Source organism: Canis aureus, chromosome 18 (assembly GCF_053574225.1).
Source record: "Canis aureus isolate CA01 chromosome 18, VMU_Caureus_v.1.0, whole genome shotgun sequence".
Lineage (NCBI taxonomy): Eukaryota > Metazoa > Chordata > Mammalia > Carnivora > Canidae > Canis > Canis aureus.
In genome coordinates, this window is record NC_135628.1 from 50434209 (window position 1) to 50506297 (window position 72089).

The window sequence follows — 72089 nt, forward strand, 5'->3', positions numbered from 1 at the left end:
AGCCCAACCCCAAGTATATTAAAATGTGAATATATTTGAAAACAGGCTTTTTAGAGGGGTGATTAAGTTAAAATGAGGCCATTAGGGTGGGTTGTAATCCAATCTGACTGGTGTCCTTATAGGCAGAAGAAGTTTCAACAGAACACAGGACAGTAGGGATGTGCACACACAAAGGAGGCCATCTGTAAGCCAGACAGAGAAACCTCAAAGGAAACCACGTATGATCTCAGCCATCTAGCTTCCAGAACTGTGAAAAAATAATACTTTTTTTTAAGTTACCCAGTATGTAGTACTTTGTTATGGCAATATATTTAGTCATGTTTCTAAGTTAATAATTCTAAAAAAAATTAATAATTCAAATGAAAATCAAAGTGTATTCAAACTCTTGATGTGTGTTAGCTCTGAACACAGCAATCCTCTTTGGTCTATAGCCATTACAGCTAAAAAGTTCATTTTTCAAAAAAAGGTACATTTATAAAGATGAAAACTTATTAATAACCACTAAGATTTAATTGTGAAATGCTAAGCTACTACTACATATGACTAAGTAGAAACTATTTCTGATTTTAAAAATATTTTTTTCAGATATGGCTCTGAGGGTTCTGTATTCGTATTTTTAAAGCAAACTCATGAGCAATTTACTCAGATGCTTCTACATGGAGAATTCAATTATTTTTCACTGTCCTAAGAAGAATGCTACAGAATCCAGGCCAGCGAAGTCACTTAGTTCCACCTGAACTCTGAGCCTCCTGCCAATGTCAGGAGCCACAAAGTATAGTAGAAGCATGAAAAGAGTCTTTTAGATCAGGGTCTCTGCAATCTTACTATCCACTCCCTTGGGAGATGAACAAACCCGACATTACCTCTCCTATTCTTTCTGCTCAATGCAAACTACATCTGTGGAACCATTAGCAGCACTAGGACCCATTGTCATGCTGAGGCCTGCAGTTTGTCAACAACTGTGCCCGTGAATAGGTATCACTTCAGTCAATGAAAATTTGTATAGAGAATATCTGTGGTTGTGGAGATAAATCAACCAGCCAATGAACACAAAAAAATGTAAAAGAATGGTGGCAAACTACAAGCAGCTTAGCACATATTTATTCCGTAGACAAAGGGACAGAGCTTAGAATTGGCAGACTTCCTCTGTGGAAAACCTCACGGGACCTTCCCTTTAGCTATTCCCTCAGTGAGAGAGGAGAGCAGGCTTTCTGAGAATGGTGGTGAACCATTAAGACCTCATTTTTTTAGATATAAACTATCTCCCTTCTTCATGATGAACTTTTAGTTAATAAGAATAAACTTCCATAGAGAAACTTGTCCTATTCTGGTGTTGATATTGTGGACTAACTCCTTGAAGAATTGTTATTGTAAGGAATTGTATGGAATAATTCATCTGCCAATAAAAATTCACAGCACAAACAAGAATATCTGTTATAATATCTGTTACTGAAAAATACCACCAATGTGTGAATTGTGAGGTTCATTGATTTTTCCACATCAACAATCATATCATTCCTAATTTACTTAAAAATTCTGTCAGATTTAGTAGTTCTCTTTCTTAATGAGTCTAATATCCTGCTATCTTATCAGGAGAGCTTAGAATGGAGAAAATAAAGTTTACATTTCTATATTTCTACATCTTCCAAAATCCCTTAACAGAAGCTTAAATAAATGTGTCCTCAACATCCGTCTTCCTGAGTTGTCCGCCCGCCCAGACCTATGACACACATGTGTATATACACATCCCACAAAAACAACATATCCCTTATGCATACATACTGCTCAGTTCTTTTCATACCCTACCTTTAATAAATATGCAGCTAATAAAGACTTGATCTAATCTGCCTAATCCAAATTTTTAAATTGGAAAATTTAAAAATCCATGTGAGAAATCTATTTTAAAATGCCATAGAAATATTAAAACAGGGGAAAAGAGAAAATAATAAAATAGAAGTATGCTGAATTTATATAAATATATTTATCATTAAAATATTCAATATTAAAATGTCCATTCTTCCCAATGTTATCTACACATTCAAAGTAACCCAAGTCATAATATCAGTATGTTTTTCAATACAAATGGACAAAGTGATTCTAAAATTTACATAGACATGCAAAGGACCTAAAATATTCTTTAAAAAGAAGAACAAAGCTGGACATCAAGTATATGGTAAAATTACAGTAATCTAAATAATGTAATATGCAATAAAGTAAAACAAAGAGATAGAACAGGAATGGACTCACACATATATGGTCACTTTACTTTTTAAAAAAGTATTAGAGCAACTTGAAGAAATTAAAGCTTCTTAACAAATGATGCTAGAAAACTTGGATATCCATCTGGGAAAAAAAACACAGGAAATAACTCACGTGCCCATCTTGTATCACATATCAAAAATTAGTGTAGTGTGATTGACTTAAATGTAAAAACGAGGTAGATAAAAATTTATTTGAAATAATCATAAAAGACACTATTGATAGGTTTAGCTATATAAATATTAAGTCCTTCTGTCATCAAAATACACTATTACAAAAATAATGAGGCAAGGCATGAACTGAGAGGGGAAAACTATATAACCTCCTGAAGAACTCCTATACACAATGAAACCTTTTCAATTCAATAGCTCACCAATTCAATTCAATTCAGTGATAAATCCAATAAGGAAATGATCAAAAGACTTGAACATGCACTTTCCAAAGTAGATGAATGAAGGACCAATTACCACCTAAAGATGAATCAAATCAGGAAAATGTGAGTTAAAGCAATAATGAGATACTGCTACACAAACGCTAGAAGGACAAAAATGAAGATAATGGACATAAAAGTTGGTAAGGATAGGACACAAAATGTAACTATCCTGTATTGCTGGGGAGCACCTTCTAATAAAAATAACCTTACAACTAATGTATTGCTTAGAAAGTATTCTCCTTAATACTTATCCAAGAGAAATAGACAGCTGTCCACAAAAAGACTGATGTGTGGAAGTTCATAACAACTTTACCCACAATATTATAATATTCTTAAACTTAACATTACACAGATGTCAATCCACGGCAGAACGGATAGCTAATTGTGCTGTATTCATACAATGGAATACTAATCATAAAAATTAGCAAACCACTGATCCAAAAAACAAAATGGGTGATTCTAAAAGGCTTTATGATGTGTGAAATAGCTGGGAACAAAAGAGAACATAATGTACGTTTTCATTCGGAGGAATTTCTAAAATAGATAAAAATAATCTGTGCAGAAAATTTTAAAAATGGTCACCTCTGCAGAGATAATTCAGGAACAGGAAACAAGAGAATAGTGAGAGGTGTTGAAATATTCTTGTCTGGACAGGAGTTATTCAGATCCATTTGTGAAAAATGTGAAGTTAAACACTGGAGATATGCATTTTAAGTTACTTAAATTTTATGTCAAAAAAAATCTGCAAGCCAACATTGAACTCTAATTTGTAGGCATGCTTTTCAGTTTTGTTATGAATTCTGAAACACTTTCTGTATTTTTTGAGCTTGAGCAAATATATGTATTGTGGATAATGGAAGTTAGATTTATCACCACCCACAAAGAGAATCACACATAGAGAAAAATCAGAAGACTAGGTTGTACCATGTGCTCCATGAGCCATGGATTAGAATTGGTGGTATTTATAATAGGTTCATAAGAAAAAATGACTATATATGTGTATGCTACTTTTTTTTAATTCCCAGTTTTGTCTGCTGAATTTGCCCCAAAACAGTGACCCAGTAGAAATAGTGATCACATCTAGCACCAAGATGTTGGTTGCTAAATATTACTATTATAAAGAATAGACTTTTTGAATATATGGCTTATTTCAAGGCTGGGACCAGGAACACAAGGCAGGCCTGAAAGACCTTGTCCTATCAGAAACTTAAAAAGTATTCCAAGACTGGTGGGTACATAAAAAATAATATAAAGATTGGCTTAGTGGGACTTCCACTGACCAAAACTAGGACATTTTGTGCATTAAAATAAATAATGTTAGTAATTAATTATAACTCACTGCATAAAATAGCAATCTCTGAGCTCATGCTGTCATGAATAATGAGTGAATAAATAAATGGAGGAGAGGGAACTCTTTTTCAGCAAGATGCTAATTAAAATATATAACTGGCATGGTGAAGTTATAACATTGATTAAAGGAAGCTAGAAACTTGGGTGAAAATCTAACAAAGACAGGATATTTAACATAGTCTCAATATTTTTCTAAAAGTTATTATGAATTACAAAGGGGAAAAATAGATGAATATAATGAAAACTGGTGGATCCATCACAATCCAAGTTAACATCCCTATTCAGACAAACCCAGGTCATATGCCTCCTGTATGATGCACTGAGAATGACTTAACACTAGTTATGTGTTTTCCATGCTAAAAATGCATAGTTTGAATCTAAAATATAGTGATAGAAAAATAAATAAATAAATAAATAAAATATAGTGATAGAGACAGAGAAGAGAGACGATAAATGATAAAGCAAATGGGGCAGTATGCTAGCAACTGTCTACTTTAGACAAAGATCACAGATCTTCATCTGTTTACAATGGGGTTACATCCCAATGAACCCTTCATAAACTGCAAATATAGAAAGTAAAAAATATATTAAATATACCTAACCTAGTGAACCTCATAGCTTAGTCAAGCCTACCTTGAGTGCTCAGAATAGAGGCACCTGGGTGGCTCAGTGGGTTAAACATCCCTCTTGATTTCAGCTCATGTCATGATCTCAGGGTTCTGGGATTAAGCCCCAGGCCAGACTCCATGCTCAGTGAGGAGCCAGCTTGAGATTCTCTCCCTCTCCTTCTGCACCTCCCCTGCTCACGTTTTTTCTCTCAAATAAATAAATAAAATCTTTTTAAAAAAGTTCTCAGAGCACTGATATTAGCCTATAGTTGAGCAAAATTATCTAATACAAAGCCTATTTTATAATAAAGTATTGAATATTTATAATTTATAGTAATAGTAATTGTAATTTATAGTAATATACTGAAAAACAAAATGGTTGTTCTGGTGCAAGATAATTGTAAGAGTATTGGTTGTTTGTTCTTGTGATTGCATGCATGATTGGAAGCTGGGCTGCTCCTATATCACTATGGTTCCTCATATCACTAGCCAAGGAAAAGATCAAAATTCAGAATTTAAAGAATACTTCTTACTGAACACATATTGCTTTCATACCATCATAAAGCCACAAAACCATATAAGTCAAACCACCTAAGAAGTTACAAAATACCTATTAGCCTTTATTTTTATGAAATTTAGGTTCTATAGGGTTAAGGCCAACAACTATATATATATATATATATATATATATATATATATACACACACACACACATACAGACGGACAGACAGACATGTAACCATTCAATAAACTATGTGATTTCAGATGAGAGTAATTTCTATTTCAATGAGGGAGGAAAATGAGATACAAAAGAATATTCCTAAAACAATGATATTGTTCTAACGGGGTTGATATCTCTTATTTTGGGGATAATTTGGTCTTTATATCTTAATGTGAAATAGGTTATGCATAGTTCTTACCTCATAAAACTTAATTGAATTAAATGACAAAAGGTAGTGTTCATTAATATTCTAGAAAACCATTACCAGCACTTTGAATGAGCCAGGAAATCCTATCAGGGTACTATTCTTTAAAAAGTTTTAAAAATCTGCTTCTAGATTGGGGAAGCACTTTCTCACCTAAGTTAATTCCTTACATATTGGCCTAGAAAAAGCACCTCAAATTTCACAGGAATCATACATTTCACAATGAAAAATTATGCAGAAACTTTGGAAAAAAGGGCTATTTGTTCTCAGGCCTTCTCTAAGTGATGCAGGACCCTATTTAAATCAGATCTCATGGGGGTGCCTGGGTGGCTCAGTCAGTTAAGCATCTGCCTGTGGCTTACGTCATGATCTCAGGGGCCCAGGATTGAGACCCATATTGGGCTCCCTGCTTAGGGGACAGTCTGCTTCTCCCTCTTCCTCTCTCTCTGCTCATGCTCTCTCAAATAAATAAATAAAATTTCTCTCTCTCTCAAATAAATAAATAAAATCTTTAAAAAATCAGATCTTATTGTTTAGTTTCACCTGTTTCCTTTAACTGACTAGTTAAAAATGACCATACAAGAGTCTGGTAGTGAAAGATAGAATACCATTGGTTTAACTTGCCATCAGTTGGTTAAAATATAACAAAGAGAAATAGGAGCAGAAGCTTAGAAAATATTACATGTAAATATTACATGTAAATATTACATGTAAATTTATAAATGTGTATGAATAGGTGTCTAGGTATAGTTATGGAACAGAAATTATATATATATGCTTTCATATGTATACATATATGAAAGCCTTTTTACAAAAGATTTATTTTAGAGAGTGCATGCATGCACAGGTACATGCAGGGGGAGGTACAGAGGAAGAGAGAGAATCTCAAGCAGACTCCCTAGTGAGTGTGGGGCTGAATGCCATAACCCTGAGATCATGACCTGAGCTGAAAATCAAGAGTCAGGCACTTAACCAACTTAGCCACTCAGGCACCCCGAAATCAGTGTGTGTGTGTGTGTATATATATATATATATATATATATATATATATATATATATATTAGGTCAGTTTTATCTTTCAAATTTCCTACAGACTAAAAGTATCAATAACTACACTGAAGAACTGAAAAGAACAATGTTCAGCAGAAACTCTCAAATTAAATCCTCTCTTGTACAAAAGTGACATCCCTACCGTCCCACTAACAATACATTATTGCTAATAATATCTTCCCACCACTTTATTTTCCTGCTAGGAAAAAAAAACGCAAAACTGTGAAAATTGTGTGGAGTGAGGGATGGTGTTCTTAAGAGATACTGAACTTTATTTTAATAAGTTAAGTGATATGGAGTTTAATTTGAGGCTCAAATGTGATAAGTGATGAATAAATTATTAGTTGAAAGGTGGAAATGTGGTGTATTACATTCTGAAAACCAGTGATAGGGTGCCTTATTTTCTACCTATCCAACATCATGAAATAGGAAAGCTATGTCAATTTTTTTAATTGAGTCTAAATTCTATCATCTTTCACTTTATTACATTTTGGATTTGGAGGAGGGCAGACCTACCTACCTACCTACCTACCTACACACACACACACACACACACACACACACATTCTGTTACATTAACAAAAAACAGGAAAAAATTTAAAGAGAAAAGTCATTTATGGCTTGGTTTTAGGTTATTTATATCTCCATGCATGAAAAGAAGTTGAGTGATGCTCTCTGAAGAGAATATTATCCTGAAATAAAGGAATCAGATTAAAAAAAAAAAACAAGGTATAAATAAATTATAACTAAATCATACCTACTCTAATATGCACATTTTGTAATTCTTTAAATGTATGCTGATGGAATTATTTCAGAGGGTCACAGACTTTCATCTAAAGGATTTAGGATTCGGAAATTTTATTCCACGTACAATAGGAAATACAGATTCAGAATATAATTTGGGAATAAATCATCATTCCATAAAAATGATATCTATAGCATTGACTTCAAACACTTCATTTTTACTTAAAATTTAAAAAATCCTTCTGTATTATAGCAGAAAGAAATAGCAGAAAGTTAAATATTTAATCCAGTTAGAATACAAAAGAATAAATTACAATATGTTATCAGCATTTCTCAGCTTTTTGATGCTGTTTTTTATAGCCCATTGTTCAAATTTGTTTAATTTTTTTTAATTAAGAAATTTTTAATTGCAAATAGTTTTACATGGTTTGAAATATAAACTAAGTTTATTTTGGACTTGGAAATTAAAATCCTTATTTCTTATATATCGGATGCATTGTCATTATAGTAAATGGGATTTTTGATATAGATATTATCAATTAGAGAAAATCATTTAGTTGGGGAAGAGAAATGAGGTGGGAACCTATTCTGGCAAAGATAACTTCAGAGTTCTCTTGGACACAAATAGTTTGCCCAGGTGACCATGTCTTAATAAGTAAAGTAGATTAGATTTGCCATGCCTGCTAGTTCCATCTTTGCTTTCCTTCAAGGAGTTGTGACAGACAGTATATGGCCTGTGGGGGATTGTTCAGATCCTCCCACTGGTGATATCTGTCAATGTATCTTGTTCCTGTTCCCTGGCTTGACAGGAATCTGCATCAGGGTTGAATATGGTTGGGAACCTAGCCCATTTAAGCCTGTCAGCCTCATTGACAGGCAGACACTGGAGCTGCCCCCTTTCAGAGTCATCTAGCTCAGTTTCTAGGCACATAAGAATGGGTGAGTTTCTTTCCCAATGAACAAAGGGAAGCCCATGATACAGAACTATAACAATTTAACTATTATCACTTCATTCTGGTTTGTTGCTTGAACAGATTATCCCTCCAACCACTCTCAGCTTTGATCAGCACTCAACCAGTATGGAACTATAAATAAATACGTTTGATTCAAGAATACTGAGCATTTACTATGTACTGTGTAGATATATAGCCAATGGCTAAAGGGGTCCTCTCAAACTTATCCCATTATTAAACCCTCCTCTTAGTTCAGGCTGCTATACCTGGGTGGCATAAACAAGAGACAATAGTTCTCAGAGGTCTGGAGGCTGGGAATTCCAGGATCAAGGTGCCAGCTGATTCAGTTCCTAGGGAAAGGTCTTTTCCTGGATTGCTGGGGACCACCTTCTCACTGTCTCCTCACATAGCAAAGAGAGAGATTAGCTCTACTCTTTTTCTTTATGAGAACACTAATCCCACCATCATGACCTCATAAAACCTAATCACTTTCCAAAGCCCCTACCTTCTAATATCATCACATTCAGAAATTAGGGTTTCAACATATAAATTTGGGGGAGACATAAATATTCAGTCCATAACACCCACATCCTATTTTAAACTATTCATTGAAACTGGCATTAGTACTTCACATATCTAATTTATTTTGTGTAAGGATATTAATTATCAGATCATGGCAATTCAATTGTTTTTGTAAAATGAGCTATTTGCTTATTTTTTGTGTTCAGCATCATAACCAGCATTCTTTAGAACACTCACTTATAAATGTAGCAGAATTGATTTTTCCCTAGTTTCTAGCACCTTTGCAATGGGTATATTACATTATAGCTTTTGTTATAATAAATGTGTATGTTGTTTACATGTCAATTTCCCTATTATACTTGGAGCTATTTGAAGACAAAAAACCTTATTAATCTTTGACCACCTCATTTATGAGAATTTATGGAACGTGGTAGGCACCCAGTTAATATGTACAGAGTGTTGAATGAATGTAAAAAGTATCAAATATGTAGTATGTGAAAAAGTAAAACAGAATTTATCATGGGTTTATCATAATTATAAACTATAATTATGATTTTTAAAATACATTTTAACATTTGGATGAAGACTGAAAGAACCCAGGGAAAATGGTAACAGTGTGAGTTGTTGGGACATGCTAAAAATGATTTTTCTTATGTTTTTGATTTCTGTTTATAGGATTAATATATCATTTTGGCAATGAGCAATATATAAGAGAAATGTTAGCTATGAATTTATATGAGATATAATGAGCTCCATCTCTATATTATTTAACTGTTTCTATTTCCTCAAGATCAGCTGGATATGATTTTTTTCCCATGATCACTTAGCCAATGAAACTGTTAACTATCTAATGGACATATGAATACTCTATAATAAGTATTTGTAGTGACAGGCAATGGATTTTTAAAATATCATACTTTCTTAAGTGTGTACATAATTGTTAAATTAAATTTGGAAGTTCTACCATATTTATCTATAAAGACATACACATTGTATAGTTTGCAATGTTGTACCTTAAGATAATTATCTTTAGATCCATGCATTGCACAATTTTGCCTTAATGTAACATTTGAAAGTATTTATATTAAAACCTATAGGCATTTTTAGGATTTTTTTACATAATCGTAACATCTTTTATTGCATTGTACTATATAATATTCTAGGGATAAGGACCCCTTAAATCAAACTACAAAAATGATACCATGATTGAAAGGTTTTACTTGTACTGACTTTATTTTGAGAGCTGTACCAGGATAGGAGGACGGGGGAACACGGGATGGAATCAGAGGACGGATACAAAATTATAATTCAGGGACACCTGTGTGGCTCAGCGGTTGAGCGCCTGCCTTTGGCTCAGGGCGTGATCCCCGAGTCCCAGGTCGGGTTCCCTGCATGGAGCCTGCTTCTCCCTCTGCCTGTGTCTCTGCCTCTCTCTCTCTCTTTCTCTCTCTCTCTCTCTCTCTCTGTCTCATGGTTAAATAAATAAAATATTCAAAAAAAAAAAAAACCTCAGGGAGGTTTATGCTTCGAGGAAGATGGAAGGCATATACTTTGTTCTATTTTTAATACTTTTTAAAAACTTTTAATCTAAATTCCAGTTAGTTTACAGTGGAATAGGGGCACCTGGGTGAGTCAGCGGTTGAGCGTCTGCCTTTGGCTCAGGGCATGATCCCCGAGTCCCGAGTCGGGCTCCCTGCATGGAGCCTGCTTCTCCCTCTGCCTGTGTCTCTTCCTCTCTCTCTGGGTCTCTCATGAATAAATAAATAAAATATTTTTAAAATAATTATAATTCAGTGATGACATGCACACCCATGGATCCTCAAAGTAAATCACAGTGTGGCAAGTATGTTTTTCCTGCAACAGTTCTATTTTTTTTAACTCAATTAGCATTATATTTAAGGAGAATAAAACTTAATTTGGTGTAGAGAACCATGATTAATAACACCCACTAATATTTTACTAAACATTAAGATCTAGTATAATAACATATATCATTCTGATCCCTTAGCTCTTCTGTAGGTAAGTACACTGTGTTTATTTTCGAGGTAAGAATTATGTTATTTGGAGAAGATTCTATTCAAATAACTGTGAGTAAAAATAGAACAAAGTATTAAACAGACCTGTTCATCCAAATATAGTATTTATGATTATCTGTTTTGCTCACATATAATGATTTTTTACTTTATTTTTGCAGAATATATGTTTTTAGTATTAAAATTTTTAAAATATGTTTTATATATGTTACATAATTGTATAATATTAATATATAACAAGTTCTATAATATATAAGAAATGTACTCAAAATTATAGTTTATTGATGTCCATTTATATATTTTTTAAGATTTTATTTATTTATTCACGAGAGAAACAGAGAGAGGCAGAGATACAGGCAGAGGGAGAAGCAGGCTCCATGCACGAAGCCCGACATGGGCCTCCATCCTGGGACTCCAGGATCACGCTCTGGGCGGAAGGTGGTGCTAAACCGTAGAGCCACCCAGGCTGCCTCGTTTATAAATTTTTACTTCTTTAATGAAGTCAACTTGTTAAATAATCAATTGTGGCAAAAAAGAAATATTGTCTTTTTTATTGTTTTCCAACCCCATTGATATTTTCAAAATCCTAATTGATCTTCTCTCAAGTCACAATTATTTCAATGATCAGCAGAACAATTACAATTTAAGAATGATTTTGATCAATTACCTGATAATTTAATAGATTACAATAAATGTACATACATGTTGATAAATTTTCCTCCCTCCCTCCCCAGCTTCCACCTCACAGAGATCTTGAAGGCATCAACCCTGGCACCACAGGATGTGCTTGGAGTGATTTCATGGCTCTGTCCCAATAGCACCTATCAAGCTGCACGGAGATTATCATGTGCCTGAGAGTCCTAACAAAGGCTTAAAGCAATTCACATGCTCAGCCCAGGCAGTAGTGAATGAACATTCCTGGTTACTTACTGGAATTCAGAAATAAAATACTATGGAAAATTTAACTTCCACAAGTAAAAAATATTTACATGAGACAAAATGGTACATAACACATAGAAATCTGCTAAAATAAAAAGAAGTGTTATCTTAATTACCTTTTTCTTCTACGATCTTAGCATTGTTTGGATTTCATGTTAATTTCTGAAGTACATATTTATCAGTTAGTCAATGACTAAGTAAATATTTGGTATCAGTTCATTCAATTATATTTTGAGTACCAAGCATTGTTCCAGCTGATGAAGTTACTTGGTGATAAAAAAATCAAGAAACAGACAATCCTTGTCCCCAAGGACCTTATGATAAACCACAAGTAAATAGAAATAAGAAGAATCTTATGTGTCAGCGTTTAATTTGTTCTATAAAGACAATGAAACAAGAAAAGGACATAAACAGGGACCATGTGTAGGTGTGCTATTTTATGAAAAATAATCAGGAAAGATCTCTTTGATAAGGTGATATAAACAGAAGCATAAAAAACATGACATGAACCAAGTAGGTATCTAAGAGAAGAGACATAGTAATAAATCCAGTGTGATTTGAGCCATATGAGTGGAAATTGGTAGAGGAGGTGTAGCCAAGGGCCAAGTGACTTTTGATTTTTGTAGGTCACGAGAAAAACACTGAATTTTACTCTAAATCATGAGAGGCTTTAATTTCAAATATTGGCTTTAATTTTTAAAGATTATTTTGGCATTGGTGTAGAGAAATTACAAGAAAGGGGTAAAATGCAGCATAGACACAAATTCAAGCAAGATATGATAATAGCTTAAACCAGACTGGTAATAGTGTTTGACATTCCTATTAGATAGCTCAGTGGAGAGGCTGAATAGGCAATTAGCCTTGTTGCTGAAAATCCTGGAATTTGTAACAAAGGCCCTTGCTGGAGATGTAAATTTGAAAGATTTTAGAGAAGAGATAGTGTCTTCATTTTAGATGGGACAGAAGCAGATTTGCAGTAATTCAGTTATAAGGGACCTCTGCAAGTAGAGGTACCAGTAAGAAAGCAAGTGAGATAGAGAAGGAAAACAAACTTGAAAATAAATGTTCATTATTGAGGTTAATGCTTGATTCCACAAGAACCTCTGGAGAAATGCACCGATATTTTCTAGAAAATTCCACCTGAATGATAGAAGCCTGGGGAACTGATCTCCTAGATCCTATTCTCCACCATTATTTGACTATTGCTCCTAGGAGTTTTATGTCACCCTGGATATCCCAGCTACTCTTTCTCAGCATCAAAGATACTCCTGAAGATCTGGGGCAATAAATAGAGCATAAGTGAGGTGGAACACTGTCACTATAAGGATTCTGAGCTTGCATGGGACTATTCACAATAGGCACATCTGAAATCAGAGGTGCATGGAGGAACGGGACACAGGACAGCTGAGATATCCACTATAAATCATATATAAGTTTACTTTATAAGAGCAGATCAGATTCTAAGGACTCAGTAGAATTAGAGAAGCATGTGGATATTTGGAGCTTGGGAAAGTATGGAAGAATCAGTAAAAACGACTCAGTTAAACAGAGAGAACTAAAAATGGATGCTATCTTAAAAGCCAAGTAAAGAAAATGAATTAAGAAAGGGTTAGTTTTAAAGAGTCACGTGCAGCTGATAAAATTAAGGACTGAGTGTTCATTACTGCATTTGTCATTAATGATACAGAAATGCGGTCCACAGTCCTGACTAGAATAAATTTAACTCAGAGTAGAAAAATAAAATGTGAAAAAGAAAAGAAATTAATAAAAACCTCTTTCAAGGGGTTTTAGTGAAAGTGTGATGGGATGGCAGAAGCCTGAAGAAAGCATGGCGTCAATATTTTAAGACCTTTATAAGTCCATTGTAGTGGAGCTAATGAGTTGAGCTTGGTCGTAGAGCCAAGAACTAAAAACATGTGACTGGAGAAGACAATTCTGGTTGAAATGTATTGCTGGCACATGGCTGGTCCTAAGGAATATACTTCAGAATAGATATTCAGGGCAGTATTCCTTCTGTTCATCACTAAGTATTTTCTCTCCTCCTTCCTTTTCCTTTCCTCAAATATTTTTTTTCTTTCTCTACTTACTCTAACCCTGCTCACCAGTCTCAAAACAAAAGGGCAATTGTGTGAGTAAAAGAGGTTTTGTAGCATATTTTTCCTTCATATTTTAAGGAGGCATATGTGTCAACAACCTAGAATTTTGAGGGCCCACGCACTATGCCATTTACGCAAAAACCAAACCAAACACAGAATAATTTCCACTCAATAGTCTGTGGTAAAGAACGTGAATTGAGATCCATGCAAAAAATTCCCTCAGCAGACTAGGTAGGAACATTGATGAGATGAAATGCCTTTACTATTCCAAACATGTGGTCAAAAGAGGTTAAGGAAAGCAATTAAACAGCAGGCTTTGCAAAAACTTTTAAAATTTTAAATTTACTGAGTGGGATAGTTACATCTCTATTAATATTAATTATATATTTCTATCAATGACACCAAGAAGTAGCTTGGTATTATTTCAATTAAAAGGTAAAGTGGTTGGGCAGCCCGGGTGGCTCAGCGGTTTAGCGCTGCCTTCAGCCCAGGGCGTGATCCTCGAGACCAGGATCGAGTCCCACGTCAGGCTCCCTGCATGGAGCCCGCTTCTCCCTCTGCTTGTGTCTCTGCCTCTCTCATTCTCTCTCTCTCTCTCTCTGTCTCTCATGAATGAATAAATAAAATCTTTTAAAAAAATCTTAAAAAAAATAAATAAAAGGTAAAGTGCTCAAATCAGGAAAATGCTATTAATGAACTAAGACCGTGTCACATGTTCATGTAATAATTACACTGTTTAATAATATTTAACGTCCATTGATAGGAATTATCATGTTGCGGTAATAATGCAGGCGTTGGGTATTCTAATCTTTGTTAAAAATAATTTTCTTCCTCAGGAAAATAAATATTGTTATAACATGAAATGTAAAAGAATATAGTATCAATAATAAAAGCAGTCTTCTCTGTTATCATTGCAACTAAGACTTCACTTAAAGGAGGTCAACATAAATGCATGTTATTTGTTAACTCAGACTTTATGCTGTTTGTAAAATAGGAGAACATATTACTTGCTTGAAGATTAAAACTTAAATATCATTACACCACTAAAATATACAAAGATGTTTCACTGCCCTCTGTACAAGTTAAAGAAACAATTCCCTGTTCACTAGAGTTTATGTTAAGCAATGGCCCCATCTATATATGAATTTTTGGTAAATTAAATATTTACTAATTATGAAAATGATGCTATGAAAGTAAAATTTGGATAAAATTTAAAACTATATGAATTTAAAACTAGAATTACAAATAAATTATTCATAAATAAGTTTTAAATAGAAGAAACAATAAAAGACTAGCAAAATTTTCTTTCTACTTAAATTTTGTGAACCACATTTTTCCTTTTTAAATTAATTTCAATATACTTTATTATTTAAGCCTAAATTCAAGCTGAAAGTAAAGTACATCCAATAATGGGGATGTCTGCAATTAGCCTTGGAGTTTACTTTCAATGTAACCTCCCAGTCTTATTAGATATTGGATGCCACTCTTTCTTCCTTAAATTCTTAAGGTAGCTAGCATGTATTTATTCTCATAATTGACCTAGATTTATCTATAATTGTCTAGATCTATGTTGTTGAATAGGTAATCACTAGTCACTTGTGGTTATGAGTACTTGAAATATGGAGAGTCAGAACTGAGATATGCTGAGACTGTAAAATACAGGATTTCTACCTGTATAAATATAAATTAAAAATATAAATTATCTTGCTAAAAATTTGCTACTTATTACATTTTGAAATATTTTAGATATATTGGTTAAAATACATATTATTAAGTTTACCTGGCTTGTATTACTTTTTAATATGGCTATTAGGAAATTTGATTTTTAAAAATATATGTATTCTGGTAGGCTGAAACCTAAGATAGCCCCCAAGATTCCAGCCTCTGGTATCCATACACCACCCAGTTATCCAATAAAGCAATAATCTAGATGTTGCTGGGAAGGGATTTTACAGGTATAGTTAATTAAGACCACAAGTCTGCTGACCTTGTGAAGGGCTACCACATGAGCCCTTAATTTTCTTCACCTGCTGAGAGAAGAGGATGTCAGGGATGTTCTTTGGCTGGTTAGAGAAAATAAAAGCAAACATCCTTGCTGTGAAATGCCCATGTTGGGTATCCTACCACAAGCTGCCATAACAAAACACCATAGATTAGGTGGCTTAAAGAACACTTTTTTCACCAATCTGAGATCAAGGTTCATGGTCAGGTTCCGGTGAGAGCTCCACTTGACTTGCATACAGCCTCCTACTTGATGTGTTCACTGCTTTCTATAAGGCCACCAATCCTACCAATTTAGGATCTGACCCTTATGGCTGCATTCCACCTTAATTACTTCCTAAAACCTCTATCTTCAAAATAGCTACATTGGATGTTAGAGCTTCAACATCTGAATTTAACACAGTTCAGTCTATATCAGGGGATCAAGTAGTAAGGAACTACCTATAGTAGCCAAGAGCTGTCCCAGATTTATAGCTAGCAGGACAATAACCTCTATCCTACAACCTCAAGGAAATAAACCAGTGAGTTTAGAAGAAGATCCTGATCCCCACATGGGAACCACAACCACAGCGGACTCCTTGATTTTAACCCTGTCAGATCCTGAGCAGACTGTCTAGTCTCACCATGTCCAGATTTCTTACCTATAGGAATTACAAACTACATCAATGTTTTAAGCTGAGTTTGTGATAATTACTTATGCATTAATAGGAAATAATACGTGCAGCTCATATTTTGGCTTGTACTATATTTTATTCAATAGTAGTTATCCAAGAGCTATGATTCTAGATCTGACCTAGTTAGAGAGCTTTAAAATCTTTCAATGATTACCTAAACTTGAAGTTGAGCAAAAATGGGAGTGACTTCTTCCTTACCACAGAGTCCCTGTCCTGAATCTTCTTTCCTCCCCTTCCTTCAAACATTTATCAAGAGCATAATATCTGAAAGATGTGAGATGGCGATTGGGGACTGTAAGGAAAAAATGTCATCATCCTGAGGGCACCAGCATGGCCCAGTGGTTTGGTTAATTGTCCAACTTTTGATTTCAGCTCAGGTCATAATCTCAGGGTCGTGAGATCCGAGTCCTGTGTTGAGCCATGCTCAGGTGGAGCCTACTTAAGATTCTCTCTCTCCCTGTCCCTCTGCTGCTCCCACCCTTGTCTCTCTCCTTCTCAAAAAAATAATTAAAAATAAAATGAAATCAAAAGTTATCATCCTGTACTCATGGAAATCAATGTATACACTCTATGTTTGGATGGCATAATATAATATTAGTATTTGCTTTATAATTCATTTTAAAATATGATTGATTGTATTCCCAAACTCAAAATCACTTCAATTATAAAAAAATTAATTATATTTAGCCAACCAAAGCACATTAATATGGCAAAAGATAATCAGATTAATAGAAGAACCTTGAGTGCAGCAGCCTACAATTTCTACAAAGGTCTAATATTGAGAGTGATTTGGGCAATGAAAAAACTTACAGGGTTTTAGGTGCATGAAAACTAGCCTCAAAGAAGCTACCAGTCTACTTTACCAGTACATTTCTTAAAATTATTCCAAGAGCTATAGAAAATGGCTCTAAAATTATCTGCTTGTGCCGAAAGTCATGGGAAGAAAGAAATTAGCACTAGCAGTTTTGTCTATTAATCTATCAAATGAATACTGGGATGTCAGAATCAAGTGATAAATACCTAAGGACAGGTGCTTCAATGCATTCCTTCGAAGAGAGAAAGCAGCTTGAAGAGGAGAGGTTAACAGTCTAAAATGTCAATTCACATTTGCCCAGAATTAAAATGAGGTACTATAATAAAAGCAATAAAAAACAGTGAAATCTTAAGTTGTTGCTATTCAGAGGACCCCACTCACTATATTAGCATTTTTCTCTTCTAAGTTTCATGGTTTAGAAATAAAGTTTTCATAGAAATATATAATAAATTATCCTTGGGTTAAGCTACTATAAGGAATGCTGAAACCCAAGAGCATCCCCAAATTGGTTTATGTTTATGTCTCGAATACCACAAACCCAATGATAACATTTCAAACTCTCACCAAGTTTTCTTCATTTCACTCTGCCACAATGGGAAGTTATTCACTTAGTTAGCTTCCTTACCTAACCCTCATCAAGGTTGGTTAAAATACATACTATTAAGTTTACCTGTCTTGTATTACTTTTTAATATGGCTATTAGGAAATATGATTTTTAAAAATTTATGTATTCTGGTAGGCTGAAACCTAAGATAGCCCCCAAGAAATAGAAGGGATTACAAATGTGGAGGTGATCATAAGGTTTGATAATAATGATGAAAAGTAGGCATCACTAAAGCAAAATATCAAATCTCTAAAATACTATCTGCAGAATATTAAAAGATGAACAGCTCAAAAATGAAAAATAAGGACAAAACCAGGGATGGTAGGATGACATGCTTGCCTGTGAATCTTTTCATTGATATAAACACAGAAAACAAAACTAAGCTCTAAAGAAAAGAGGTGTTTGCAAGGTGTTCTTAAGAAGGGAGCCCCCCCAAAAAAAATTTAAAAAAATAAAAAAATAAATAAAATAAAATAAAAGAAGGGAGCCCAAAGAATAAAAGCACTATTGGGCGGAGAAGATCCCTCAGGGATTTGGTGAATCATAGCGTCATTTTTCATCTTCAATATTGCCTCGATGTTTCTCATAGAATTGCCTCTGTTTTTCCCAGAGACGAGGCACAACTAGTTATGTATGTGTATGTATATATGTATGTATACAAATACTTATATATTTTTCTTTTTTTAATATTTTATTTATTTATTCACGAGAGACACACACACACACAGAGAGAGAGAAGGGCAGAGATATAGGCAGAGGGAGAAGCAGGCTCCATGCAGGGAACCTGAGGTGAGACTCGATCCTGGGTCTCGAGGATCATGCCCTGGGCTGAAGGCAGCACTAAACCACTGAGCCACCCATGCTGCCCAAATAATTATATATTTTTTACATATTTTATATATTGCCTTGATAAAAGAAAAGGAGAATTACCACAGATACAAGTAAATCTGCTCATAGAAAGAAAAAACTCTTGCTAAATTAATTAGTCTCATAATTTATACTTATTTCCTTATAAATGTGAATATCCCATGGCAGTTTTTCTTTGATTAAACTTTGGCAGAGATAATGCCATATGTTTAAAACATTTTCCTGAATTCAGAAAACTGTACTTAATACCTTTGAAGTTCAGCAAATATAAGTAACTGCTTTCATCTGGAGAAACTCTGTCAAAAGTGTCATATGTCATTTCTGTGAGGCAGTAATGTCCTCTGATACTCAGGTACCATTCTCACCTCATGTGGTACAGGAAGGCCTTGTATAGAGAAGGAACAGCCACAGAGTCTATGAAGGACGACAGCTCCCTGGGAGTGGCAGAGATATGGTATGGACTTTGCATGGGATTCAGAGATCATATTACTAATAAGTTTCATGAAAATGAGAAAAAAATGTGCCAAGAAACTAACTGCTCATGGTAAAATGATAAACAGAAATAATAAAACCAAGAAGTTGGCAATAGCATGAACAATGGACAAAAAAACAATACTATTATGAATAATTCAGTTAAGCTAGATTGTAATAAAAGCTATGATGAGTTTGTAGATGGATATTTATCCTTTGCATTATTTTTCAAACCCCTTCATTACTTTAATGAGTGACATTAACCAGATCACATATAAAGCATTTCCTTTAAATGATCTAGCATCAATTATATACATGTTCTTTAAAAAGTATGTTACTTTTATAGCAGACCAGGAATGAAGCTTGTTTTGTTTTCCAAATTTTCATTAGATACAAATAAGTTTCACTAAAATGTGATGAAATTTCTAAATCAGACACTTCCATCAATTAGTGTCAACATCTTTTGAGAGTAGAACCCTGGGGATATAAAGTACTTAAGTTACAGAGAACAAACTCTCACCTGGGAAGCTCAAGGATTTTGTTTTCATCAAAAACTGTTATGCACAGAGCAAAAGACTTTCCCAAATAGCAGTGATCAATGCAAATATATCTAGCATTGAACATTAACTTATAGTATTTTATTTTTTTATATTTATTTTTTAAGATTTTATTTATTTATTCATGAGACACACACACACACACACACACACACACAGAGAGAGAGAGAAACAGGCAGGGACACAGGCAGAGAGAGAAGCAGGCTCCATGCAGGGAGCCCGATGTGGGACTCGATCCCGGGACTCCAGGATCACACCCTGGCTGAAGGCAGGTGCTAAACTGCTGAGCCACCCAGGGATCCCCATAACTTATAGTATTTTATAAAAATGCTTTTTAAAAAATCCTTTTTCCCCCCTTTATCAATATCTGCCTTCCCATACATTGACCTAAGACCTGATATTTGTATTGTTTCTGGAGGATTTTAGCTATTTATAAAGTAACATTAATTTCTGACCCAACTGAATTGTACAAACAAAATATGTTTTGTATAACTGCTTCTTACATCAATACCATAATAATGCATTTTGATCATAAATGTTTTTTTATAAGATTGTATTTATTTGAGAGAGGGAGAATGCACACAAAAGAGCATGAGTGGGGTTGGGGCAGAGGGAGAGGAGAAGCAGACCCCCCCACCCAGCAGGAACCGCAATGGGATTCGATCCCAGGACCCTGGGATCATGGCCTGAGCTGAAGACAGACACTCAACTGACTGAGACACCCATGCACCCCCTTTGTTAACTCTTAGAGGCACCAAATATTCTCCTATTCTGCCATTCTGATGATGTCCTAATAGAAAATATGTCTGTTACTATATATTCTCTTTCAGTGTATTAATTCCTCATTATTACTTTTTAATTCCTCATTATTAGAAATGGCTGGCATACATGATAGAACTCCTATGCAGGGAAAAGAAAAAGAAAAAGAAAAAGGTGGAATTATCTCAACCCTAGGACTTAATTTTATGCCCAATTGTCTAAAATTTAAGTATAGATTCTACTACCAATTGTACAGACTATAAAAATCTCTAGGCACCATAAGAAGAATAAAAAGATAACCTATAAACACTTGAGTACACCACTTGAAACGCATACAGAAAAAATATCTAAAATATATAAGTGGCATCTACCACTTAAGAAAAAATGATATAAGAATGTAATGGCTAAAAGAAGATAAATATATGCCTAGGAAGAGGAAACAAATCATAAATGAATATTAAATATAGGTTGGGTAAATGAAGTTACAAGCACAGTGAGATAGTTTTTAATATTGACCACTTTGTCAAAAATGAAGAAGTCTGAAAATATCATGTGTGAATGAAGACGTTAGGCAACTATGATTTTCATTTATTTTAATGAAAATAGCTAAATGATTATATAATTTAATGAATAGTTTAAGTATAAAAGTATTTTAAATTACTTAAATGGGGATCCCTGGGTGGCGCAGCGGTTTGGCGCCTGCCTTTGGCCCAGGGCGCGATCCTGGAGACCCGGGATCGAATCCCACGTCGGGCTCCCGGTGCATGGAGCCTGCTTCTCCCTCTGCCTGTGTCTCTGCCTCTCTCTCTCTCTCTCTCTCTCTGTGACTGTCATAAATAAATTAAAAAAATAAAAAAAAATAAAAAAATTACTTAAATGAGCAAAAATAATTAAAAGTAAACCATAATCAGTCTCTTCTCAGGCTTGTCATCAGCAACAATGAACGAAGACTACAGCTTCAATATTTTGAAGAAAATAATTTAAAACTAAGACGTTATTATTGATATATAATGGCATAATAAAAGCAACACATTTTTACACAGTCCATATACTCTTTTTTTGTTTTTAAAGATTTTATTTATTTATTTATTCATGAGAGATACAGAGAGAGACAGAGATACAGACAGAGGAGAAGCAGGGTCGGTGCAGGGAGCCCGACGTGGGACTCGATCCCGGGTCTCCAGGATCACACCCTGGGCTGAAGGCACACTGTGGTTTCAGTGGTTTACACTGAGTGTTTACACTCAGTGGTTTACACTGAGCCACCCGGGGTTCCTTTTTTTTTTTTTTTTTTTTTAAACAAAAGTTGCCCAGCTCTACTTCAGTCGTCCTGGTTGCAGATAACATATCTAACTCTAGTTGCCGCCCGGCCCAATCCAGCCCCCTGAGCAGGCTCAGCTACCCTTGCCCCCAGTCTCATTTCTTATCCTCCTTTTTGTCCTTCTTGTCATCCTTGTTGGCCTGTGAGGCCAGAGAGCCCATGACATTTCAAACAGCTTCGTTGTCGAGATCCTCGCCTGGAAGGCTCTCCGGGACGCTCTGCAGGAACTCGGGGTCCCGCAGCGCATCACAAGCATCCTCCTCCTTGGCGGGCTCAGATGTGTCCGTGGCTGAGCTGGCATCAATGTCCGCGCATTCCGTCTGGCCGAACTCTGCACCCTGCGGGGACATCTGCCTGGCACAGGCGATCTGCTCCTCCTCAGTCATCTGCTCAGGTCGGGGGGCCCGCTGCGGCCCACCTCCTGAGGGCCGATGGTCACCTTGAGCAGGGCGTCACTAGCCTTGGGCCCAGCCGTAGCCATCCCCGCCCCAGCCGCGGGGCCGCAGCCGCCCCCCGGGCCTCCTCGGCCTGCCGCTGCCGCTGCTCTTCCATAGAACCCGGAGCGCCAGGGCCAGCTGGGGATCAGCGCTGGGATCCACTCCGAAGTCAAAGCCACTAGCACCAAGACCCAGCATGGCACCACCTTGCCAGCCCAGAACCGGAGAACTGATGAGCGCGTCAGCCAAGCTGGGCCCAGGGGGCACTGCCACCAGAGGAGAACCGGTTCCATCGTTGCCCTTCAATGTGTTTACAAAGGCTGTCAGCTTTTCTGTGTTCACCTCCTCTTTCCCAAGACTTATAATGTCAACATATACCTTTTCCTTCTTGAAACGTTTAGCCAGTTTCACCAGATCCTTCTCGTTGTCCTCCACGGGGCTTCCCACCAAGGCAAAAATGCGCATCTTGTGATTCTTGCCCTGCCGGTGCTTCGAGAGCCAGATGAGCCGCGGGGATACCAGTGCAGAAGGTGATCTTGCCCTTGGGTTGGACAGTGTGGAGCTTGGAAAGAGTGTGGCCGTTGTCAGGGGGGAGTGTGGTCAGCATTTCACAGTCATTGGCCAGTGTGATGAGGCCCACATTGTTTTCAGGATTGCTGCGGGTCTTAGGAGTGACAAACGACGTTGACAGCATCTGTTGGGCCTGCAGCCAGGTGGGTAAGAAGTCCCCATTCCCCATATACTCACTGTTGTCCACACAAACCATAGTGCTTTCCAACACCATCTTGCCACCTTCCTCCCTTCCCTACCGGTTCTTCTCTCCATATACTCTTTCTAGGAATTATTTGAGGAATAATTTTCTAAAAATTCATCAGTAAACAAAAGAAGAAGGGCAGAAATGGTGGATCCAACTTAGGAAAGCAGTGACCGGATATCCCAGACTGGCCATTTTGGAGAATGTTAGAGAGGTGGCAGTTCAGGTAATAGTCAGAAATGGAGGATGTCAGTAGGGTATAGGGTAGTATAGGTAATTGGGATAAAAAGGTAGAGACCATAACTTCAGGATATAAAGGCTTATTACTTAATAAAGACAAATGGAAACTCAGGGAAGAAGGGGAATTTACTGAAGAATTACAGGGCAAAGAAAAAGAAAATTCAAATGTGCCCTGTCTTAACCACTGATAGAATGCCAAGAAAAGTGAAACTATTTAAAATTAATTCTACACTAATTCTACTTAGAGCAGTCTTTGGTTAGAGACATTTGCCACGCAAAATAATGTGTACTGCTGGCTTAATTTTTCTATGACCACAATGTTGTAAATGCCATGTGTTGTTTTAAAAAATTGAATTAGCCTAAGGACAGGGAATATATATCTTGGTGTGTGATTTTCAGATTAGAATGTAAATGAAATCAATCTTTAAAATGTCTAGGTTATAGAAGATACAGGATTAAAGGTGGAGTATAATGTAGAACTGTTACTCTTATTATAGATGGTAATCAAGAGAACAATGAAGAATAACAAAGGAGTATTAGTACATTTTCTAACAGTTTAGACATAACAGGAATTAAGAATCCTACTAAATTATTAAGTGTTATTCATTGCTAGGAATTTAAAGTGAAGTAGAAAATATTCAAAAGAATTATTTAAGTCTTCATCTTTTATTTTAGAGAATGAACAGGTATTGTATAAAGATACAAGTAAAAATTAGAGATCTGCTTTAAAAAAATGAAACTAAAAATATTCATTCTGAAATACCTAATTTAGAATCTAAGTAGGGCCCTTTTGGTAGCCATTCTTCAAGATGGCCCCCTAAATTCACACTTGCTGGTATTCATCTTGTGTGGTTTCCTCGACACTGAATAGGGTTCACATATTTAATCAAATATTGTGCAAATAACAAATTAGGATGTTCAAATCTACATCATAAAAGACATTGCAGCCTATACCTTGCTCTCCTGGGTCACTCACCCTGGTGTAGCCAGCTGCCTTGCCATGAAGAGTCCCAAAAAGCCCTGTGGAAATATTCCTGAGGTGGGATCTGAGGCTTCTTGCTAACAGCCATCACTAACTTGCCCTTATGTCATTAGTTAGGATAACAGTCATTACCAGTGGCCCAAACTACTTAGTTATAGACCCAGCTAACAAATAAAATGTTATTTTGTTGCCCTTTGATCCACATCCACTTTACATCCTCTCTTTGTCCCTGGAAAAGAGTAAGGATGAGTGAGACAAATAAGGATCTAGGTATATATGAATCCCTAAAAATTATCCTGCTCACTCTTTTATTTTCCATATGTTTAAGTATTAAAACAGAATTTGGATTTCTTAATTATCTATAAATGCAATAAAATTAAACCTCTGTTAATAGCCCCAAATAATTATGCATAATTTGATACTATTTTATGTGATATTTTAAAATATATTTACATATGAAATGAGTATAAGCAATTCTTTTCATTATGAAAACTCCAAAATAATTTTCAGACATCTTAAGAATAAGATCTTGGCTTTTATTACATATGACAGTGAGCACTTATAAATTCTGAAATAGTTTTTATTTATCCTATTTTACACATATACATCGATATTATTAAGGGATGTAAAAGTTGTTATAACTGTTATATAAATGGAAATGAAATAAATTCCGGTGAATTCCTTCAGGGTCACTAAATAATGAGAACAGAACTCCTCACTTTGCAGCACTAAACAAAGATACATAAAATATCTACATTGTCATCTATGGTAGATAAATGGTTGTTCAAATCATACATTTTGATGTATAGAGAAAAACCTATTTCTCTTCCAGAAATATCATCGAGGGTCCTTATCCTGAAAACTGAAAGGTACACAAGAAACTGAATAGTATCACCAACAAAAAAGCTGAATGAAATAAAGATTGCAGTTTAAGAAGTAAGAAAGAGATTCTAGAACTGTTATTTCACTTTCTTCTTCCTAATCATATTTAACTATTTTAAATAATAATTCTAAGAAATTTCCAATATTATAAATGACTCAATATTAATTTGAAGGTAATTTAGGAAAAAATACAGTTAAAAAACTATTTACACAAAAATTAAACCTAGGAAATATGGAGTCTATGAAAGTATTTATTATTGAGACTAAATATGGAACTTGAATTTATACAATACTAACTCTAGACATTTCCACCTGGAAGTACAACAGAGATCTGAACAATTAATATTTCCTAAACCATAATTTGCTACCGTAATGCTATCTCTAAACTCCTTTATCTTTTGCATTATCTTACATTGAATAATGAGAGCAAAGAATCCCAGAATTGCCTCTGTTGGGTATCTGGCACATATCATTTCTCTCATTTACAACATCCAATTGACCTGGTAAATAACCCAATTTTATCCATTGGAAGTATCATTCGTTCAGACTCAGTATCATTTCTTTCCGGATTTAGATTCCCACCAGATCTTCTTACCCACTGCAGAATACAGTCCCACTTATCCCTTGAAAACATGAATATGATTATACCATCCTCTGATTAAAATCCTATAATGATTATTTATTTTCTCTATGCCTGTTCTCTTTGGCCAAATTCCTTACTGCTAATGAGTCCCCTCATGGCTTTGTCCCACACTTTCACAATTTAAAATTTACTTGCAGTTACCTAAATGTGTAATACTGCATCTAATCTCAGAGATTACTAATTTTGGCCCACAATGCCCTTCAATCAATCCACTTCCTGGGACCTGGCTAACTCCTGTAAGAGTGTTTTCTGTAAGAGTGTGTGTGTGAGAGACAGACAGAGGTGTGAGGGGGATGAAAGGAGAGACAGAAATAAACGGAGTTTCTAATTCTTGCAATTGTTTAATATTTGGTAAATGTTTTTATTTGTAGAATATGAGTTCAGTAGATTGAGTCAGTTTCCTTGTCCTGTTTAGTTTTCAAAATTAAGTTTTTATTAGGCATCGCTTCTTATTTGTAACTTTTCTTCTTATTGTTCTATCTCTGCACAGGCTACTACAGCCAGGTTCATTTCTACTTAATTACATTTCAAGGCAATTGTTTTAAGAGAACTAAACCAATAGCCAAGTTCATTTAAATAAAATATATTCTTCAGATGTTGAGGAAACTGCCCTCCTGGGAGCTCAGTGGTTTTTCCAGCGTTTTTGCAAATATACAAGTAGCACATAATGGCCTCAAAATATATAATGACCAGGAGATCGAAATAATTTCTTATGTAAAAAGAGATCTTGTTGATTTAAAATTTTATAAAGCTGCTACAATGCAAACTGATTACACATTAACTTTGGGATATGTGGCCTTCTATGATATTCTGTTGCACGGGACCAACTACAGTTAAGATCCAAAAATAACTTTTTGCAACCTTCTATCACAGAAGATCAAGATCAAATATCACTTTATCTCATTGCCATTATCAATTATCTTACAAACTTTTCCTCTACGTTTCCTCTTCAACTCACGTCCTCTATGTATTATCCTATGGTCATAAATTTAACAACTTTGTTACTTGAAATTAGTTCCAATATTTGTTTGTCATACCTCCCCACCTAATCTCTAAACTCAGATGAATTCCCAAATATGCTATCTCTGATCATTTATGTGGTCTTAAATGCATACCTTCAAAATCTCTGGCCTGAAAATTGAAATAGCCTTCTAAGGAATTAATATTTTCTGTTCAAAACTCCAGAACTCCAGCAAAGTGAGCATTCCTTAAATGCTACAATAATTTTCTAATATATCCTTTAAAAATCTATAATTCTTTACTGTTTTTTTTAAATAAAGTCCAAACCTTCAATCAAGGTATACAAAAATCCCTTCATAATTTGTTCCTAGACAATTTATCCAGAATTATCCTCCCCTTCTTTCACTTTCTTACATTCAATCCTCACACACACACAACTAACTGGTATTCATCAAAACCTTTTCTACTTTTGCCCTTCCCTCCTCTACTAGAAAAATCTAGTATCTATCAGAAAAATCTGATATTAAAGAAAATCTTTCGACCTTTATCATGATGCCTTTCCAACTGACCTCACCAGAGTCCTTCTTCCCTCTGTCCAATTGCACCTTCTGCAAGTCTCTGCCTAAACCCGGCTACTCTCATTGTGATTTTCTCACATTAAGCTTCATTCATTCAACCAATACCGCCTTGTCTCAAAGAAAAAGGTAACAAAGAAATACGAATTAATACTTCATGATAATTATCTAACGGGGAAATACATAAAGGTTTATAAAAGCATGACAGACATCAAAAGCCACTTTCTCCAGATGACACAAGCTGAAATCTAATCATTCTCTCTTCATCACCAAGGACAAGTTCTCAATTAATACTAAATTTTAAAAAATCTGAAGTGAATAAACCAAGTTCATAGAAAACGCTACCTTTAAACAGAATGTCTCTGAAAAGAAACGTTATTTTATTAACTGTGTTATGTCTGAATGGTGGCTATGTCCTGGAAGTGCTTGGACCCATATTCTTTTAAAAAAGAAAAAAGTTGTTCTTCCCCTGATAGATATTTTTCAGTTTTCAGTTAATCTGTTATAACTTTAGGTATTTATTTTTGTCAATAGATGCTTCATTTGAACACTGTTAGCCTTATAATACTTCATAAAATGTAAAAAAAAAAAAAAAAAGAAAGAAAAGAAAAGAAAACCTTATTCTTCTGGTACTGGTTTTAGATTGTATCCATATTGGTTTTTCCCTTATTTGATTTTTTAAGAGAACAAGTTATTTCACACACTGTCCCCCAATTCCTCACTTCTTCACAAGAGAGCAATACATCATGACTTCAAGCTACTAATTAATACTTTTACAACATAGATTGATGAGCCACCACAACTTCCCCGAAAGTATGTTAAGTCTTAGGATCTCCATTGTTGTTAATCATAAAAATACTGGTCTGTTGATTACATTTGATTGCATAATTCTATCCCAATTTAAGTTTCTGGCAAAATGCCAAACTTAAAAATCCATTCATTTATTTAATCGCAATCATAAATACAAGAACTATATTCAAAATTTTTATGCTATTAAAGTTCCCTCTAATATTCAATTGCTAAGTTCAGCAGCTTATGAAAAATGATTACAAGATTTATTTGCTTGTCAAATCATACATCAACTTCCTTCTGGGGGGCTGATTGTACTTCCTAGTACACCAAACTTACATTCTACTCTGTTATAGTCATGAACATTAAAATGGAGAGAAGGAGAGGCAGATATGTCAGTGGAGAACAAAACAGTAAACAGTCACCAAATTATGTGACTGCTGACCAGAAGACAGGTAAAAAAAGAAATTTGTCACAGTAATATAACTGCTATGTTTTCAAAGAAATAAGGTATTTATCTGGGAAGTTTCACAAATGTATTGTGGCTTCCACTGAATACTTTGTGGCATTTTCCTACCTACTCAGCATGTAATTTTGCAGGACTCTGTTGGGTATTTGGTGATAATGACACTTTGAAGTGAAGTTAGTAAACAGAGTATTTAGACAAGAGCTGCCTCCTACTCTTTTGAGAAAGGAGTCCCTTTTAATGCTATGATGCTGGGGAGAGAGTAGGTAAGCTATATCATGAAACTGCATTGGCCAGGCCCTAGTGAAGTAACCTTTGGTTCAAGTAGAATGGTTTTCATTTTTTTTAAGTTGGAAACTTATAGAAGACTGTAAAATTATCCTCATGTTTATAAGTATCATATTATACCCAATGCATACTGTTAAATTTAAAAGCCTACACAAAATCCAAGATTGAAGCTGGGATAGAAACAAGATTAGATTCAGAGATAAACAATGAAAGGATGGCTGGGCTATGATGCACTTAGCACAGCAAACTGATCATTTGGGGCGTGTTTTATTGAAGTAAAAGCAAAGGCCATTACCTCCAGATCTCTTAATACCACTCTATAGATTCTAAAAGAAAGTGAGGGCTAGTATAGACTAGATTTGTCGTACCCATGGTTCTGTCCTCCTCTGCACAGTGTCTGGCACATCAAAGAATAAACTATTAAAATGTTTTTAGAAGTGTATTCTATAATAAAATATAAAACAAATTTCTTCATGTCAATATATGTTATGTCTTTTATCCATCTGTTTCACGGTTTTCTTAAAAGGGATTACAGAAGATGTATAACATTTAGTTTTTTCTTGAATGTCCTAGGCTAGTACTTCATATGAAAGATTTAAATGCTTTAGCTCCTCAATAATTCTTTTAAATAATTTCAAAGGACTTGAAATTATAAAGACAGTGTGGTGAAATATGTTAATCATCAGTTCTAAAAATTAGGTTTATGGATTGACTTTATGACAAACCAGTTGTATGGCAATTATAGCTATTCCTGAGAACAGATGTGCATGAATATTTTATCATTGTCTTACTTAATGCAATTATATAAATGGGGCAACCATTGTACTCTTGGATTTTTTCTGATTATGTAATATTTCAGATGCTTGGATCTTTCATTCTACACATCACTGGGATTATTTCTTATAATGATTTGATAAGGTCTTATTGCAATTTACTAAGCTATCTTTTAAGATTATTTTTGTTCTGATGAATCTTTTGTTAGTGATATTCATAAACTTTGAGAGGGATGAAAATACAAAGGAGAAGTATGCCTTGAAAAATGTATTACAGGGGGTGGGGCAAGATGGCGAGGAGTAGGGTCCCCAAGTCACCTGTCCCCACCAATTTACCTAAATAACTTTCAAATTATCCTGCAAACCTACCAATTCAACTTGAGATTTAAAGAGAGAACAGCTGGAACGCTACAGAGAGAAGAGTTTGCGCTTCTAACAAGGATGGAAGGTTGGGAAAAAAAAAAAAAAAAAGAATCGAGTGGAGGGGCTCCCCCCCCCCCCCGGAGGAGCTGGCTAAGGCCCAGCGGTGAAATCCTCCAGGACAGGAAAGCCCAGTCCCAGAGAAGCAGGAACTTTAAAAAGAAAGGTGCTCAGCAGGGAAACCAGGCGGAACCGCAGGAGGGACAGTGGGGCCTCCAGGTTCCAGGGGTCACTGAGCGAGGAGTGCACTGGGGGAGAGCGCCCCACACCGCGGCCCATCTCGGTAAAGGGCTGGAGCGCCCGGCGGGGCCCCGGGGAGCAGCTCAGGCGGCGGCTCTGGGTACAGAGGGCTGCACCTGCTGCCTTCGGAGCCGCGGCCCCGGGAGCAGGATTCCAGCAGCGCAGGCCCTGGGTCCCAGGGCTCCAGGGGACACAGCCGGGATCCTGCGCTCCTCCTGGATAGGTGGAGGCGGGGAGGGCCCAGGACAGCAAGGACGCTCCTGCCCCCAGGTGCCTCCAGCTGTGCAGGTCACCTCCCCCCCCCCCCTCCCCGAGCATCCAGGCCAGTACGGACTGGGAGACTGCGGCGGTTACTGCAGGAGCTGACGCCAGGGCTGGGGACCTGGCCTCCACCACTGTTGTCGTTCCTCCTGGTGTCACCGTGTGCCTGGGAGGGAGGGGCCACCAGGGAACAGGGGCCTCACGGGGTCAACAGCTCCCACTGAGTTCAGCACCTGGCGGGGGGTGGGGCAGCTCCCCCAGGTGCAAACACCTGAGAGTCAGCACATCAGGCCCCTCCCCCCTCCCCAGAAGTCGAGCTGGAAGGACTGGGGAAGAGCAAGTTCTTGGCTGAGCAGCGCTGGAAAGCTCCAGGGGAAGTCGAGGGACTTACAATATAAAGAACCAGAGGATACCCCCCTCCATGTTTTTGTTTTTTTTTTCTTTTTCTTCCTTTTTCCAATACAACTGGTTTTTAGTCACTCTGCAGTGAGCAAAATGACTAGAAAAAAGAACTCACCACAAAAGAAAGAAACAGTCCTCTCTCCCACAGAGTTACAGAATTTGGATTACAATTCGATATCAGAAAGCCAATTCAGAAACACAATTATAAAGCTACAGGTGGCTCTAGAAGAAAATCATAAAGGATTCAAGAGACTCAGGACTCCAGAATTTAGATCTAATCAGGCAGAAATTAAAAAACAATTAAATGAGATGCAAACCAAACTGGAGGTCCTAACGATGAGGGTTAATGAGGTAGAAGAATGACTGAGAGACAAAGTACACAAGTTGACGGCAAGGAAGGAAGCTGAGGAAAAAAGAGAAAAACAATGAAAAGACCATGAGGAAAGGTTAAGGGAAATAAATGACAGCCTCAGAAGGAAAAAATCTATATTTAAAGGGGGTTCAAGAGGGCGCCAAAAGGGACAGAGGACCAGAAAGTGTATTTGAACAAATCACAGCTGAGAACTTCCCTGACTTGGGGAGGGAAACAGGCATTCAGATCCAGGAGATAGAGAGGTCCCCCCTGAAATCAATAAAAACTGTTTAACACCTTGACACTTGATAGTGAAACTTGCAAATTCCAAAGATAAAGAGAAAATCCTTAAAGCAGCAAGAGACAAGAGATTCTTAACTTATATGGGGAGAAAAAAAAAAAACTTATATGGGGAGAAATATTAGATTAACAGCAGACCTCTCCACAGACACCTGGCAGGCCAAAAAGTGCTGGCAGGATATATTCAGGGTACTAAATGAGAACATGCAGCGAAGAATACTATATCCAGCAAGGCTCTCATTTGGAATAGATAAAGAGCTTCCAAGATAGGCAGAAACTGAAAGAATATGTGGCCACCAAACCAGCTCTGCAAGAAATATTAAGGGGGCTCTGTAAAAGAAAAAGGATGCCCAAAGTGATAATCCACAAAAACAGGGACTGAATAGGTATTATGATAACATTAAATTCATATCTTTCAGTAGTTACTCTGAACGTGAATGGGCTTAATGATCCCATCAAAAGACAGGGTTTCAGACTGGATAAAAAAAGCAAGACCCATCTATTTGCTGCCTACAAGAGACTCACTTGAGACCTAAGGACATGTATGGCCTGAAAATGAAAGGTGGAGAACCATTTACCATTCAAATGGTCCTCAAAAGAAAGCAGGGGTAGCAATCCTCATATCAGATAAATTAAACTTTATCCCAGACTGTAGTAAGAAATGAAAAGGGACACTACATCATACTTAAAGGATCTATCCAATAAGAGGACCTAACAATCATGAATATTTATGCCCCTAATGTGGGAGCTGCCAAGTATATCAAACAATTCTTAACCAAAGTGAAGACATATTTAGACAGTAATACACTAATACTGGGAGACTTCAACACAACGCTTTCTACAAATGACAGATATTCTAAGCACATCTCCAAAGAAACTCTACCTCTTTGCAGATAACATGATACTGTACATAGAAAAACCAAAAGACTCCACCCCAAGATTGCTGGAACTCATACAGCAATTTGGCATTGTGGCAGGATACAAAATTAATTCCCAGAAGTCAGTGGCATTTCTATACACTAACAATGAGACTGAAGAAAGAGAAATTAAGGAGTCAATCCCATTTACAATTGCTCTCAAAAGCATAAAATACCTAGGAATAAACCTAACCAAAGAGGTAAAGGATCTATACCCTAAAAAGTACAGAATACTTCTGAAAGAAATTGAGGAAGACACAAAGAGATGGAAAAATATTCCATGCTCATGGATTGGAAGAATTAATATTGTGAAAATGTCAATGCTACCCAGGGCAATTTACACATTTAATGCAATCCCTATCAAATAACATGAACTTTCTTCAGAGAGTTGGAACAGATAATCTTAAGATTTGTGTGGAATCAGAAAAGACCCCGAAGAGCCAGGGGAATATTGAAAAAGAAAACCGTAGCTGGGGGCATCACAATGCCGGTTCAGGTTGTACTACAAAACTGTGATCATCAAGACAGTGTGGTACTGGCACAAAAACAGACACATAGATCAATGGAGCAGAATAGAGCACCCTGAAATGGGACCTCTTCTGTATGGTCAACTAATATTTGCCAAAGTAAGAAAGACTATCCACTGGAAAAAGGACAGTCTCTTCAATAAATGGTGCTGGGAAACCTGGACATCCACATGCAGAAGAATGAAACTAGACCACTCTCTTGCACCATACACAAAGATAAACTCAAAATGGATGAAAGATCTAAATGTGAGACAAGAATCCATCAAAATCCTAGAGGAGCACACAGGCAACACACTTTTTGAACTTGGCCACAGCAACTTCTTGCAAGATACATCTATGAAGGCAAGGAAAACAAAAGCAAAATTGAACTATTGGGGCTGAATCAAGATAAAAAGCTTCTGCACAGCAAGAGAAACAGTCAACAAAACTAAAAGACAGCCTATAGAATGGGAGAAGATATTTGCAAATGATGTATGTATCAGATAAAGGGCTAGTATCCAATATCCATAAAGAACTTATTAAACTCAACAGCAAAGAAACAAACAATCCAATCATGAAATGGGCAAAAGACATGAAGAGAAATCTCACAGAGGAAGACATAGACATGGCCAACAAGCACGTGAGAAAATGCTCCGCATCCCTTGCCATCAAAAGCACAATGAGATACCACCTCACACCAGTGAGAATGGTGAAAATACTAATCAAAATACACAATGAGATACCACCTCACAACAGTGAGAATGGTGAAAATTAATAAGACTGGAAACCACAAATGTTTGAGAGAATGTGGAGAAACGGGAAGCCTCTTGCACTGTTGGTGGGAATGTGAACTGGTGCAGCCACTCTGGAAAACTGTGTGGAAACTTTGAGGACAAAGAATTTAAAATAGAGCTACCCTATGACCAAGCAATTGCACTGCTGAGGATTTATCCCAAAGATACAGATGCAGTGAAACGGCAGGACACCTGTACCCAATGTTTATAGCAGCAATGTCTACAATAGCCAAACTGTGGAAAGAGCCTCGGTGTCCATCAAAAGATGAATGAATAAAGAAGATTGTGGTATATGTATACAATGGAATATTACTCAGCCATTAGAAATGACAAATACCCACCATTTCCTTCAACATGGATGGAACTGGAGGGTATTATGCTGAGTGAAGTACATGAATCAGAGAAGGGCAAACATTATATGGTCTCATTCATTTGGGGGATATAAAAAATAGTGAAAGGAAATAAAGGGGAAAGGAGAGAAAATGAGTGGCAGATATCAGTGAGGGTGACAGAGCATGAGAGACTCCTACTTCTGGGAAACGAACAAGGGAGAGTGGAAAGAGAAGTGTGTGGGGGATGGGGTGACTGGTTGATGGACACTGAGGGGGGCACTTGATGGGATGACTACTGGGTGTTATGCTATATTTTGGCATATTGAACTCCAATAAAAATATATACAAAAAATAAAAACATAAAAAATAAAAATGTATTACAAAATAATCTAGTAGTTTAGTTTTTGCCTCATGTATGTTCCATATCTTGTAAAAATCTGTTGGAAGTACATAATAGCAACTAAAGTGTATAAAATAGATGAGGTTCAAAGAAGTATTATGCTTTATTCTTTACAAATATGAAATATTTAAGAATGCTGTTAATATTCCACAAAAGATATATGACAAATGTAAGACTAAATTTTTCTGGTAAATTAATAATTTATAGATACAAGTAACTGTTCTCAAATGTACATATTTCCCCTTTATTCTCTACTTTTTAATGATTGTTACTCTAATTTATTTTCTGTACTTTCACTTTTTAAATATCTTTATATGATATTAGAAAAGCAGTACATATACAAACATATACAAAAGTCAAGAACTTATTAGCAGCTTCATTATGTCTCATATAAAGCTTATACTTGTATATATCTACTTGATATGTATAAGTTCAGAAATATCCTTTGTTATATCCAGAATAGACTGTATATTTTATATATACTTTCAAAGCAGGAAATGTACAACCAAAAGCTGCTGAGTGATTATTTAAGCCTATATGTGATTAAATTGGTCTTAATTTAGAACGACTCTTTAAACTGTGTAGCATATTAATAAATGGGAGTACTTCCTGATTACTCAGAGACATTGTAGCATATTTATAACACCCCTAAATGATGCATTTTAGCAGCTCCCAATAAAGCAGTCCTATTAAATTTGGCTTCTAGAAACTTAAATAAGATTTAATTCATTTTGTTGACTTCCAGGGAAGATGACAGAATAGAAGGAACCTAAACTCACCTCTTCCACAGATACAACTAGATAACACTCACATCAGTATGAAAAACTACTAACAACCCACAGACTGACAGAACAGACTCTCTATAGCTAAGCTAGAGAAGAGGCCACATTAAAAAACTGTAGGAAGAATGGAGACACAGGTGGAAAGTAAACTGACCTGTGAGACTGTCCATGGGAAAGAGAGTGACCCAGGAATGGAGAAGGAAGAGGAGCAGAGTCTACACTGGGCACCTCGGGCACAAGAGACCCACACTGGAAAGATGAATCCCCATGATATTTGGCTTTGAAAACCAGAGGGGCTTAAATTTTATTTCTTACAATCAGTGGGGCTTATCACCTATAACTTTAAAAATCAGTGGGTACTGCTCTGGGAGCCTGAGGAGATAGGAAACTCGGTACCTGCCCTTACTGAGACAGCACAACAAACAACTCCTCGGAGATATGGAAGCAACAGTTTGAAAAATGACTAGGGTAAATGGAAAGCAGATTTATTCACTAATCCTAAAACTTGTGGTGGAAGGGCAAGGATCTCTGGGAGAATCCTCCAAGGACAAAGGAGCTGGTGGGTTCCATTTCCCTCCCCTGCTCCCTAGTCTAGATTTGCTGACACCTGTGGAAACCAGCACAGACTGATCACTCTTTGCCTAACTTGACAGCAATGTACCTTACTCTCCCACTCTTCTGTGGACTAGCCCCCTACAACTCGACCTCAATAGCTCTCCAAATCAGTGCCAGGGATTGTTCAATGGCAGTCATACACAAGCCTTGCTACCACTGTATGCCACACCCCTGTGCTCATCTATGGACCTAGCAGAAGTATATCCAAAGCAGCTATGGGTCCCCTCCCATGGCAGATCAGTACAAATCTTCCTAACACTGCATGCTCCAGTCCTGTGTTCTCCTGTGGACCTGACCCCTCCCAAACTGCCCTCTGCAAAAGTCCATCCAAATTGATACCACAATTATGGCATTGTACAAACAGCCCTAAGAGGGCCCAGCACCACTCCAAAGTGACTGGCCAGATGGAAAGAGGAAGATAACCACACACACTCCAGTTTAATTGCAGCCCCAGTAGTAGGCTGAAGGAACACATCTCTTCTCATTCCAGGCCCCACACACCAAGGAAACCTTTTCAGGGGACAATATAAAGAGAGTTCCCTGCATCTCACTGCTACCATAGCTCTGGCAAACATCTGATCTCAGTTTAAGAGCAATGCAACCTAAGACTGGCTCATTAACAACACAGGGACAGAACCCTGCTTGCAACAGGCAAAGAGAACCATTGCAGAAAATCGGACTGAAGGCAAACATAACTCAAGCACAATAGCAGGGTGCACACACCATGCATAGGAGACACCCCTGAAGTGCCAGGTTCTGGTGAACAGGGGACAATGCAGTACAAGGCATGGCAGGACCTCTTCTTTACAAAGCCACTACTTTCAAGAAACAGACACAGAGTTAGACAAAATGAGGAGACAAGGACTATGCCCCAGATGAAAGAACAGAACAAAATCACAGCAAGAGAGCTAAATGGAACAGAGATAATATGTCTCATAGGCAATTTAAAATAATAGTCATAAATATACTAGGCTTGAGAAAAGAGTGGAGGACTTTAGTGAGACACTCAAAAAGAGACAGAAAGCATGAAAAAGACCCAATAAGAGATGAACTCAATACATGAAATTAAAAACACACTAGAGGGAATAAACAGTAGACTAAAGCAAGCAGGGATGGATGAACAACCTGGAAGACAGTGTGATGGAAATCAATCAAGATGAACAGAAGAAAAAAAATATTACTAAAAAAGAATATATTAAAGCAACTCAGTGACACCACTAAGTGTAATAACATTTGCATTACAGGAATCCTGAAAGGAAGAGAGAAAAGGGATCAAAAAATTTATCTGAAGATATAACAGCTATAAACTTCCCTAACCTGGGGAAGGAAACAAACAAATCCATATCCGTGAGGCACAGAGAACCTCCAAAAAAATCAACCTGAGGAAGTTCACATCAGGACACAGTAATTAGAATAGCAAAAAGTAATGATAAAGCAAGAATTTTTAAAGCAGCAAGAAAATAGTTACACACAAGGGAAACCTCAGAACGCATTCAGCTGATTTCTCAGCAGAAACTTTGCAGACTACAACAGAATGACATGATACATTCATAATGCTGATAGAAAAAAACAACCAAACAAACAAAGAAACCCTACCACCTTACAACTAAGAATACTGTATCTAGAAAGCCTCTCAATCAGAATAGAAGGATAAAGAGTTTCCCAAACAAAAGTTAAAGGAATTCATGACCACTAAACCAGTTCTATAAGAAATGATTAAGGGAACTCTTTGAGTGGAAAAGAAGAACGATAAGCAGGAGTAAGAAAGGTAGGAAGCACAAAGCAGTAAAACTAAGTATATCCACAACAATAAGTTAAGAGATTCACACACAAAATAAATAAATATAAAAATTTTAAAAAGGATGTATAGTATGACATCATATATCTAAACCACTGGTGGGTGAGGGGGAGAAATAAAAAATTAGTGCTTTTAGGTTCAAACTTTTTTAAAAAAGATTTATTTATGAGGAAAAGAGAGAGAGCACATGCACATGAGGGTGGGGTGAAGCAGCAAGGGAGAGGGAGAGAAAGTCTTAAGCAGACTCCATGCTGAGCATGAGGTCCAACCAGGGCTTGATCTCATAACCCTGAGGTCATAACCTGAGCCAAAACCAAGAGTTGGACACTCAACTGGCTGTGCCACCCAGAAGAGGTACATACTTAGGTGATCATCAACTTAATATAGACTCCTATATGCATAAGATATTACATATAAGCCTAACAGTAACCACAAATCTTGAGCTGGTAATAGGTATGCAAGAAAAATCATAAAAGAGTGATGCCTGGGTGACTCAGAGGTTAAGCACCTGCCTTCCGCCCAAGGCATGATCCTGAAGTCCCGGGATTGAGTCCCACATCAGGCTCCCTGCATGGAGTCTGCTTCTCTCTCTCTGCCTGTTTTTCTCCCTCCCTCTCTCTCTCTGTCTCTCATGAATAAATAAATAAAATCTTTTAAAAAAGATCATAAGAGAAAGGAATCAAAGTATATCACTAAAGAAAGCCAAAACACAGTGAAAAACAGAGAGCAAGAGAAGAAACAGAGAGAAGAGCTACAAAAACAACCATAAAACAAGTAACAAAATGGCAATACGTATATATCTATCAATAATCATTTTGAATGTAAATGGGCTAAATGCTCTGATAAAAAACATAGGGAATGGATGGAATAGACGAAAAAAGCAAGACTCATCTATACTCTGCCTACAAATGATTCATTTCAGTCCTGCAGACACATACAGACTGAAAGTGAAGGGATGGAATAACATCTATCATGCAAATGGAAGGGGAAGAATTCCAGGGTAGCAACACTTATATTGCACTAAGTAGACTTTAAAATAAAGACTACGACAAGACACAAAGAAAACGTAATAGATCACCAGATAGATGTAACATATAGAACATTCTACCCAGAAACAGCAGAATACACATTCTGTTCAAATGTACATGAAACATTTTTCAGAATAGATCACATGATAGGCCACAAAATAAGTCTCAACAAATTCAAAAAGATCAGAATTATACCATGCATTTTTTTCCAACCACAATTGTATAGAACTAGAAATCACCACAAGAAAAAAACTTGGAAGCAACACAAATACAGAGGTTAAATAACATTTTACTAAATGATGAATAGGTCAACCAAGAAATTCAAGAGAAAACCAAAACATGGAGACAAGTGAAAATGAAAACACAATGATCTAGAATCTTGGGATGTAGCAACCCAAAAGCAAATGACTCAATTAAAAAATGGGCAGAAGATACAAACAGGCATTTCTCCAAAGATGACACACAGATATCCAACAGACATGTGAAAAAATGCTCAACATTAGTCCGCATAAGGGAATGCAAATCAAAACCACAATGAGATAACACCTCATACCTGTCAGACTGGCTAAAACCAACAACACAAGAATCAAATGTTAGCGAGGTTGTGGAGAAAAAGGAACACTTGTGCACTGTTAGTGGGATGTGATGTGGCCATTGTGGAAAACATGGAGTTTCCTCAAAAATTTAAAATAGAATCACCCCATGATTCACTTATTCTACTACTGGGTATTTACCCAAAGAATATGCAAACATTAGTTGAAAAAGTTAGATGCATCCCTACATTTATTGGAGCATTATTTACAATAGTCAAAATATGGAGGCAACACAGGTATCTATGGACAGGTGAACGGATAAAGAAAAAAGTGGTATAAACATATAATGGAGTATCACTCAGCCGTAAAAGGAAATGAAATCTTGCCATTTGCAACAATATGAATGGATCTAGAAGGTATAATGCTAAATGAAACAAGTTATTCAGAGAAAGATAAATAGCATGATTTCAATCATATATGGAATTTAAGAAACAAAATGAGCAATCAAAGAAAAAAAGAGATAAACCAAAAAAATAGATTTCCTGAGTATAAAGAACACATTGGTGGTTACCAGAGGGGAAGTGGGTGGGAAAATGTGTGAATAAGTGAAGAGGATTAAGAGTAAACTTGTCATGATGAACACTGAGTAATATAGAATTACTGTATTCTATAGTAATATAGAATTGTTGTATCACTATATTATATCTGAAATGAGTGTTATGCTATTTTAATTGTACTGGAATTAAAAATAAATAAATAAAAATAATTCATTTTATTGTTTACTTGTCCCTGAAATCCAATACTATGAAGAAATGTTTAACTAAAGTTGAATTTAAAATTTTGTGTTGAATATAGAATCACATAATTAATTTATTTACTTATTTTAAACTCTATTTGAGAGAGAGAGAGCATGAGTGGCAATGGGGGTGAGAGTCAGAGGGAGAAGTAGACCCCCCATCGAGTAGAGAGCCTGACATGGGACTCCATGGACTCCAGGACTCCAAGGACTCCAAGATCCCAGGACTCCAAGATCATGACCGGAGCTGAAGGCAGACAGTTAACTGACTGGGCCACCCAGGTGCTAGAATCACGTAACTATTTTAATAATAATCTTGTAGAATTATATTTATTCTCTGAGATTAATTTAAATTTTCAGTGTATTTTCTTCAGCATCACTGTATGAAGACTCCACCTATATTTATTTTAACATAGAAAATAATCAGAAGATATAGAGTAAATTATCTCAAGCTTATTAAAAGTCACTAATGGTGTTTGAATTTAAAATGATCAAAATATCTTCAGTCTCATTGTTGCCTGATATAATTAGTTTGGTCCAAGAGAAAGCATGAGTTCTATTAAAAACTTAGTTTTATTCCATTTCAAATATGTTTATTGATACATACTTTTAAATCCCTTTCTGTTTTTACTGGTGATGCATTACAAAAATTGATATATGTTCTAATCGCCTATTCGCCTTTGAGGAAAGAATCCCTCACCCTAAATAATAGGAGATAGCCAAACACGGGACATTCCCTAACATCTAAGTTTTAAATTTATTTAAATATATTTTGATAATGGTTTGGATCAAAAATACAATTACCTAATTCTTATCATCCTTTGTTGAATAATACTTTCAATATAATAGCACATTCATCACTATAAGATGTTTTGTTGATTCAGTTATATTTATCACTCTGTATGTTTGAGGGTAATCTGATTATTTTCATTATCCTATATTTTTAACATATTACAGTTGTTTTTATATCTTCATTACTCTATAATAAAAGAATGAGGGACACCTGAGTGACTCAGTGGTTGGGCATCTGCCTTCAGCTCAGGACGTGACCCTGGAGCCCGGAATCAAGTCCCACATCGGGCTCCCTGCATGGAGCCTACTTCTCCCTCTGCCTGTCTCTGCCTCTCTGTGTCTCTCATGAATAAATAAATAAAATCTTTAAAAAAAATAAAAGAATGATTTTGTGGTTACATTTTCCAGAAGAATTCAGCATCATTGATAATGAAATTATCAAATATCATTAAACTTCATTGTTATCCAAAAAAATTAACATCTTAACATATTCAGTACCCCCATCAAGAAATGTGATGCCTTTTCCCATTATTAATGCCTTTGAGTTTGGGTGTTGTTGTTGTTGTTTTTGCAGCAATTTGAAGGTTTTTTTATAATAATCCTCAACATGATAAATAAGAAGCTCTATCATCTGACACTACCCTATTTTTATGCTTGTTATTGAAACTCTCAAACTATAAAACACATTTTAAGACATTTTCATATTAACTTCCTCAGTGGTTATATAGCTTTTCGATCATAGAATTTGACATCATCATAGTCTATGGCTCATCTGCTCAGAAATGTGCTTATGCAAAAATACTTGGGATTTACTACATCATTTACACACAGATTATGTTCCATAGCCCTCTGGGTATACAAATTTATTCTTACTAATTTTTTCTAATCTATGAATGTGCTTAGGTTTACTTTATATCTAACTGAATTTTTAAATTAATTCTCACAAAACTTGTGGATTCAAATGGTATCAAGTACAAGTTTGATAATTTTATCTCCTGCTTTCATATAATTACACTTATATATAAAACTGGTCAAAACTTTCAAAACAATACTTTATTGTGAAATCTGGAAAATAGAAACTTGTGTATGACTTTTTTTTTAATCCACTCCTTTGATATGACCAATTGCCTATAAAACAACTAAACAAAACAACTATGTGCTTTAAACTAAGGATGATAGCCACACACCAAAAACACTTTGAATAATGTATACTCTACTGCAGATGAATTTGATTGAAGAAGGGTTGACCGAACACATAATTTACAAGGAATATCCCAGTGATAATTTACATGGAAAATATAGAAGGGATCTTATCAAAATTTGAATACTATATCTCTAAACTTTGAAAAATGAGATATTAGTAGATTTTGGAGGGGATGGAGATCTTGCTTATTTTAACAGTAACCAAGATAATGAAAACTAGGGATTGAGGTACATAGGATTATCAAACTATCAAAAATGAAAACATACAGCTCAGTGCTGATGAATGCATAGAGAAGTCTATAATAATATTCATTGAAATTAGGATTAATAATTATTTATATGGATAGATAGTAATTTATCTTAGATTAAAACAATTCTTCTCTTACCCAGGTTCCATTATTTTGGTGTTCCTCTTTCAAAACACTAAATTCTTATCTCAACACAACTAGCAGATCTAAAACATATATGGGCCCCAATAGGTCTCAAGACCTGCTCCAGGGCCTGCATGTCTAGATAATTTAATATAACAGGGACCCTATTTTCATGATCAGCAGCTTCAGATTATCCAATGATAGCCTATTACTCTCTTTGTTTTGTCCTCAAATTCAACTTTATTATAAATTGTTTTCTCTAGTCTCATTTTTAGTGGTTGATATCACTTTTATCTCACAAAGAAAAAATGAAATTTCATGTTTAACATCCAGGACACATTACATTTACTCATGTATCCTTAGGCTCCTCTTGGTTGTGACAGTTTCTGACATTGCTCTTATTGATGACCTTGACAGTTTTGAGTACAGGTCAGGTATATTATAGAATGTCTCCCAATGGATATTTAGCTCATGCTTTTTCTCATGATGGGAGTGAGGTTATGGGTTTGGGGGGGGGGATCAAAAAGTCAAAGTGTCATTTTCATCATATCACATCAAGGATGTCTACTATTGACGTGACTTACCAACATCAATGCTAATTTTGACCCCCAGGCTGACATAGTGTATATGAGTTTCTTCATTGTCAAGTTATTCTATTTATTTTACTCCCATTCCATGATATACTCCTTGGAGGAAAGTCACTATGCATGCCCCACTCTTAATAAGTGCAAGTTATTCTCATCAGTTACTTTCCCTAATAGCAATCAGATTGCTAAAGTCAGTTTGAACATATTTAAATCTCTCCCAATTGTATATTGTGTGTTTACATGTATACATACACATAAACACCACAGACTGAAATCTCCCTCAGCCATTTCTCTCCCTCTCCTCTTTCAGACTTCTTGAAAGGTTTTACCAAGGCTCCTTCCTTTGAACATGTGCAGAGGCAGCCATCCTCAATGAAAGGATGTGTGAAACAAACCTTTTAATATTTCTAGTAGCTATAATAAACCATACCCCAAGTAGAAAATTTTTGAAGATGCTGGTCATCCCATCAGCAAACTGACATAAGCTCATAAAAAATACTGACCACAAGTAATTTCTCCCATGCCAAAGCATCTGCAACTGCTTTTTTCTTTCTTTCTTTTTTTTTTTTTAGATTTTATTTATTTATTCGATAGAACAAGCAAGCAAAACCAAGGGTATTGACAGGCAGAGGGAGGGGCAGGCAGAAGTAAAGAGCTCGATGTGGGGCTTGTTCCCAGGACTCTGAAATCATGAGCTGAGTCGAAGACAGAGATTAACTGACTGAGCCATCCAGGTGCCCCACCAAAGAAGCTTCTGTCAATAAATGATCAGCCTGTAACATATGGTATAGATATAGGGAAAGACCATTACATCAGAAAATTCCTAAGAGAATGTCAGCATATACTACTTAAGCATTTCCAGTGTATGTACTTATACATACACTTGAACTGAATAATTTCAGTCCTGCAAAGACTGGGTAATTGCCAAATAAATTACAAAACAGAGTGTACTGCTAATTATGGAAGAGGAGGAGAGTATTTGCACAAGAGAGTGGAGGTGAATGGACTTGAAGAAAGCTATCAAATAAGTCATTCTTATAATCTCCTTTGCTTTGAAAATATTGCCCTGCATATATCTTGTTCTCCTCCTAGGATTGCAATGATGTAGGACAGTAGCATCTATTTTACTTCAATTCTTTCAGCCTCGTGCCCAAACTGCTTTTAGTTTACTTCCTATGTACGTGGCTTAGGAAGCAGCCAGTTCAATTAAGGACTCTATTACTTTGGTTTACCAAAAGGTAAAATTAAGAAATTTAGATTTCTTGGGAGAGGAGGGGCAAGATGGCGCAAGAGTAGGGTCCCCAAATCACCTGTCCCCACCAAATTACCTAGATAACCTTCAAATTATCCTGAAAATCTACGAATTCGGCCTGAGATTTAAAGAGAGGCCAGCTGGAATGCTACAGTGAGAAGAGATCGCACTTCTATCAGGTAGGAAGACGGGGAAAAAGAAAGAAAGAAACAAAAGGCCTCCAAGGGGGAGGAGCCCCGAGGAGCCGGGCTGAGGCCGGGGCGAGTGTCCCCAGGACAGGAGAGCCCCGACCTGGAGGAGCAGGGGCTGCACCGACCTTCCCGGCGGAAAGGGGCTCCAGGGAGGTGGAGCAGGACCCAGGAGGGCGGGGATGCCCTCGGGCTCCCGGGGACACTTACAGACACCTGCGCCCCGGGGGAGTGCGCCGAGCTCCCTAAGGGCTGCAGCGCGCACGGCAGACCCGGAGCAGCTCGGGGGGCTCGGGGGCGGCTCCGCGGAGGGGGCTGCGGGGCGGGAGCAGCTGGGGGGGCTCGGGGGCGGCTCCGAGGAGGGGGTGCGGGGCGGGAGCAGCTCGGGGCGGGGCTCGGGGGCGGCTCCGCGGAGGGAGCTGCGGGGCGGGAGCAGCTCGGGGGGGCTCGGGCAGCGGCTCCGCGTAGGGGGCTGTGGGGCAGGAGCGCGAATCCAACAGCGCAGGCTCCGGAGCACAGGGCGCCGGGACACAGCCCAGGACCGGCCTCCCCCGGGACAGGCAGAGGCGGGGAGGGCCCAGGACCCCAAGGACGCTCCTGCCCCGAGCTGAGCAGATCAGCGGCCCCGCCCCGGAGCCTCCAGGCCCTGCAGACGGAGAGCTCAGGAGCTGCTGCGGGGGCTGACTCCAGGTTTCCAGAGCTGCCCTGCCACTGCGGTTGTTCCTCCTGGGGCCTCACGGGGTAAACAACCCCCACTGAGCCCTGCAACAGGCAGGGGCAGAGCAGCTCCCCCAAGAGCTAACACCTGAAAATCAGCACAACAGGCCCCTCCCCCAGAAGACCAGCGAGACGGACAAGTTCCAGAGTAAGCCAAGGGACTTAAAGTACACAGAATCAGAAGATACTCCCCCGTGGTTTTTTTTTTTTTTTTTTTTTCTTTTTTTTTTTTGGCCTTTCGATTTGTTTGCTTCCCCCACCCCTTTTTTTTCTTTCTTTCTTTCTTTCTCTTTCTCTTTTCTTCTCTTTTTTTCCCTTTTTTCTTCCTTTTTTCTTTTTTTCGTTTTCTCTTTTCTTTCCTTTTTTCTCTCTCTCTTTTTCTCCTTTTCCCAATACAACTTGTTTTTGGCCACTCTGCACTGAGCAAAATGACTAGAAGGAAAACCTCACCTCAAAAGAAAGAATCAGAAAGAGTCCTCTATCCCACAGAGTTACAAAATCTGGATTACAATTCAATGTCAGAAAGCCAATTCAGAAGCACTATTATACAACTACTGGTGGCTCTAGACAAAAGGACTCAAGAGACTTCATGACTGCAGAATTTAGAGCTAATCAGGCAGAAATTAAAAATCAATTGAATGAGATGCAATCCAAACTAGAAGTCCTAACGATGAGGGTTAACGAGGTGGAAGAAGGAGTGAGTGACATAGAAGACAAGTTGATGGCAAAGAGGGAAACTGAGGAAAAAAGAGACAAACAATTAAAAGACCATGAAGATAGATTAAGGGAAATAAACGACAGCCTGAGGAAGAAAAGCCTACATTTAATTGGGGTTCCCCAGGGCACCGAAAGGGACAGAGGGCCAGAATATGTATTTGAACAAATCCTAGCTGAAAACTTTCCTAATCTGGGAAGGGAAACAGGCATTCAGATCCAGGAAATAGAGAGACCCCCCCCCTAAAATCAATAAAAACTGTTCAACACCTCCACATTTGATAGTGAAGCTTGCAAATTCCAAAGATAAAGAGAAGATCCTTAAAGCAGCAAGAGACAAGAAATCCCTGACTTTTATGGGGCGGAGTATTAGGGTAACAGCAGACCTCTCCACAGAGACTTGGCTGGCCAGAAAGGGCTGGCAGGTTATATTCAGGGTCCTAAATGAGAAGAACATGCAACCAAGAATACTTTATCCAGCAAGGCTCTCATTCAAAATGGAAGGAGAGATAAAGAGCTTCCAAGACAGGCAGGAACTGAAAGAATATGTGACCTCCAAACCAGCTCTGCAAGAAGTTTTAAGGGGGACACTTAAAATTCCCCTTTAAGAAGAAGTTCAGTGGAACAATCCACAAAACAAGGACTGAATAGATATCATGATGACACTAAACTCATATCTCTCAATAGTAACTCTGAACGTGAACAGGCTTAATGACCCCATCAAAAGGCTCAGGGTTTCAGAGGATAAAAAAGCAGGACCCATCTATTTGCTGTCTACAAAAGACTCATTTTGGACAGAAGGACTCCTACAGCCTGAAAATAAATGGTTGGAGAACCATTTACCATTCAAATGGTCCTCAAAAGAAAGCAGGGGTAGCCATCCTTATATCAGATAAACTAAAATTTACCCCGAAGACTGTAGTGAGAGATGAAGAGGGACACTATATCATACTTAAAGGATCTATTCAACAAGAGGACTTAACAATCCTCAATATATATGCCCTGAATGTGGGAGCTGCCAAATATTTAAACCAATTAATAACCAAAGTGCAGTAATGCTTAGATAATAATACCTTTATACTTGGTGACCTCAATCTAGCTCTTTCTACCCTCGATAGGTTTTCTAAGCACAACATCTCCAAAGAAACGAGAGCTTTAAATGATACACTGGACCACATGGATTTCACAGATATCTACAGAACTTTACATCCAAACTCAACTGAATACACATTCTTCTCAAGTGCACATGGAACTTTCTCCAGAATAGACCACACACTGGGTCACAAACTGGGTCTGAACCAATACCAAAAGATTGGGATCATCCCCTGCATATTCTCAGACCATAATGCCTTGAAATCAGAACTAAATCACAACAAGAAGTTTGGAAGGACCTCAAACACGTGGAGCTTAAGGACCATCCTGCTAAAAGATGAAAGGGTCAACCAGGAAATTAAGGAAGAATTAAAAAGATTCATGGAAACTAATGAGAATGAAGATACAACCGTTCAAAATCTTTGGGATGCAGCAAAAGCAGTCCTAAGGGGGAAATACATCACAATACAAGCATCCATTCAAAAACTGGAAAGAACTCAAATACAAAAGCTAACCTTACACATAAAGGAGCTAGAGAAAAAACAGCAAATAGATCCTACACCCAGGAGTTAATAAAGATTCGAGCAGAACTCAACGAAATCGAGACCAGAAGAACTGTGGAACAGATCAACAGAACCAGGAGTTGGTTCTTTGAAAGAATTAATAAGATAGATAAACCATTAGCCAGCCTTATTAAAAAGAAGAGAGAGAAGACTCAAATTAATAAAATCATGAATGAGAAAGGAGAGATCACTACCAACACCAAGGAAATAGAAATGATTTTAAAAACATTTATGAACAGCTATACACCAATAAATTAGGCAATCTGGAAGAAATGGACGCATTCCTGGAAAGCCACAAACTACCAAAACTGTAACAGGAAGAAATAGAAAACCTGAACAGGCCAATAACCAGGGAGGAAATTGAAGCAGTCATCAAAAACCTCCCAAGACACAAGAGTCCAGGGCCAGATGGCTTCCCAGGGGAATTCTATCAAACGTTTAAAGAAGAAACCATACCTATTCTCCTAAAGCTGTTTGGAAAGATAGAAAGAGATGGAGTACTTCCAAATTCGTTCTAGGAGGCCAGCATTACCTTAATTCCAAAACCAGACAAAGACCCCACCAAAAAGGAGAATTACAGACCAATATCCCTGATGAACAGGGATGTAAAAATTCTCAACAAGATACTAGCCAATAGGATCCAACAGTACATTAAGAAAATTATTCACCATGACCAAGTAGGATTTATCCCCGGGACACAAGGCTGGTTCAACACCCGTAGAACAATCAATGTGATTCATCATATCAGCAAGAGAAAAACCAAGAACCATATGACTCTCTAATTAGATGCAGAGAAAGCATTTGACAAAATACAGCATCCATTCCTGATCAATACTCTTCAGAGTGTAGGGATACAGGAAACATTCCTCAACATCTTAAAAGCCATCTATGAAAAGCCCACAGCAAATATCATTCTCAATGGGGAAGCACTGGGAGCCTTTCCCCTAAGATCAGGAACAAGACAGGGATGTCCACTCTCACCACTGCTATTCAACATAGTACTGGAAGTTCTAGCCTCAGCAATCAGACAACAAAAAGACATTAAAGGCATTCAAATTGGCAAAGAAGAAGTCAAACTCTCCCTCTTCGCCGATGACATGATACTCTACATAGAAAACCCAAAAGCCTCCATCCCAAGATTGCTAGAATTCATGCAGCAATTTGGTAGCGTGGCAGGATACAAAATCAATGCCCAGAAGTCAGTGGCATTTCTATACACTAACAATGAGACTGAAGAAAGAGAAATTAAGGAGTCAATCCCATTTACAATTGCACCCAAAAGCATAAGATACCTAGGAATAAACCTAACCAAAGAGGTAAAGGATCTATACCCTAAAAACTATAGAACACTTCTGAAAGAAATTGAGGAAGACACAAAGAGATGGAAAAATATTCCATGCTCATGGCTTGGAAGAATTAATATTGTGAAAATGTCAATGTTCCCCAGAGCAATTTACACGTTTACTGCAATCCCTATCAAAATAACATGGACTTTCTTCAGAGAGAACAAATTATTTTAAGATTTGTGTGGAATCAGAAAAGACCCCAAAGAGCCAGGGGAATTTTAAAAAAGAAAACCATATCTGGGGGCATCACAATGCCAGATTTCAGGTTGGACTACAAAGCTGTGGTCATCAAGACAGTGTGGTACTGGCACAAAAACAGACACATAGATCAATGGAACAGAATAGAGAACCCAGAAGTGGACCCTGAACTTTATGGTCAACTAATACTCGATAAAGGAGGAAAGACTATCCATTGGAAGAAAGACAGTCTCTTCAATAAATGGGCTGGGAAAATTGGACATCCACATGCAGAAGAAGGAAACTAGACCACTCTCTTGCACCAGACACAAAGATCAACTCAAAATGGATGAAAGATCTAAATGTGAGACAAGATTCCATCAAAATCCTAGAGAAGAACACAGGCAACACCCTTTTTGAACTTGGCCACAGTAACTTCTTGCAAGATTCATCCCCGAAGGCAAAAGAAACAAAAGCAAAAATGAACTATTGGGACTTCATCAAGATAAGAAGCTTCTGCACAGCAAAGGATACAGTCAACAAAACTCAAAGACAACCTACAGAATGGGAGAAGATATTTGCAAATGACGTATCAGATAAAGGGCTAGTTTCCAAGATCTATAAAGAACTTATTAAACTCAACACCCAAGAAACAAACAATCCAATCATGAAATGGGCAAAAGACATGAAGAGAAATCTCACAGAGGAAGACATAGACATGGCCAACATGCACATGAGAAAATGCTCTGCATCACTTGCCATCAGGGAAATACAAATCAAAACCACAATGAGATACCACCTCACACCAGTGAGAATGGGGAAAATTAACAAGGCAGGAAACCAAAAATGTTGGAGAGGATGCGGAGAAAAGGGAACCCTCTTACACTGTCGGTGGGAATGTGAACTGGTGCAGCCACTCTGGAAAACTGTGTGGAGGTTCCTCAAAGAGTTAAAAATAGGCCTGCCCTATGACCCAGCAATTGCACTGCTGGGGATTTACCCCAAAGATACAGATGCAATGAAACGCAGGGACACCTGCACCCCGATGTTTGTAGCAGCAATGTCCACAATAGCCAAACTGTGGAAGGAGCCTCGGTGTGCATCGAAAGATGAGTGGATAAAGAAGATGTGGTCTATGTATACAATGGAATATTCCTCAGCCATTAGAAACGACAAATACCCATCATTTGCTTCAACGTGGATGGAACTGGAGGGTATTATGCTGAGTGAAGTAAGTCAGTCGGAGAAGGACAAACATTATATGTTCTCATTCATTTGGGGAATATAGATAATAGTGAAAGGGAATATAAGGGAAAGAGAAGAAATGTGTGGGAAATATCAGAAAGGGAGACAGAACATAAAGACTGCTAACTCTGGGAAATGAACTAGGGGTGGTGGAAGGGGAGGAGAGTGGGGGGTGGGGTGAATGGGTGACGGGCACTGAGCGGGGCACTTGACGGGATGAGCACTGGGTGTTATTTTTTATGTTGGTAAATTGAACACCAATAAAAAATAATTTTATTAAAAAAAATTTAGATTTCTTTTCCTCTCCCCCCTCCTTTTTTACTAGCTTTCCCTTCCTTTTCCTCTTTTTCTCTCATTTTCCTCTTCAATTCTTTGCTTTACAAAATATCCTAGACTTAAATTTACAAATAGGTTTATTTTTTTTTGTTATTTATTTATGATGTACATGTATTTGTAGCAAGATACCCTTCTTAATATGTAATCTGCTATAGTACATAAAGTGAAATCCTTTTACCTGGTAAGCAAAAGTTAAACCATCATGTCTAAAACATGCATTGTAACAAAGTTTCCATCTGTGGAAAATATTCAGTAATTAATTTCTAACAACTTTGTTCTGTCCTAACTCATAGCGATTCTTAGGTAGTTTAAACTGATTTTTTTTTTTTTTTTTATCTCTTTAGTTTGGATTTTTCAGCATTTGGTCCCACAGGCTTTTTAGTGCTTATTTTCTGTCAATAGCTCACTTGTATTTCTGGTGTTTTATTTCCCTGATAAACAGAAAAATCTTTAAATTTTTTTCAACTATTACATGCGCAACTCTCTTTATAGCTAAACTTGATTTGTGATGTTATACATTTGTTGAAATCATTTAACTTTGTTTCCAAAGCTGCACTTTATATTTTTTTGCGGATATATTTGGACATTTTCTTTCCTGTAGCTAACCACAATCATTGGAGACCTGACTGCTACAGAATATCATTTTTGATAGTACTAAGATATTATATAGGAAATGTGGGTTAAAGCAATATTTCTGACAGTGAACTGTGATTATCTGTGGATTGTCTGTTTGAGAGCATGAAATAGATTTTCTAAGCTTTTTCTATTATAGTACATAAGACCCTGACTTTCATCTTAGATACCGAAGTAAAGAATTGCTACAGATCACATTACTCAAAATATTTTTTTTTCTCATTGGGGTCAAAATATTATTAAAGTCCACCTAGACAAGTACATATGATTGCTTTTCTGCTTGTACCCAGGAGACTAAGCAACATAAATACATCCTTAATTCCAATGTATCGTACATCTAGATCTCAGGTTTCTTGTTTATTTTTGTCTATAACTTAAGATAGGTTCATATCAAATTGTACATATGAAGAATGCTTCTATTAAAGTCACAACACAAATGTTTTATTGTAAAATAAAAATATAGCTCTGTGGAAATGTTTTTCTCAGATATAGCAAAAAAAAATGGGCAAATGGGCAAATTTTATATTTCTAAAACCACTGCAAATTTGCAGTTTAACATTGTAGAATAAAGGTCTTAATTTGGAAATACAATTTTAAGGATTTATGATGCATTTGCTTTTGTCAAATAGCATGAATAAATAAATGCTTATTTAGAAATGCTAAGATCCTGTATAAAGTGATGTTTTTAATCAAATTACACTGATCTGAATTTAAATTATATAGTGAGTTTTCCAACACACTTAAAATATACATGTGTGCAAATATACATACATACTCTAATTCTATATTACTATGATTATACCTGTATATTAGTAATTATGATGCAATTCTACCCAAGCCATTGTGAAAAATAGTAGCAAAATGTAAAAATATGCCCTTGCTTATAAATATTTATATATATCTTTAAAATTTAACTTCACAAAATTATTGAAATCTACATTTGTTCAATTTTAAATAGGAGATCATTTTATGCTATCTATATCCCTTTATATACACTTAATAATTTAGCTACATTTGTTATATTTATTGTGTTTATAAAACTTGTCATTATTTATGGACAAGATAAGTCCTACTCTCAAATTTAGGCTCTTCTGGGTGACACTGAACACACAATTTTAGAAGCTAACACCTACCTAAGAGAGCATATAAACAAGGTATATCATTTTCTTTCAAATTAAATATCTTAATGGTGAGTGAATTCCATGAGAAGGAGTTTCCTTATTATCAGGGTAAATTTAGTTAATCCAGATAAATTGGTCTTAAAATTTATAATTCACAGCTACTTGAACATTGTTCATTTTGTACTTAAAACCGTTTTGGGGGGCATGTCTCTGGCACTTATTGTCCCAGTTATCATGCACCAAACCACTCCAAACCTCAGTAATTTATAACAGTAAGCAATTGCCTCCAACTTTGCGTGTGGTCTAAGTGGCTCTGACTTAGGCTGCATTTCTTCTTGGAGGTAGGCTTCTAGTTTGAGTTTACACGTTTCCTCAGCCTCCTGGGAGCAGCAGCTAATTAAAGCAGGTTTTTCTCTTTATAGGTCACACTAGTACAAGGAGATAAGCAGGAGCATGTGAAAACTCTTAATGCCTTGGCCAAATTGACAAAGTGTCACTCTGTCAATACCACATTGACAAAATGGAGATATGACAAAGTACAGAAGTGCTGTGTCCAGCAGACTGGGGAGGCAACTCACACAAATGTAGATACCCTGGCAGCGGTTTTGTTTCGATTAACCATTGTCAGTAAGAAATGGACTATTCAAGTCACAAGCACAGTGTCTAAGAGAAAATAGTTTCTGGAGTGTTTTACTTTACAAAATCAGATCTTTTGAAGTGTCACCCAGTGGACTTAGTTGTTTACTATTTGTTTGATATTAACATATATCCTCTAAAGATCAATAAAAGGAGGAAATGAAAAAATAAAAACCAAATAGCTAAATTGTTATATGGGCTCTCCAGAGAACCATCAAAAAATATTTTGCATTAGTTAGCATTTTGCATTAGTTAGCAAACATCTTCTGTTTTTGTGCATACTCTTGATCTCTAAGAAGACATTTCTTTACATTCAAATAATAATGATAATAAACTCATTGCAGTAGAAACCAGAAAGATTTAATCTGCTTGAAAATATCTGACTAAAATATATAGGACACCAAAAGGTCCAATTAAGTAGCAATTACCTGACATTTGGGATTTGAGAGGGCCTTTCCTCTGGAATGTTCTACAGCCAAGAAAATTATGGATATTGCCATCCAGTAGGTCTGTCAAGTTGCTTGGCATGCAGAAAGCTTCTTAGTGAGTTAACTGATATAGGTATGCATACCTATCACCTATATTAATGCTGTATGGGTGCTGATCTATGTGCAATCTGAAATATGTCATAAATGCAATCTTTCTGATGCTTTAATTTTAAAAGAAAAAAGAAAAGCATAAAGTATATTACTTGGTTTATGGTCAACCACAGGTTTCACATATGTGGAAGTGTTTTTTTTTTTAAAGTGAAAAACTGCTCTCTTGCATCCAATTTTTAAATTTTTTTTTCTAGGATCATTAGACAATACACTGCCACAGGTAAATTCTTACATTTGAAATCCCATTATAAGACGTTCACCTCTGTGAAAACCATTGTATCACTGTAGCTGTAGATCACAATCAACTCATGCATATGAGACTGCACAGAAAGTTATCTACAAGGTGCAATTTCCATGTTGAAAAGAGCATGTAAAAAAAAAAAAAAAGAAAAGAAAAGAGCATGTACTTCAAGCCATAATTCTATAGGTTTTCAAAAGCAGAATTAGAAACAGCAGCCTAAGTAATAGATGTGTCATTTTGACTATTGGCTCGTAATGTCAAATTTTCGCATGAAAGGGGGAAAATCATTCTCCTTTAAATTAAAAAAATAAATGTACTAAAGATGAATGAGCAATGAAAGATTAGAAAAGGGATCCCTAGGTTGCGCAGCGGTTTAGCGCCTGCCTTTGGCCCAGGGCGCGATCCTGGAGACCCGGGATCGAATCCCACGTCGGGCTCCAGGGATGGAGCCTGCTTCTCCCTCTGCCTGTGTCTCTGCTTCTCTCTCTCTCTCTCTCTCTCTCTGTCTATCATAAATAAATAAATAAATCTTTAAAAAAAAAAAAGAAAGATTAGAACAGAGGTAATAACCTGAACAATTCATTTGATCCTATGTGTAATGCCTACTGCATGCCTTACACTTGGTTCAGAACAAAAGACTGAGAGCATGATAATCCATTATATGTGCATAACTGTAAAGAATATAAAATTTCTTTAGAATTGAATTTTTAGCGAATTTGTTTCTAGTACCTGGCTATCCTGCCTTGAATAGTGATAATTTGATTAGTTAATTGCACTTAATAAATTCTATATTGTAGTTACTACCTGTTTGGCTGGCCTGCTTACTTTTTCTTATAAACCATTTGCTCAGTTTTTAAAGCTCTCTCTTTAAAGCATTTTACTATGTCAGTTAATGAGTATAGCCTAGAAAGAAAATAATACTCGTTATGCACACTTAAAAAATAGTTTGGAGGAAAGGAGAAAAAATATTTGATGAAAATAACATGGGGAATTTTTATGAGGGAAATCTCATCAAGCCAATTTTAATATTTCAATTAGAGTATTTTAACTGTCTATTGTTAAAAAGGAAATTTCCAATATTTAAATACTAGCTTTTTATTTACTAAAGTAAATAGCACATTTTCTGATGCTTCATAGCAATTTATCTGCATCATTTTGAAATGCACTGTCATGGTATAAAAGTATATCACTTTGATAACTAAATAAAAAAAAATAGCTTTCCTAATCCTTCAAAGAATGTTTTCCTTTTTATAATGCCAAATAAGCTTTTCACACACCTGACCATATTAACATTTGGGTTCAGATAATTGTTTGTTGTGGGGATTGTCCTATATACTAGAGAGTGTTTAATAGCATATCTGGCTTTCTTTCATTGCTGGATGCCAGTAGCAATCAAGATAATCAAAAATATTTCCAGACAAAACCAAATATTCCATGAGAGGACACAACTGCCCCAAGTTGAGACTCATCTTTGCTCATCTTGCTATAACATTTTATTTAAGGGGCATTCAATAAGGATACATTAGTAAGAATTTTCCTAACTAAATTGACATTAAGTGGCTATTTAAATAGCATTAATATTTAGTAATTAAGATACATTTCTTAAATCTGAAAATAGATTATTTGTACCCTGTATGTGACCTACTAATTCATTTTTATGTATATTTTTTTTATTGGAGTTTGATTTGCCAACATAGAGTATAACAACCAGCTTCTATTGTGATGTATTTTCCTCTTAGGACAGCTTTTGCTGTATCCCAAAGATTTTGAATGGTTGTATCTTCCTTTTCTTTAGTTTCCATGAATCTTTTTAATTCTCCTCTAATTTTCTGGTTGACCCATTCATCTTTTAGTAGGATTCTCTTTAACCCCCATGTGTTTGAGTTTCTTCCAAATTTCTTCTCATGATTGAGTTCTAGTTTCAAAGCATGTGCTCTGAAAATATCCAGGGGACAATCTCAATCTTTCAATATTGGTTGAGACTTGATTTGTGACCCAGTATGTGGTCTATTCTGGAGAAGGTTCTAGGTGCATTTGAGAAGAATATGTATTCAGTTGCATTCAGATGGAAAGTGAATATATCTGTGAAATCCATCTGGTCCAGTGTATCATTTAAGGCCCCTGTTTCTTTGGTGATGTTGTTCTTAGATCTACCATTTACAGAAAGGGCCATGTTGAAGTCTCCTACTAAATGTCTTTATTTTGGTTATTAATTGATTGATATACTCAGCAGCTCCCACATTAGGGGCATAAATATTCATGATTGTTAGGTCTTCTTGTTGGATAGACCATAAGTATGATAGAGTGTCCCTCTTCATCTCTTACTACAGTCTTTGGCATAAAGTTTAATTTATCTGATATGAGGATTGCTACCCCTGCTTTCTTTTGAGGACCAGCTGAATGGTAAATGGTTCTCCAACTTTTCATTTTCAGCCTGGAGGTGTTCTTAGGTCTGAAATAAGTCTCTTGTAGACAGCATATAGATGGGTCTTGCATCTTTATCTAGTCTGAAACCCTGTGTCTTTTGATGGGATCATTAATCTCATTCACGTTCAGAGTAACTATTGAAAGATAAGAATTCAGTGTCATCGTAATACCTATTCAGTCCCTGTTTTTGTGGATTATCTCTTTGGGCTTCCTCTTTCTTTTACAGAGTCCTCCTTAATATTTCTTGCAGACCCGGTGGTGGTCACATATTCTTTCAGTTTCTGCCTATCTTGGAAGCTCTTTATCTCTCCTTCTATTCTGAATGACAGCCTTGCTGGATAAATTATTCTTGGTTGCATGTTCTTCTCATTTAGGACCCTGAATATATCCTGCCAGCCCTTTCTGGCCTGCCAGGTGTCTGTGGAGAGGTCTGCTGTTAATCTAATATTTCTCTCCAAATAAGTTAAGAATCTCTGGTCTTTTGTAGCTTTAAGGATTTTCTCTTTTTCTTTGGAATTTGCAAGTTTCACTCTATTAAATGTTGAGGTGTTGAATGGCTTTTATTGATTTTAGAAGGGGATCTCTCTATCTCCTGGATCTGAATACCCATTTCCCTCCCCAAATTAGGGAAGTTCTCAGCAATCATTTGTTCAAATATGCTTTCTGGCCCTCTGGCCCTCTGGAGGTTTTCTGGAACCCCAATTATAGATTCTTCCTTCTGAGGCTATCATTTATTTTCCTTAACCTTTCCTCATGGTCTTTAATCATTTTTCTCTTTTTTCCTCAGCTTCTTTCCTGTCATAAATTTGTCTTCTATGTTGCTCACTCTTTCTTCCACCTCATTAACCCTCATCATTAGGACCTCCAGTTTGGATTGCATCTCACTTAATTACTTCTTAATTGTGTCCTGATTAGATCTAAAGTCTGCAGTCATTAAGTGTCTTGAATCTTTTATGTTTTTTTCCAGAGCCACCAGTAGCTTTATAGTTGTGCTTCTGAATTGGCTTTCTGACATCGAATTGTAATCCATATTCCATAACTCTGTGGCAGAGAGTACTGTTTCTGATTCTTTCTTTTGTGGTGAGTTCTTCCTTCTAGTCATTTTTCTCAGTGCAGAATGGCTGTATGAGTGGGCTGAGTCAAGAATATCAACCACAGCCTAAGTAAATTTCACCCTAGATGATTCTGACAAGGTCAGAGACCAGAAAATGAAAACAAAGATCAGAACAAAATAAAACAAAAGGACCACTAAAGTGGAAAACAAATTTTAAAACAAAGTAGTAAAAAATGAAAGGCCAAGAATCCCAAAGAAGAAAAAAAAGAAAAAAAAGAAAAAGTAAAGAGAAGAAAAAAAATAATAACGGCAGTGGTGGGGGGGGGGCGGCGGAGGGGGAGACTGTGAGATGGTGGTGGTGAAAAAGTTGTAGTGGAGGGAGAATGTAGTCTACCAGAGGGGTCCTAGAGGGTGATCCCCTTGGATCTGAGTGTATTAAGTTCTGTATGTTTGAAGATGCTCAGTCCCAAATTTATATAAACCAGCAATACTGTAGAGAGCCCCTACATTGATCACCAAAACATAAATGAGATAAAAGAATGGGGCAGAATGGGAATGAAGAGAGAATATAATCTCACAGAATGAACGAGCATGGTATACCACTTGGTCCTGGGTGCATGCTGGTCATGTTTTAGAAGGTATTAACTTCCTCCATTGTAGAAGAAAATGAGGCAGAGAAAACAAAAAACACAAAACAAAAAAATATATATATCTCGCATATCTCCCAAAATTGAATTGAGTATGTTGAATGGAATCAAGAAGTTGAAAATATATCTAGGACCTGTAATTGTAGAAATATGAAAGTCAAAAAGTAAGAAACTTAAAAATGAAGAGGTGGTAAAATATTGTAGTTAACGTGGGAAAAGTGAAACAAAAATAGGAAATTTAGTCTGTCATAAAAATGAGTTGTACTGGAAAAAGGAAGAAAAAAAATAGGAGGGGCACCCTCTGGTTGTATATACCGTAAGTCCCTGGACTTCCCCTGGAGCTTTCCAGCGCTGCTCGGCCAGAACTTGCTCTTCCCCTGTCCTTCCAGCTCGTCTCCTGGGGTGGGGGTGGGGGGGCTGCTGTGCTGACTCTCAGGTGTGTGCACCTGGGGGAGCTGCCCCCCTCCTGCCAGGTGCCGGGCTCAGTGGGAGCTGTTTATCCTGGCGTCAGCTCCCACAGTAACTACCACAGTCTCCCAGTCCGCAGGGGCCTGGATGCCCCGTTGGGGGGGGGGGGGAGGTGACCTGCACAGCTCGGGGCGCCCGGGGCAGGAGCGTCCTCGCTGTCCTGGGCCCTCCCCGCCTCCTCCTGTCCCGGGGCAGCGCAGGAGCCCGGCTGTGTCCCCCGCGCGCTGGGCTCCCGGCCTGCGCCCCTGGAATCGCGCTCCCGGCGCCGGCTCCCGAAGGCAGCAGGTGCAGCCCCCTGGGCGCGGAGCCGCCGCTGACCCCCGGCTTCCCCCCGAGGCCCCGCCGGGCGCCGCCTTTCCGCGCTCTCCCCCGGGCGCACCTCCCCGTTAGTGCCCCGGGAACCCGGAGCCCCGCCGCCCCTCCTGCCATCCGCCCGAGCTCCCTGCGAGCGCCTCCCCTCCAGGAAGGATCCGGAGCAGATTTTTAAAGTTCCTGCTTCTCCCGGGCGGGACCTTCTGGTCCCCAAGCCCCCCCCCCCCCCCCGGCGCCCCCATCTTCGCCCGGCTCCTCGGGGTCCCTTCCCCACTGGGTTCTCCTTTATATATTTTTTTTCTGCCTTCCTACCTTGCAGGAAGCGAAAACCCTTCTCTCTGTAGTTTCCGGCTGTTCTCTCTATAAATCTGAGGTCGAATTCGTAGGTTTTCAGGACGGTTTGAACATTATCTAGGTGAGTTGGTGGGACCGCGGAGGTGAGCCCCTGCTCTTCCATCATCTTTGTGATGTCCTCTGACCTCTTAATTCTAAGAAAAATATCCAGACATCAGAATTAGCTTAATATTAACTGCCAAGTACTTTTTTTTTTTTTTTAAGATTTTATTTATTTATTTGAGAGAGAGGCAGAGACACAGGCAGAGGGAGAAGCAGGCTCCATGCAGGGAGCCTGACGTGGGATTCGATCCCGGGTCTCCAGGATCACGCCCTGGGCCAAAGGCAGGTGCCAAACTGCTGCGCCACCCGGGCTGTCCCACTGCCAAGTACTTTTGAAGAGTTGGCATGACGTGTGTGGGCAAGAAAATATTTTCACTTTGTGTTATATAGATTTGGCAAACTTTACATTTTAGTAGTATTTTCTTCAGGACAAGAATAAATTAGTATTCTTATATTTGAAAAATACAAACACATATGCAATTTATAAATGTGAGTAACAGTGTCTTCTATTAAAGTTTAGGCATAAGTTATTTGCAGATAAAGTGATTTCAAAATGCATTTACCACATAGTGGTGAGAACAAATATTAATAAATATATAAATAACATATTTATACATTTTCAAAATAAAAGAAGAAACTTTTGTTTTATATCCCTTATCAAAGTCCTACTCGCAAGGTAACTTAGATGGCCAATATTTGGTGAATTATGTTAATCTGTTTGTTTAATCAATAGATCACTTTAAATTATGCTTGTCACTAACTCTACAGCATCCCGTCACCTGCTGAGCAAACTTTTGGCAAAGTCTTCTTCAAAGATGAAGGTGTGCAAGGTTTGAATACCACAGCATAAGACAAAGTCACTAAACATTATAACACCAACTATGTGTCTTTGAGTTCAACATAATTGGAGGCAAGTAAAATTAAAAGGAGGCTTGTAAGAGCAGAATCATTATCCTTCCTACTGTCCATGTAGTCTTCTGAGTTTTACCATATTTTCATTATCATATTTAAATTATCCTGGGATTAATAGGTATTGGAAAGGGAATTCTTGGTAGTGGTTAAAGATAAAGTCTGAGGGGTCCCTGGATGGCTCAGTGGCTGAGCGTCTATCTTTGGCTCAGGGCATGATCCCGGGGTTCTGGGATTGAGTCCTGCATCGGGTTCCCTGTAGGGAACCTGCTTCTCCCTCTGTCTGTGTCTCTGCCTCTCTCTCTGTGTCTCTCATGAATAAATAAATAGAATATTTAAAATAAAGAAAGATAAGGTCTTGTCATTGTTGGAAGAGAACTCTAAAATTTATATATACATGTGTGTGCATACATATATATGAATTATTTTAAGAAATAGAGACCTCATTACTAAACAGAAATAAACATAACAGATTGTGAGAAACTATCTTTATTGGTAGCACCTAGCTATAGTTAGGAAATAAAATATAGGCGATTATATCGTAATTAAACCTCATTTCCTTTTACTTCTAAAAAATAAGTTACTTTGTTGGTTTTCCACTTTTGGTTCATTACTAAATGATTGCTTAACTAGTCACTTCACTTTCATTAAATACAATAGATCAGAATTACTTAGCTCAGCGTTATTAAAAATTATCCAGTTTGACCCCTCACTTTGTAGTTGGAAAATCCTTATCCAGGAAAGTTATTTGACTTAAAAGCTATGGTTAGCTAATGTCTGGGATAGAAATCTAGTATCTTAACTAGACAAACTCATTGTTCTCTATAATAGCACACTTAACAAATCTAAAATAGCAGCCAAGAGGACAAGATAATGAGTAAAGATGAATTTACCCTCAAATCAAATATTAAGAATAACTTCCATGTATAAGAAATATAGGCAAATGAAGGTACTGACCACCAATGCAGGCTAGTCTCTATAAAAAGCAATAAAAGTGACATAGTCTATGTGTGGGCAAAGGATATATGGGAAATCTCTTTAGTTTGCCCTTAATTTTGCTGTGAACTGAAAACTGCTTTTAAAAAATTGTTTTAATTTAAAGGAAAAGTGACAGTAATTTCCCTTAAAATTATAATAAAGTAAAATAAAAGTAACTAGAATCAGAGGCAAATATGTGGTAAGTAGTCTAATAGCACTATGAAGTATAAGCTATACAAGTTCAGAGAAAGAACATAATCATGTTCTGCAGAGCAGAAAGACATCAATGACCTAGCCTAAAATGTTAGAGGGATTTACAAACATGAAATAGCAGATATGCAAGAGGGGAATTCAGTGGAGGAAAAACTATTGAAATACACCTCTATTCCTTCATTATTCTGTGACCATAGGAATTTATTAATTATGTAGAATTATCAGGTACCATGAACTCTACAGAGAGCTTAGAATGGAATGGAACCTAAACCTCATATTTCAAAGTGATAATAGCTACAATTTTATGAGACACTACCAAGGGGCAGACACTGTTCAAAGTTTACTGATTTATAACAAAACATCCACTGACTATATTTTTTTAAGATTTATATGAGAGAGAATGAGAACATGAGAGAGGGAAAGAGAGAGAGAGAGAGAGAGTACATGCATGCAGGAGCAGAGGGCATGGCAGAGGGAGACAGGGAAGCAGACTCACTGAGCAGGGAGCCATATGCAGGGATCCTTGCTCCCAGGACCCTGGGATCATGACCTGAGCCAAAGACCATTGCTTAACCAACTGAGCGACCCATGCACCCCAACAATCTATTATTTTTCATGGTTCCATGAGTTGATTGGGCCTAGCTGAGTCGTTCTTCTGCTCCATGTGGTGTCAGCTGTGACTACAGTCATCTGGATGCTTAGTTTAGCTGCAATATCCAAGATCACTTTTTCGTATGGTTCAGAGTTGGTGTGATGGCTGTTAGCTGAAAGCTCAGATGAAGCTGTGGAATAGAACATTTCAGTTCCCCTGTTCACCAGCCTTCTACTTGTAGTTTGAACTTCCAATTGTACCAAGACTATGTACTAAGAAGCAGTAACTCAAGAATATAAAGTGGAAGGTTTTTTTTTGTTTTTTGTTTTTTTAAGATTTTTAAGTAATCTCTACACCCAATGTGGGTCTTGAACTCACTACCCTGAGATCAAGAGTCACATGCTTTATCGACTGAGCCCGCCAGGTGCCCCCAAAACAGAAGATATATTAAAGTCAAGTTCAAAAGTAACACAGCATCACTTTTGCCACATTTTATGGATCAAGGCAATTTCAGGACAGTGCAGAATCCCAAAGAGAGAAAATAGATTCTATCTTTTAAGGAGAGGAAGATCTATAGCTGTCTTTAATCTAACAATCTTATATTAATCCAATCAGCACTCACAACCCTTAAATACTCAAGAAACTCGAAGTACAGAGAGGTTAACACATAAATATTCCAGTTATCATCACAAAGAATTGGCTGGACAAAGTATTTAAACAAAGATATTTTGGCACAGGATAACAAATGGCACTGGTATTATGTTAAGCACAAAGAATACAGATTATTTTATTTCCTAATGAACAAAAATTAATTTGGTGTTTTCTGGCATATGGAATTTCTTTCTCTATTTAATTAGGATTCTAGCTGACAGGGGTCCCAATTTCATTACATGGATAAAACAAAAAATATCTACTGCAAAATTCTTTAAAAAAAGAAGCATGTTTTCAGACTTTTGAAATGTCACTTTCTTTACACAAAACTGAAACATATACAGGATTTGGGAGGAATGCCAGAGCTTTCAGAAATTAGATCATGGACTTCAGGATATTTTGAATTCCATCAACATAAAAAATTAATGCACATATATCATTGTTTCCCATTAAATAAGATAATTTTTATAGCATTAAAATTTTATACAGCCACTTTCCCATGTTCATCTCAACTCATTTAAATCCTACTTTTTCTCCAGTACCGTGTGCCTCATCTCTGTAGGAAGTGTCATCCAGCGTTCACAATTATGATTCAGATGCCCCTCTCATATGCTCAGTAGGGTCCTGGGCATAAGCCTATTGGAGTCCAGATGGTATCACAGTTTGCCAGTTGACATCACTAACCCATAAGACCCATATGAGTAGGAACTGGATCTTCCCTATTGTTTTATCCCTAGAGAAGTTTTCTTTAGAGTTAAGTCTTGTTCTCGTGTTACATCTTCAACAGACACATTCATTTTCTGTTTACTCTCCTCTCTTTTCTCAGTACTTGTAGTCTTTTCTCCCAGCAGATAATCTTTTTCCATGCTGCTGAATATTCTTCAAGGACCTCTCAAATCATCCTTTATATTATTGATTCAGTTATCTGCTTTGTAGGCTGTAAACCTGAATTGCTAAGGAATTTTTTTTGAATTCCACAACGTATACTCTCATTATTTTTCATGTTTACCTCAGAATAACAGTCTCTCATTCTTAGTCCAATTTTTTGCAAGATGAGTCTATTTTCCTTATTTCATGCACCGATTCCATGTGGTTCCATTTGTAAATTTTACTTAGTACTGCAAAGTAGAATATCCCTAAAAATTTAGTTACTTGTAAAACAAATTATTAAACTGTACTTTTTTGTACTGGAGATATATTTGTGAGGCCTATGTGTATTTCCTTGTGTGTTTCCCAAAATGAAATTAGATTCATATAGGAGTATTTTTTTCATAATAAATGGAAAGAGTAGGTGTTCTTTTCTTGGTCTTTCCTATATTCCAAATAATTGTTTTCTTGTGGATCTTCCTTTATTCTACTGGTCATGTGTCTTCATTTTAAGGAAAGAAAGAATATTTTTGAGTTCTTTTTAGAAATAGTGTATTCATTTCAGTTAATGTTTATATATATCTAGACTCAGCTTATATTTAAAAAGAAGTAAACATACTCTTATGTGAACATGTGTACTCTATCTGGCTTTCTATCTTTTCCTTCTTTCTCTCCCTCCTTAACATTTCTCACTTCTCTTCCTATCTCCTCTTTTCTTCCTTCTTTACAAAATAACACAATTACAAATGCAGAGCTCCAAGATCAAAGTGACACATAAATATATTGTGAGCATGCACTATATCCTGTATTCAGGAAGTATTAGAAATATTCAACATCTCTATTGGCACTGATTTACTGTAAAGAAAGCAGGTATTTGAGTGACTTATTAAGAAAATTGCTTGAAACAAAGCAGTACAAAAGATAATTCATATGTTATTATACATATGATCTCCATATACATACTCAAATACACATTCAGAAAAGTTCTCTTTGATCCTAAAGAACTTAATATTAACTGAATTTATATTTCTACTTTTTCACAACTTGTTCCCAGAAGCTATATACATAATGTTTTATGATAATCTCCAAAATGAGAAATAGATCATTTAACTTGGGTTCACTATGCCATTGGATAACCAAAAACTTATTGTTTGATTGCCTGGCTACATAATCTATCTCAATCATTTATCTCTGATTTGGGCAAAATGCTTAAGATTCACATATTTTAGTTTTCTTTATACATAAAATAGGGAAGTTAAAAGCAACTACCATCAGGGTTTTGGTGAGGAATCAACAGGATAGTTCATATATTTGAATTGAGTCTATCATATCTACAATTGTTTGACAAGTAAATGATGAGGATAATTATTAGCTAGGCTTAAATTCCATGAAGTTTAACTTCTGGTTCCTCATTAGCACACACCATTTGTTCTTACTCATTCATATTAATAATTTAGCATATTTATTTGAGTTTTATATTAGTTTTCTAGGGCTGGTATGACAAAGCACCATGGACTGAACGGCTGAAACAACCATTTTCTCACATTTCTGGAGGCTGAAATTCTGAACACAAGGTATCAGTAGTTTGATTTCTTCTGAGGCCTCTCTCCTTGCCCGCAGATAGCTGCCTTCTTCCTGTGTCTTCACATATACTCCCCCTGTATATATCCACATCCTAATTCCCTCTTATAAAGGACACCAGTCATAGGAGATCAGGATCCACACTAAAGATCTCATTTTACCTAATACCTCTTTAAAGACCCTATCTCCAGGGGTGCCTGGGTAGCTCAGTCAGTTGAATGGTTGGCTCTTTATTTTGGCTCAGTTCATAATCTCAAGATCCTGGGATCTAGCCCTATGTCATGGCTCTGCACTCAGCTGGGACTCTTTTCCACTTCCCCCTTTCCCCTACTCCCTCGCTCTCTTTCTCTAAAATATATAAATCTAAAAAAAAAAAAAAAAAAAAAGACTATCTCCAAAATACAATCACTATCTGAGATCCTGAGGGGTTAGAAGTTCAGCATATGAATCTTTTTGGGGGAGTGGGTACACATAATTCATCTAAATTAAATTTGAAATCATTTTATATTTTTGAAAGGTACTAAATTTTTCAACCTTAATTTTCATTCTTACTCTCCTCTGTTTAGCCTTATTTTTAAGGAAGTAAAAATAATAAATTCTGTTATTTCCTTAATGAATGTATTTGACATTACTTCATTTATAACAAAAAGGGGAAAGAGAATCAATATGTATTCAAAGCTGAAATACATGAAAGAGAAGGTTCAGAAGGCATATTGAAGAATTTTATACTTCCACCTCTTGTAAAAATATGACTGCTACTGGCTTGGTCACAAACTAATAAAGTATCTTCTATGTGAGTAGTTCTGTCCAGCCATTTGCCTATCTCTCTTAGGTGCTCATTAAGAAATACAAAATTTAGTGGTAAAGAAGTAAGTCTTTGAAAATTTAACAAATTATTAAAAATTGAATATAGAAGCATTTAATTTTTAATAGTGTTAGTTTTTATTATCCTGAAAATATTAATTATTTCAGGGAAGTTACTGTTCTTTTTTTCTGAAGAACTCATATTATTCTGACAACAAATACCTCCTTAAAATCCTTTTCTTCAGTGATGTTAAATTCAATATTGTGTTATGGAGAGTGGGCTTCATTTACAGGATAAATTAAATTAGACAATAGCTAATTTTCACTAATATATGAACCTTTCGAATTTTTATTCCTTTCAAGAATCTTACAGAATTTGAAGATAGACAGGAAGCAAATATTCTTATCTATACTTTGCAGATAGACCGACTAAGCTATTGAGAGTGGCATGAGTAGCCTAAAGTAACAGAAGGAATTTTTTAAATCCTCAATTCCTTTGGAATTGAAACCTTTTTTTTTTTCTTTTTGGCTCCCACTCTTCCCTTCATACCAGCAAAACTTTTTCTTTGCCATATTGCTTCCAGGTGTGCAACACTATGGAGCAATATCAAAGTAGCCCAATGCAATAGCTCTAGTTCCACAAGGAATTAAAAAAAATCACTCTGGATTGCATTTAGACACTATCAGCTGAGGGTCTAAGATATGATTTTGCTATCTCTGTATACCCCTTTGATGACTAGAACTTGCTGAATCAATTTCCATTCACAATACAATTTTGTTTTTCAGAAAACTTTGGTGTTTGAATAAATACTGTATCAACAAGTTTTAGTATTAATGGCATGCAGTTTAATTTAAGGAGATTAAGAAGGTATTAAATACACTGCTTTATTGAAGTCAACTTTAAATTCCCAAAGTGGCTCAATACACATGCATATTCCTGAAAATAACTTTCAAAGAATCTAGAACTATGTAGTAAGCAAAATATTCGAGAAAACAACTTATAAGGGTATTTCCTACAAATTCATCCCTCTTTGATATAATTCTTTTCAGTTTTTATTTAAATTTATGTTAACATGCAGTGTAATATTAGTTTCAGGTGTACAATATACTGATTCAACACTCAGTATATGACACTCAATGCTCATCACTGACAAGTGCACTCCTTAGTCCCCACTGTCTATATCACCCATCCTCCTGCCCACCTCCCCTCTGCTAACCATCAGTTTGTTCTCCATAGTTAAGACCCTGTTTCTTGATTTGTTTGCTTCCATGTTTGGCATGAATATTAATGATGCACTAGCTGTCAGTTTCATCACAGTGAGTAATGGTTTTGTGAGGAAACATGATTGAGAAACAATTAAAATAATTGAAGTACTGGGCAATGAAGCAATAGGTGGACATTACTAATTATTAGAGTTGACCCAATATGACCTTTGTGATAGGTGTATGCCAAAATGTCTCTGTTAATTTCTTTCAAAATCTCTATGTCCCATTCAGCAATTAAAATAGCAACCTTCCTAGAGGAATAGGATTACTCCCAATTTCTTTCAGTAATAAGAGCTTAAAGATGGCAAATCTAATAGAAGGAATGGGGGCATATTCCCACAATAACCCATTCTATGCATTCTTGTCTCCAACTCCTTTTGGTTCACATTGTCCTATAAAGTTTACCAATGAATATATAACTTTTCTCTTTACTTGCAATGTAGCTACTTATTCACATGCAATCATCCTTTGATATGGTTTTATTCTTTTTTTTTTTTTAAAGATTTTATTTATTTATTCATGAGAGACACAGAGAGGCAGAGACACAGGCAGAAGGAGAAGCAGACTCCCTGCAGGGAGCCTGATCTGGGACTCAATCCCAGGGAACACAATCTGAGCCAAAAGCATATAATCAACCACTGAGCCACCCGGGTGACCCCAGTTTTATTCTTTTGAACTCACCTTTTACTAAATTCAATCTGCAAAAAATAGGATCAGTAAAACCAAACTTACAAATATAGTGTGTGGTAAAATAAAATAGAACACACATGTATAGTATACACTGAAATGGAATAAGAGAAAGGGTCTTCTTTGTGTCTAAGAAATAAAGATTAGAAAACTAAAATTTGTTAATCACCAGAATTTAGTAAAGTTTATTTAAATGTTTCTGGTTGTTTAAAATATTTAAAGTTTTATATATTAACTCTTAGATTTGAAGGAATCATAAATATCAATTCAATTCCCACTCCCACTCCCTATCTTTTTTTTAATAATAAATTTATTTTTTATTGGTGTTCAATTTGCCAACATACAGAATAACACCCAGTGCTCATCCCGTCAAGTGCCCCCCTCAGTGCTCATCACCCATTCACCCCCACTCCTGCCCTCCTCCCCTTCCACCACCCCTAGTTCGTTTCCCAGAGTTAGGAGTCTTCATGTTCTGTCTCCCTTTCTGATATTTCCCACACATTTCTTCTCCCTTCCCTTCTATTCCCTTTCACTATTATTTATATTCCCCAAATGAATGAGACCATATAATGTTTGTCCACCCCCTATCTTGTATTATTGAGTTTAACCAAATTGTCTCATTTGATTGTTATGACAACTGATAGCTATAGATCTGTAATCGATTTGCCTCATTAATAAATGCATACATAAATTCCAAATTATGATTTTTATTTTAATCAAGACTATCTTATAGACTATAAGTTTCTGCTTAATATTCAAGAATGTCACAGACTCACTATACAGCTAGTCAGATAATCTACACTATTGTAGTTTTTCTTGAACACATCTGAAAGCTGAGGTCACAAAGAAACTGTTGAAATCTAAAGGAAAATGGCACCACCAAGGAGTAATGGCGCAAAAGCAGAGTTACCTGAAACAGAGCACAGCAAAAGATACAGCCAACCTACAAGTGAATAATGTGAAGCCGACTAAATTTTTAACAGATTGTCAAAAGTTGGACACAGGCTAACATAAGAAGTAGAACCCTTGAAACAGAACCCAGGAACAGAAATTGATGATATTGTCCCACCTTTACCACCAGGAGCAGCTGATAAACACTAACAAAATTGAGGAGCTTTCTGCATGGAATCACATGACTTAATTCTTCTGGCCAAGAAAAACTGCTGTTTCTTTGATCACTTATCACCAAAAACAACAACAAAACAAAACAGAACAAAAAAAAAAAAAACAACAAAAACCTAGAGCTTATTAGACTCTTGGATATTGCAAACACTATAAACTCTGTGACTGATGCTTTCCAATTAGAGTCTCCAGTGGAACCTAGCCTCCACTTGGAGACATTCTTTGGAAATTTGGATTTTTGGCTTCCCTGACATAGCTACCAATTACCCTCATCTTGGAAAACAACTATTAGTTTAATAGTTTAACTATTAAACTATAAAATATTATTAAACTATTAAACTAATATTTAACTATTAATTAAACTAATAGTTTAATGAACACTTATCAAAACTTCACACTTGACCCATGGAGGACTTGGAAAACTCTTGCCTCATACTCCCAGTTTTGGGTAGGCAAATTCAGATTCAATGACTAACAAACTGGGAAGGGCATCCAAAACTTTATGTTATCACAGAGATGTGGTATACTCAAGAATGCAGTCATCTTGGTCTCAGAAAAAACTATCTTTCATTCTGTCACTGAAGCCAAAGCTACTAGCTCAGTGGGGCCCTCAATTCACCAAAGGTCACTAAAACAAGTTCTGCAAAGGCCAGATAGTAAATATTTCAGGTGTATGGATTATGTGATCTTTGAAGCAAGTACTCAACTCTGATGTTGCACAAGAGCAATCACAGACAATACACAAATTAACAAGTGGGTCTATGTTCAATAAAACTTTATTTACAAAAACAGATAGGCAGCCCATGATCTATAGTTCAACTCCTGCACTAGACACCTGGTCTTGGCTCACTGCTGTTTCAGCAAAGCAAAATCAACTATCTAGAGCCAAAAGAAAACATGAGTAGAACTCATACTTGAGTTCGACAATGATTAGCTTGGTGTGCCAATCTGGAAAACCACAAGATGGAAAATTATGGGATTCTTTGGAAGCAATTTAGTTAGTATATAAAAGAGGATTAGTAAACTGAAAAGTGAGTCAACAAAATATTTATATTAATGCAAGGAAAAGAAAAAGAACTTAAGAGACATAGGAGGCTTGCTGAAAATGTCTTACATATATGTGCAACTGGAATCCCAAAGTAAAGGAAAGAGAACTAGAGTAATTGATATTTGAAAAAAATAGTGGTTGAGAATTTACCAAAAGTGATAAAACATATCAGGCCCTTTAAGAAGCTCTATGGATTCCAAACAGGATAATTAAAAGACAGTCCCCAATTAGGCACAACATGAAAAATCTGTTAAAAACTAAAGACTGAGATAAAGCTCTTTAAAAATGAGGGGGGAGGCTCATTATGTACAAAGTAAAAAAATATATAAGCTGAATTTTTAATAGAAATAAGACAATTGAATGTCCTCTTTAAAGTACTCTACAATCCACTATATTCTATGTTTCTTGGCTCCTCCTTATGGAAGATTATTCTTTTTCTATTGTTTCCTTGGCCACATATGAAGCAGGACATGGAAAACATTCTTTTATGGGAGATTAACAGCAGAATTCTCTACTTCTCAGTGAAAATCTTGCTTCACACAACAGAAGTCTTCAAGCACTGTGAGAAGTCAGCCACAACATAGATGGAGAAGGAAGTGTTGCACTTTCAGTCAATGAAAACAAACCCCACACTCCTGAATGTCCACATTTGGGGAAACAAATTGGATGAAGTTACATGTGTGGCATATTCAGACTTCATTCAAATGGTCCGTCTAAATCCAGACAATGCAGATAGAGCCATTCGTGGGAGACAGACAGGGTACCTTGCATAGATCTCCAATGGCCTCAAAAAGAATTTTTACGGGAGACTGATTTATGGAGAAGCTTGCAGGCATTCATCGAATGCAGGTTTTACTCTTGTACCTATAGGTGGACATCCATGAAAAACAAGCTCTAAAATAATTTTCACATTTGTTCTATGTTAATATTTGATTGCCTATTGAATTTTTCTTCCATAAAAAAACATAGTTGTAGGCCAAAGGATCAGTTCAAGTTTCCAAAAACCAGCGTCTTTTAGTCCAAGATGCTCTTGGCAGGAATTTCCCTCAAAACCAGAGCTGATTCTCTATCTATTTGATTACAGTTAGCTCCTGGAGCAGATAGTTTCACACATAATTGAGAACTGCCTCTCCCTCTAAAGTTATTTGCAGCTAACTTGAGTTTGTGCAGCTTCTGTTGGGGTGGGGCAGGTGGTTGCGGGGGGGGAAGAAGCCATTTCGTTTTCCTTGAGTAAATTTGCCCCACAGGAAAATAACTTAATCCACTTAATCATTTTAATCAGAATTTTGAAATCCAACCCCTCATGGGTTATTTTGCCATTGAAGCTAAATTTTAGTTATCTTTCTTATGAAAATCATTTATCAGCTTCATTTTTCAGTGATAGCATATGTTATATCTTTCTTCTTTTTTTATAATAATAAATTTATTTTTATTGGTGTTCAATTTGCCAACATACAGAATAACACCCAGTGCTCATCCCGTCAAGTGCCCCCCTCAGTGCCCATCACCCATTCACCCCCACCCCCCGCCCTCCTCCCCTTCCACCACCCCTAGTTCGTTTCACAGAGTTAGGAGTCTTTATGTTCTGTCTCCCTTTCTGATATTTCCTACCCATTTCTTCTCCCTTCCCTTCTATTCCCTTTCACTATTTTTTAAATTCTCCAAATCATGGAGAACATATAGTGTTTGTCCTTCTCCAAATGACTTATTTCACTCAGCATAATACCCTCCAGTTCCATCCACGTTGAAGCAAATGGTGGGTATTTGTCATTTCTAATGGCTGAGTAATATTCCATTGTATACATAGACCACATCTTCTTTATCCATTCATCTTTCGATAGACACCGAGGCTCCACAGTTTGGCTCTTGTGGACGTTGCTGCTAGAAACATCGGGGTGCAGGTGTCCCAGCGTTTCATTGCATCTGTATCTTTGGGGTAAATCCCCAGCAGTGCAATTGCTGGGTCATAGGGCAGGCCTATTTTTAACTCTTTGAGGAACCTCCACAC

At 36.8% G+C, this 72089-nt stretch overlaps 1 pseudogene; it reads right to left on the reverse strand.

Annotated features, from left to right (window-relative positions):
* Positions 1-22076: 22076 nt before the first annotated feature.
* Positions 22077-23231, reverse strand: LOC144288365 (26S proteasome non-ATPase regulatory subunit 4 pseudogene; annotated as a pseudogene).
* Positions 23232-72089: the final 48858 nt, after the last annotated feature.